Source organism: Aegilops tauschii, chromosome 1 (assembly GCF_002575655.3).
Source record: "Aegilops tauschii subsp. strangulata cultivar AL8/78 chromosome 1, Aet v6.0, whole genome shotgun sequence".
NCBI classification, from domain to species: Eukaryota; Viridiplantae; Streptophyta; class Magnoliopsida; order Poales; family Poaceae; genus Aegilops; species Aegilops tauschii.
In genome coordinates, this window is record NC_053035.3 from 195,142,604 (window position 1) to 195,214,692 (window position 72,089).

Sequence of the window (72,089 nt, forward strand, 5' to 3'; positions counted from 1 at the left end):
CATATCGTTGCACTCAAGGGCATTATCCGCAAGCTGGAGGACCTCTTATGCTCGATGTGCGACTATCCATCATCACCACCATCCTCTTCACCAGCAAAAGAGACATAATCACATGGGTATGGGCACTCCCCTTGGCAACTGCCAAGCTTGGGGGAGGTGCGCCGGTATCGTATCACCATCACACTCCTATCTTTACCGTTTTCCTTAGTTCGATCCTATTAGTAGTATCTTGATCTAGTAGAATAAAGTTTTGGTATAATCTAGTTTTGAGTTTTGCTTTATGATCCCTTTATGTAATCGAGTCCGTGAGCTATATAATAAAGATTAGTGTTGAGTCAAGGGCTTGATTATTTTGCATGATCTTGAGTGAATAAAAGAAAAGAGAAAAAGAATAAAAAGAAACAAAGAGTTCATATTGATCTTATCGAAAGTAATGACTTCACATAGAAAGAGTATGATGATTAAAATTGTTGAGAGTTGGCAAACATAGCTTTGGTCATTGTTGCAATTAATAGGAAGTAATAAGGAAAGAGAGGTTTCACATATAAATATACTATCATGGACATCTTTTATGATTGGGAGCACTCATTAAAATATGACATGCTAAAGAGTTGATGTTGGACAAGGAAGACAACATAATGGGTTATGTTTTCTTATATCTGAGATAAAGTATATTGTCATGGATCATCCAACATGTTGAGCTTGCCTTTCCCCCTCATGCTAGCCAAATTCTTAGCACCAAGTAGAGATACTACTTGTGCTTCCAAAAACCCTTAAACCAGTTTTGCCATGAGAGTCCACCATATCTACCTATGGATTGAGTAAGATCCTTCAAGTAAGTTGTCATCGGTGCAAGCAATAAAAATTGCTCTCTAAATATGTATGATTGATTGGTGTGGAGGAAATAAGCTTTATACGATCTTGTGATGTGGAATAAATAAAAGCGACGGACTGCATAATAAAGGTTCATATCACAAGGGGCAATATAAAGTGACGTTCTTTCGCATTAAGATTTTGTGCATCCAACCCTGAAAGCGCATGGCAACCTCTGCTTCCCTCTGCGAAGGGCCTACCTTTTATTATTATCTTCTATCTTATGCAAGAGTCATGGTGATCTCCACCTTTCTTTTTTTATATTTTATCCTTTGGCAAGCACAGGGTGTTGGAAAGATCCTGATAGATATATCTAATTGGATGTAAGTCAGCATTAGTTATTATTGTTGACATTACCCTTGAGGTAAAAGTTTGGGAGGCGAAACTATAAGCCCCTATCTTTCTCTATGTCCGATTAAAACTCCATAACCACAATTATTGCGTGAGTGTTAGCAATTATGAAAGACTAAATGATAGTTGAGTATGTGGACTTGCTAGGAAGCTCTGACATGGTCCTCGGAACTCCGTGCAGACATACGATCCTGGTCATGTATATATTGGCCAACTTTGCACTGGTATAGGTGGTTTTCACTGGGATAAAGTGGGCTACTTTGGTCAAGCGATCCACCACTACCCAGGTAGAATCATATCCCGATCGAGTCCTGGGTAATCCGGTGATAAAATCCATACCAAGCTTATCCCACTTCCATTCGGGTATCGGCATAGGCTGCAGTAATCCTGCTGGCTTCTGATGTTCTGCCTTCACTCTCTGACATACATCACATACCGCTACATATATACTCGGCAATATCCTTCTTCATTCCAGTCCACCAGAAATGCTCCTTCAAGTCCAAATACATCTTGATGTTTCCGGGGTGTATCGAGTATGGCGAATCATGAGCTTCCTGTAGTATCAACTTCCTGATCTCTGCATTATTGCGCACATATACACGGTCCTCAAACCACAAGGTGTCGTGCTCGTCCTCACGAAAACCCTTAGCTTTTCCTTCGCTCATTTTCTCCTTTATTTCAGCAATTTCTTTGTCATCCTTCTGAGCTTCTCGAATCTTTTCCAATAATGTTGACTGAACCTCTAATGCTGCAACAAAACCTTTAGGAACTTTCTCCAAACATCGCTCCCTGACACGTCCATTTTGCATCATGCTTTTATATCAATATTTATTGCATTATGGACTGTTACTACACGTTATGTCACAATACTTATGCCTATTCTCTCTTATTTTACAAGGTTTACATAAGGAGGGAGAATGCCGGCAGCTGGAATTCTGGGCTGTAAAAGGAGCAAATATTAGAGACCTATTCTGCACAACTCCAAAAGCCCTGAAACTCCAAGAAAGTTATTTTTGGAAATAATAAAAAATATTGAGCGGAAGAAGTACGCCAGAGGGGGACCCACCTGGCCACGAGGGTGGGGGCGCGCCCTACCCCCCAGGGCGCGCCCCCTGCCTCGTGGGCCCCCTGTTGGCTCTCCGGTGGCCATCTTCTGCTATATGAGGTCTTTCGTCGAGGAAAAAATCATAAGCAACCTTTCGGGACGAGACTCCGCCGCCACGAGGCGGAACCTTGGCGGAACCAATCTAGGGCTCCGGCAGAGCTGTTCTGCCGGGGACACTTCCCTCCGGGAGGGGAAATCATCGCCATCGTCATCACCTATGCTCCTCTCATCGGGAGAGGGCAATCTCCATCAACATCTTCACCAGCACCATCTCCTCTCATAACCCTAGTTCATCTCTTGTATCCAATTCTTGTCTCCAAGTCCGGGATTGGTACTAGTAGGTTGCTAGTAGTGTTGATTACTCCTTGTAGTTGATGCTAGTTGGTTTATTTGGTGGAAGATCATATGTTCAGATCCTATATGCATATTAATACCCCTCTGATTATGAACATCAATATGCTTTGTGAGTAGCTACGTTTGTTCCCGGGGACATGGGAGAAGTCTTGCTATTAGTAGTCATGTGAATTTGGTATTCGTTCAATATTTTGATGAGATGTATGTTGTCTAGCCTCTAGTGGTGTTATGTGAACGTCGACTACATAACACTTCACCATTATTTGGGCCTAGAGGAAGGCATTGGGAAGTAATAAGTAGATGATGGGTTGCTAGAGTGACAGAAGCTTAAATCCTAGTTTATGCGTTGCTTCGTAAGGGGCTGATTTGGATCCATATGTTTCATGCTATGGTTAGGTTTACCTTAATACTTTTGTTGTAGTTTCGGATGCTTGCAATAGAGGTTAATCATAAGTGGGATGCTTGTTCAAGTAAGAACAGCACCCAAGCACCGGTCCACCCACATATCAAATTATCAAAGTACCGAACGCAAATCATATGAACGTGATGAAAACTAGCTTGACGATAATTCCCATGTGTCCTCGGGAGCGCTTTCCTTTATATAAGAGTTTGTCCAGGCTTGTCCTTTGCTACAAAAAGGATTGGGCCACCTTGCTGCACTTTATTTACTTTTGTTACTTGTTGCTCGTTACAAATTATCCTATCACAAAACTATCTGTTACCACTTATTTCAGTACTTGCAGAGAATACCTTGTTGAAAACCGCTTATCATTTCCTTCTGCTCCTCGTTGGGTTCGATACTCTTACTTATCGAAAGGACTACGATAGATCCCCTATACTTTTGGGTCATCACTCCCTAAGGTCTTCCGCTAACTCCTTGGGTAATCCTTCGCTTACGAGGGTGTTGACATAACTCTTCCGGCTCAAAGCATCTGCTACGACATTGGCCTTGCCTGGATGATAGTGCAACTTCATATCATAATCCTTTATGAGTTCCAACCATCTCCTCTGCCTGAGGTTCAGCTCCTTCTGAGTAAAAATTTACTTCAAACTCTTGTGATCCGTGTACACATCGCAACGGTTACCGATAAGAAAATGTCTCCAGGTCTTGAGCGCATGCACTACGGCTGCTAACTCCAAATCATGCGTGGCATAATTTAACTCATGCGGTCGAAGTTGTCTTGAGGCATATGAAACAACTCTTCCGTCTTGCATAAGCACTCCTCCAAGTCCTAAGCGAGAGGCATCGCAATACACTTGGAAATCCTTGCGTATATCCGGCAGAATCAGCACTGGGGCTGTAGTCAAACGTTTCTTCAACTCCAGGAAACTTGCTTCACACTCTCCTCCAGATCATTTGCGGGTATCCGGTATGGTCTCTTCGAGATCGGTCCGGTGCCTGGCAATAGCTCTATCAAAAACTCGATGTCTCGATCTGGCGGCATGCCTGGTAACTCCTCTGGGAATACATCTGGGTAATCCTTCACTACCGGCACTTCCTCCTGAACAACTCCCGTGAGAGAATTTACTTGGATCCTCCTCGGCGCATGCCTGGATACATACTTGATCCTTTTTCCCTCCGGGGTGGTGAGTATAATAGACCTGCTAGCACAGTCAATGTTTCCTCCATACTTCGATAGCCAATCCATTCCTAGTATCACATCCAAACCTTGTGACTCCAAAATTACTAGGTCTGAGGGGAAAACATGGCTACCAATGGTTAAGGGTATTCGATCGCACCATCGGCTGGCCATATACTCTGCACCTGGCGAGCTTACTAGCAAGGGTGTCCTAAGGGCTAAGGTGGGTAACTTAAACTTGTCCACAAATCCCCTTGGAATGTATGAATGCGATGCACCAGTATAAAAAAGAACAACTGCAGTAAATGACTTAACCAAAAACTTACCAATAACTGCATCAGGCTGATCTTCAACCTCCTCCACGTTCACGTGGTTCACTTGTCCCCTATTGAAAGGGTTGGGCTTCTTCCAAGCGCTTCCATTGCCATTACCGTTCTTTGCTTCAGGGCACTCAGTGGCATAGTGTCCAGTCTTTCCGCACTTGAAACAAGTAATGTGACTTAGATCCCTTTTGGCGGGCGTGGCTAGAGTGGAGCGGTTCTGATTGTTGCTTGCTCCATTCCCATTTCCATTCTTGGGGCCATTGTGGTTATGCGAACTCCCTCCATTGTGAGTATGGCCTCCATGGTTATGGGTATATCCTCCCGAGTTCGGGGTTAAACGAGGCTTCTGCTGAGCTCCAGAATTGTACTTTCCTTGTCCATACTTCCTTTTGCGGCTCTCAATCTGTTGCTGCTTCCCTTCCATCATAAGAGCCTTGTCTACCAACTCCTGGTAGTTGTTAAATGTTGCCACCATCAACTGCATGCTCATCTCATCATTCAGCCCTTCCATAAACTTCTCCTGCTTCGCGGCATCTGTGGCCACATCATCAGGGGCATAATGGGATAGCTTACTAAACTCATCTACGTACCGAGCCACAGTATGATTTCCCTGGCGCAAGTTGCGAAACTCACGCTTCTTCATGCTCATAGCTCCAGTTGAGACATGGGCTGTGCGGAATGCTTGCTGAAACTGATCCCAAGTGATATTGGCTATAGGGAAGGTGGCTATGTAATTCTCCCACCATGATGCTGCTGGTCCATCGAATTGGTGTGCGGCAAAACGCACCTTCTCAGCATCTGTGCAACCTGCGGTGGTCAACTCCCTTCCAATCTTGCGTAACCAGTCATCCACAACTATGGGCTCGGTGCTACTAGAAAACACCGTCGGCTGCAACCTTAGAAAGTAGGCTAAGTTGTCAACTGGTGGTGGTGGTGGAGGGTTGTTGTTGTTGCCTTGGTTCTGGACTAATATCTGCATCAAGGCATTCTGCTGCTAGATCAACTGAGTGATCTCCGGTGGGAAAACAAATCCCGTGTCACGTCTCAGAGGCATCTGATGGGTTTAGAGGGGAGAGATTAGAATAGAAAAGAGGTCTAGTGAGAAAGCACTACCCATATGCACATGAGACAAACACAATCATATCATATCACTCAATCAATCAAGCAAGGGCATACAATCGGTCTAGAACTAGCGTTAAAAGTGTTCAAACTACTACTATATACAGGGGAAATACTACTAATCATATGGTGGTCATCTAGAAATTTTGATCGGTGGAAGACTCCATGGTATCCACTCCAGCTTCATCTTCATAATCATCATCACTACCATCAGGGTCGGAGTCGGTATCGTCGATGATGATGTAGTCTTCAGAACGAATCTCCTTGGGCTCATCGTCTTCTCCTCCTGGCGCGGGGTCTCCCAGGAAAACTCCTAACTTCCTTGTTAGGTCGTCATTCTTCTCCATGATTATCGTCATTTCCTCCTCATATCCATCACGTGTAGACTTGAGTTCCTCTTCTAGCTCGGTGATCCTAGTCATCGCCTTCTTCAAATCTATCATGCTTGCGCACATCTGGTTCTCCTGGAGTCGAATGTGCTGATTTAACTCCTGGATGAAAGCTGCAATGGACCTCTCCCTCCTGGTGCTGACTATCTCCCATTGCTCATCTCGGCGCCCACATATCTGGTAGATAGTATCCTTGAGATCTTTGTGGTAAACTTCGCCAATGCATCCCATGGCGATGTGGGCTGCCATGCTCTTTCCTAGACTCCAGGTTGGGCATCAAAGGAAAACTCTATGGGCTCAGTGACTGGCGTGAATGTCCTTCCTGGAACTTGAACTCGAATCATCCAGCGCTCCTCTTCTGGTAAAGTGGCGGTGTAGGTCCCGGTGAAGCTTGGTATTTCGATGTTCAGGTATCTAGTGACTTCCTTCAAGTGTCGTCCAAAGGGTGTGTCTTCATCCGGTTGTGCAAACTTGTTCCTCGAGTCCGCCATCCTAAGGAGTAGAAAATGGAGAGAAGTCAGAAATGAGTAGAGAAGAGTGACCTATGGCTTTTCTTAGTGGTCGTGTCCTACATTCAGCGTGTGCTCTGATACCATCTTGTAGCGACCCGACCTCAGACGGTCAAGTCTCTGTGCTTTAGTGTCATCCCTAGATCGGTAATGCTGACACACACAGTACTCGAAGGATTTATAACAGAGTAGCAATCACACACTTATTACATCAAATGTCTCCAAAGAGAACTTATTACAATAAATATGGCTTAAGGCCATCTAAATAAGATAACAGTGGAAGGCTTGGAAGATAAAGTGAGTCCATCAACTCCAACGGCATAGCTGAGTGCATGACAAACGACCTAGCACACCTTACTCCTAGTCTGAAAAGTCTGCAACATGATATGTTGCAGCCCGAAAACGGGTCAGCACATGGAATATGCTGGCAATATAACACAGTAGAGCAATGAACAGATAATTGCTATCACTACATGCATATTAGGCTCGTGGAGGCTCTATGGTTATATAGGTTTGCGAAAAGCCATTTTTTCCCTACAACAAAAGGCAAAAATTTTATTTAACTATCATGATGGTTGAAACATCATTGAGAAGGTTCCTCCAACTCAATCCCAATTAAAGTAATCATTAACATCCCAACAAGTTAATTTAGAGTGATGAGATCAAATCAATAATTCAAGTACCAGATACTCAAGATGTCCATAACCGGGGACGCGGCTAATCATGATTAGTTTATACACTCTGCAGAGGTTTGCACACTTTGCCCCACAAGACTCGATCTCCTCCCTTGGATTTCTCGCACTTCATGGTGTTTGAGAAACGGATGACCGAGACACAGTCTTTCAGAAGCATTAACTCTAACCCCGGGTAGACAGTACCAACCTACATCCCCTACATCTGCTAGCCTACCAGTGGAAGAGGTCATGCAACATACTCAACTATGCCAGAGCCCATAATGGCTTGTGGCTGCACACGTAAGTTTCTAGCATGAATAATCTTATGATCCCTTTGAGCCAGGGTGGCGGACCGTAGGATGATCACACGGGTACTCCGGGATATCCTAGGACAACACTGGATTCTCCAGGTGCCCACAAGCAATCCACCCATATGTGTATTAAAGTTGCCACCTTAAGTTGAACCATTAATTAACAAACTCACATCTGTCATGGATACACTCAAACCCAATCCACGTCTACGAGCATAGCATGGCAATAAGCATAACGTAGAAGTAACTCCCAAGGGTTTGGTAATAAAACAGGTAATAGGTTCTACCTCATCATCTACTTCCCAAACCCACATGTTAAGAGATCCTACTCATGCAATGGGTGAGGGTTGTAACTAATGCATAAAAACTGGGTAATAAAGGGGTATGATCAATGTGTTACTTGCCTTGCTGACGATCTGCAAATCCTAAAGACTCGTAGTAGCACGCTTCGCACTCCGGGAATTCTATCACAAACAAACAATAGAATACATAAGAAATCAAGCAAAGATGCATGGGTTAATCTCAAATAAGAAGATCTAACCAGAAAGTTCAACTGAAGAACTCCGGTTTGCAGAAAGAATCAAATCAAACGGAGCAACGAAACTCAAACTGCGAAAGAAACAAGATCCGATTACTAATCTGGACTAAAGTCAACTTTTATAGTACCAAAATCTTGTTCAAGTTGGTTAAACAGAAAGAGGGCTTCGAGACGAAGACCTAGGCGCTTGTTTCACCTGATTCCGATAAACAAGCGAAAAGTTAAACTAAAACGAAAATCAGGGCAGAAATAGCGATCGAAAATAATCGCCAAAACCCCTGGAAAAAGAAAACTGACGAACAGGCTAACGAACGAACGTTCGCTGTCTGCGGCTAAGGGGCAAACAACGTTCGTTAAAACGAACGTACGACCGAACGTTCGCTAAACAAATAAACCAGCGGAAAAACCGAACCGATCTATTAAAAACGGATCTAGGGTTTCTAAAAAAACCGAACGAACCAAAAAAAACAAACGGTTTTCTCGCGAAAACCGGCGGCGGCGGCGCTACCTCCGGCGAGGTCGGCAATGGCGGCGGCGGGGTCGCGGGACGTCGGCGGCGGCTCCGGCGGCGGCGCGGGGCGGCGGGACGGCGGCGCGGCTGGCGGCGGCGGCGCGCGGCTAGGGTTAGGGTTGGGCGTGGCGCGGGCTTCGGTGGGCTGGGGTGGCTCGGGCGGCGCTGCTTATAAAGGCCGGCCGGGCGGTGTCCTAGTCGGCCACGACCCGGTTAGGTCGGTTACTTTTTTTTAATATTCCGATGCGCAGAAAAATGAAGCAAAGAAATACTAAACTGACTCCAAAAATCCCGAAATAAATTTTTCCCGTCCTCTAAAAATATGCCGGACAAAGTGAACATTTATTTGGGCTTGTAGTGCAATTTTGAAAAGCGCGTATTTTTCCTAATTCGAATAAAATTGCAATAAAATCCAAATAAAATAATTTATTTGATTTTAATATTTTTCCTCCAATATTTCATTTATTTTGGGGAAGTCATATTATCTCCTCTCATATATTTTGATGTGAAATATTTTCGGAGGGAAAAATTAGTTAAAACCAAAATGATCCTTGTTTCAATATTTGATAAAATTCAAATATGAGAAACGTGAAATCCCCAACTCTCTCTGTGGGTCCTTGAGTTGCTTAGAATTTCGAGGATCGAGAAATGAAATGCAGTAAAATATGATATGCATGAATGACCTATGTATAACATTCCAAAATGAAAATTTGGGATGTTACAGTCTTCTTCTTGAAGATCCATTTATTCTCTATGGCTTGCCGATCATCGGGCAAGCCAACCAAAGTCCATACTTTGTTCTCATACATGGGTCCCATCTCAGATTTCATGGCCTCAAGCCATTTTCACGGAATCTGGGCTCATCATCGCTTCCTCATAGTTTGTAGGTTCATCATGGTCTTGTAACATGACTTCCAGAACAGGATTACCATACCACTCTGGTGCGGAACGTACTCTGGTTGACCTACGAGGTTCGGTAGTAACTTGATCTGATGTTTCATGATCATCATCATTAACTTCCTCACTAATTGGTGTAGGCATCACTGGAACTGATTTCTGTGATGAACTACTTTCCAATTCGGGAGAAGGTACAATTACCTCATCAAGTTCTACTTTCCTCCCACTCACTTCTTTCGAGAGAAACTCCTTCTCTATAAAGGATCCAATTCTTAGCAACGAATATCTTGCCTTCGGATCTGTGATAGGTGGTGTACTCAACAGTTTCCTTTGGGTATCCTATGAAGACGCATTTCTTCGATTTGGGTTCGAGCTTATCAGGCTGAAGCTTTTTCACATAAGCATCACAACCCCAAACTTTAAGAAATGACAACTTAGGTTTCTTGCCAAACCACAGTTCATACGATGTCGTCTCAATGGATTTATATGGTGCCCTATTTAACGTGAATGCAGCTGTCTCTAATGCATAACCCCAAAACGATAGTGGTAAATCGGTAAGAGACATCATAGATTGCACCATATCTAATAAAGTACGGTTACGACGTTCGAACACACCATTACGATGTGGTGTTCGAGGTGGCGTGAGTTGCGAAACTATTCCACATTGTTTTAAATGAAGACCAAACTTGTAACTCAAATATTCACCTCCGTGATCAGATCGTAGAAACTTTATTTTCTTGTTACGATGATTCTCCACTTCACTATGAAATTATTTGAACTTTTCAAATGTTTCAGACTTGTGTTTCATCAATTAGATATACCCATACATTCTCAAATCATCTGTGAAGGTCAGAAAATAACGATACCCGCCACGAGCCTCAACACACATCGGACCGCATACATCGGTATGTATTATTTCCAATAAGTCAGTGGCTCGCTCCATTGTTCCGGAGAACGGAGTTTTAGTCATCTTGACCATGAGGCATGGTTCACAAGTATCAAATGATTCATAATAAAGTGATTCAAAAAATCCATCCGTATGGAGTTTCTTCATGCGCTTTACACGAATATGACCTAAACGGCAGTGCCACAAATATGTTGCACTATCATTATCAACTTTGCATCTTTTGGCATCAATATTATGAATATGTGTATCACTACGATCGAGATTCAATAAACCATTTACATTGGGTGTATGACCATAGAAGGTTTTATTCATGTAAACAGAACAACAATTATTCTCTGACTTAAATGAATAACCGTATCGCAATAAACATGATCCAATCATATTCATCCTCAACGCAAACACCAAATAACATTTATTTTTGTCCAACACTAACCTCGAAGGTAAAGGGAGTGTGCGACGGTGATCTTATCAACCTTGGAATCACTTCCAACACACATCGTCACCTCGCCCTTAACTAGTCTCTGTTCATTTTGCAATTCCTGTTTCGAGTTACTAATATTAGCAACTGAACCGGTATCAAATACCCTGGGGTTACTGTGAAAACTAGTAAAGTACACATCAATAACATGTATATCTAATATACCTTTGTTCACTTTGCCATCCTTCTTATCCGCCAAGTATTTGGGGTAGTTCCGCTTCTAGTGACCATTCCCTTTGCAGTAGAAGCACTCAGTTTCAGGCTTAGGTCTAGCTTTGGGTTTCTTCACGGGAGTGGCAACTTGTTTTCCATTCTTTCTTGAAGTTCCTTTTTTTTAGGAACAATGGACAGTGAGGGCAACCCCTCACTGACTTATATATTAAAACCGAGAGCACAAATTACACAAGGGTTTTACATGGGTATAGGGGAAGGGAGAAACCTTACACGCAGGTATAAGGAGGGGTACAAGTGCATTTTAACATCGCACTACACAGAAGGGTCGTTTGGGCCGACCACTAGCTTAATAAAAGGCCACAGAGCTTCCTTCACACGATGCTTCATCATTCCAAAATCATTTTGAAATCTCTGGCGCCATCCATTCCTCGTGGGGGCGATCCCTCGAAAATGCTTGTTGTTACGCTCTTTCCAGATGCTCCAAGCTGCTACAACAAAGATTTCCATGAACATGGGTTGCGTCTAGACCTCCTTCGCCGCATGTACCAGCTGTAGCCTGTTGCCAGTCACCGGCCACGAGATCCCCAACTCCCCCAACACAGCTTGCTGAAATCACACTCAAAAAAAAAGGTGTTCAACCGTTTCCTCCAGGCTGGTCGAGCAAAGCAAGCAAGAGTAGTCATCGTCTCTGAGCTTCATGCCTTTCCTCTTCAACAAGTTGCGAGTGTTTAATCTGTCAGCCAACAAGAGCCACGCAAAGACTTTCCATTTGTTTGTGCACTTGGATTTCCAAATCCACTCGAAACCCTTATCCGCCACTTCATCGCGAAAGCAGTGGAGGTAAAACTTGCTTGACTAAAAGTCTTCAGCACCCCAAACACATCTCCAGGTGTCTCTGTTGCCTGTCAGCTCCGTATCGGCCAGAATGTTTTGAAGATCGCGCAGTTCACCTCTAGCCTGGATCGAAAGTGGGAGGCTGAAATTTTTTCCAAGGGCAGGGGCCATCAGAAGATCGCGCACAGACATGTCTTCATTCCTCGCAAATGAATACAAGCGGGGGTGATTATCTAAAAGAATGGCATCGTGCCACAGATCCTTCCAGAAGAGTATAGTGCTACCATCCCCCACCTGCACCGTTGTGACAGCACGGTAGATCGGCGATAGTTGCATCACGTCGCGCCACCAGAACGAGCCACATGGGTCACTTGCATGCGGTATAGAGTCCACATAATATGCCGACCAAACCAGATTGACCCACGGCAAATCTATTCGATTGTAGAATTTATGAAGCATCTTTAGGAGCAGGCCCTGGTTTTGAATCTTGAGGTCGATCACTCCTAGACCTCCCTTAGTTTTGGGACGGCAAACCATCTCCCATGCAGCCAGGGAGACGGCCTTTGCCCCTTCGTCCGAACTCTTTGCCCAGAGGCAATATCTCCGGAGTTTATCAAGGTGCTCAAGGACTCTAGGCGGGATCTTGATGGAACACATGGCGTATATCGCGAGAGATGTGATCACCGAGTTGACCAACATGAGTTTTGATCCAAGGTCCAGCAAAGCGGCCGCCGAAGAGAGTTTACGCTCAACCGAGGCAACGAGGGGCATGAGATCAGCCACAGTCGGGCGTGTAGTGCCCATGGGCAACCCAAGGTACGTGAACGGCATGGTTCCAATCGCACAGTCGAAGATTTGAGCAAGCCTCGAGGTTGCTTCCGCCGAAGAATTGACAGTGATCAAGGTTGATTTTTGAAAGTTGATACTCAGGCCCACCGACGCCGCATAGTCCTGTAGGATGCACTTGATCGTTTCGGCTTGAGAGAGGTCGGCGGGCATCACCAGGATCGTATCGTCGGCGTACTGAATGACGGGGTAGTCGCTGTCAGGTATAGGGATGGGGAGCTGGAGGGCTCCGGCCCGATATGCTTCATTAATAGCCGCTTGCAAGAGATCCGCCGCCAATACGAAGATGAGCGGGGAAAGAGGATCACCTTGACGCACACCTCTAAGACAAAAGAATTGTCTACCCGGAATCCCATTGAGGAGGATCGCAGACTTGGCCGTCGAGAAGAGACATTTAATCCATCCAAGCCAACGATCATCAAATCCCATGCATTTCATAATCTCCAGCATGGGGGCATGTTCGATGGTATCGAATGCCTTGGCGAAATCAAGCTTCAGAATAGCCACCTCTCTCCCCGAGGACTGACATTGGTGTATGAATTCGAACGCCCATGCCACGCAGTCCTGTATAGATCTCCCTTTCAGGAAGCCGTACTGATTATGGTGTATGATCTTGAGGATGACATGCTATAGGCGATTTGCTAGTAGTTTGGTTAAAATCTTGAGGCAGCAGTTCAAGAGAGTAATCGGGCGATAGTCGTTCGCTGTCTCTGGTGATTAGGTTTTCGGGATGAGAGTAATGAAACCAGAATTCAAGCTCTCGAGATCAAGGTTACCTGCATGGAAATCAGAGCACAGGCGATAGAAATCCTCTTTGATAATATGCCAGCATGATTTAATAAAATTGCCATTGAAACCGTCAGGCCCTGGAGCACGGTCTGACGGCAAATCCTTGACCACTTGGTCAATCTCGTTGCGTGTGAAAGGGCTCGACAAGACTTGTAACCCCTCCACTTTCTTGATGATTCTCCGTAGGTCAAAACGCATGTCAGTCCGACTGGATCGCCCTAGTCTTTCTTTGTACGTCTGAAAGAGTACTGCCTCTTTTCCCACATGATCATAGATAATCGAATCATCAGGCAAATGCAGCGAAGCAATGTTGTTCCTTCGAAATCTCTCGGTCGCTACTCTGTGAAAGAACTTGGTGTTGCCATCACCATACTTGAAGAATCTGACGGTACATCGCTTTTTCCAGTATAGCTTCTTGCACTCCAGCAAGTGAAGAAGATGCCTTTTCAAAATCTCCCTAAAGTTAGCTTCAGCGATAGACAGTCGCCTCCTTTCTTCTAGCCCATCAATCTCTAACAGGGTTTTGTTACAGTTTTCAATTAGGCCAGACAGCTTAGAGATCTTCCTACTCCATTGTTTCAGATCATATCGCAAGTTCTTAAATTTTTTGCATAGGGTTGCGGCAGCATTCGGGGCATAACAGCGTCGGTTCCACGAGCGGTGGACAACATCAAAGAAACCAGGCTGCCCGATCCAAAAATCCTCAAAACAAAATATCTTGGATTTTGGAATCGTGGACTGGATGGAAACATAGCAGGGTACATGATCTGATGTGGGTTTACCCAATGGTAACACAACAGTGTTCGGGTATTTAACTGCCCAATCGATCGAAGTGAAATGCCAGTCAAGTTGTTCGAGCAGGGTGTTATTTTGCATATTGCTCCATGTGTACGATCGCCCTTTGATTGGTAGTTCTACCAACGACTGCCTGCGGATGAATTCATTAAAGATCAACATGTCATTAGCGTCCCCACCCCCCCCCCCCGATTACGATTGTCCGGTGCTCTGATGAAGTTAAAATCACCCATGAGGAGCCAGTCATCACCACGTGGTATATCAATATCGAACAACCATGAAACAAACAACGCTCTATTCGGATCCGCACAGGGACCATACACATTGACCAGAGTCCACAAATCGGCGGATTGAGTAGAAGTAAGCCTGACACCAAGAGCAAAAGATTCAGAGAACACCGGGACACCAGTGAATACTGAACTCATCCAGACGCCCCAGAGGAAGGCACCCAAGCAAACATATCGAACTTTTTAGGGCAAAAAAGTTTAACAAACGAGGCATCAAAAGAAGTACGTTTAGTTTCTTGAAGGCAAACTACGGAACAGCCACTAACATCGATTGCATTACGGATCGCTAGCTGTTTTTTCTCGGAATTGATCCCTCGTACGTTCCAACAAAGGATATTCCACTGTTTATTGGGTGGCATTGAAGCTAGGGGTTCTCCTTTCCCTCCCCACGAACAGGTGCCATGAGCTTCTGAGGGGTGAGGTCATCAGGCGACACTCCGCACAGGACATTGCCCACATACTGCAGCTGGTGAATTGGCGTCAGCGGCGGCAAGTCATCGGTGGTGCTAGCCAGCGGGTTCAGAACGAGCTTGGCACATGGAGCAGTGGCCTTAGAAGAACAGGCAACTGATGGCGCCCCCCTGGGCTTGACTTTGGATTGTGCCTTCCTCACATCAGTGACTTGTGGCACTTTAAAACCATCATACCTCGTGGATCGGCTACTACGGCGCATCCTAACTGTGTCAATCGGAGCTTTCTCTCCCACCAACATGTTCTTGAAATATTCAGACCCCTTATCATCAGCAGAAAGTTCAGTATCAGCATGCACTTGATGCTCTTTCTCGATTTCTACCTTCGCCGATTTTAGCATCGCGAAGAGCTCTAGAATCATTTTCGTCATCCCTTGCATATTATAGTTCATCACAAAGTTCCAGTAACTTGGTGATAGTGACTAGAGAACTCTGTCAATCACTATCTTATCTGGAAGATTAACTACCACTTGGTTGAAGCTATTTTGGTACTCAGACATTCTGAGCACATGCTCACTGGTTGAGCTATTCTCCTCCATCTTGTAGGCAAAGTACTTGTCAAAGATCGCATACCTCTCGACTCGGGCATGAGTCTGAAATACCAATTTCAGCTCTCGGAACATCTCATATGCTCCGTGGCATTCAAAACGTTTTTGAAGTCCCGGTTCTAAGCCGTAAAGCATGGCGCACTAAACTAGCAAGTAGTCATCATACCGAGCTTGACAACCGTTCATAACGTCTGCATCCGCTCCTGCAATAGGTCTGTCACCTAGCGGTGCATCAAGGACATAATTCTTCTGTGCAGCAATGAGGATAATCCTCAGATCTCGGACTCAGTCTGCATCATTGCTACTATCATCTTTCAACTTAGTTTTCTCTAGGAACATATCAAAAAATAAAACAGGGGAGCTATACACGAGCTATTGATCTACAACATAGATATGCAAATACTATCAAGACTATGTTCATGGTAAATTTAAGTTCAATTGATCATAGGGATAATTGATTTTATGCCCCTAGTTGGGTCACACTCGGCAGGTTTACCCCTAGTTTCCGAAAACACTTGTTCCTGCCCAAACCACTTTGCTCCTCTTATGCTTTTGCCCTTTGACCATTTGACCATCTCTTTGAAAAATTCATAAAAAAATCATACTAATTCAGAAAAATTCAAATAAGATATCAAAATGTTCAGAAATGCATCACCTATATGTGCATGTCATTTGCATTCATGAAAAAAGTGTTGGCCCGTCCCCATCTCAGTTTTAGCTCATGTGATCTTAGCAGGAACAGTAAAATCTAAAAAAATTCTAAAATATTTTGGTGGCAACTTTGAGCAATGTTTTGAGTGCTTGCCAAGTTTCATAAGGGAATGACATTCGTGGAAGTCGTGGCAAAAAAACAAAAATCAATGCTCGAAAATTTCATATTTTTACTACGACTTCCACGAAGCCATTCCCTTATGAAACTTGGCAAGTACTCAAAACATTGGTCAAAGTTTGCCACCAATTTTTTTTAGAATTTTTAGAATTGTTTTTGATTTTACTGTTCATGCTAAGATCATATGAGCTAAAACTGAGATGGGGACTGGCCAACACTTTTTTCATGAATGCAAGTAACATGCACGTGTAGGTGATGCTTTTCTAAACATTTTGATATCTTATTTGAATTTTTCTGAGTTAGTATGAATCTTTTATGAAGTTTTCAAAGTGATGGTCAAACGGTCAAAGGGCAAAAGCGTAAGAGGAGCAAAGTGGTTTGGGCAGGAACAAGTGTTTTCGGAACCTAGGGGTAAACCAGCCGAGTGGGACACAACTAAGGGCACCAAATTAATTATCCCTTAATCATATTACTTAAGAACTCCCACTTAGATAGACATCCCTCTAGTCATCTAAATGATCACGTGATCCATATCAACTAAACCATGTCCGATCATCACGTGAGATGGAGTAGTTTTCAATGGTGAACATCTCTATGTTGATCATATCTACTATATGATTCACGTTCGACCTTTCGGTCTCAGTGTTTCGAGGCCTAATCTGCATATGCTAGGCTGGTCAAGTTTAACCCGAGTATTCTGCACGTGCAAAACTGTCTTGCACCTGTTGTATGTGAACCTAGAGCTTATCACACCCGATCATCACATGGTGTCTCATAACGACGAACTGTCGCAACGGTGCATACTCAGGGAGAACACTTATACCTTGAAATTTAGTGAGGGATCATCTTATAATGCTATCGCCGTACTAAGCAAAATAAGATGCATAAAAGACAAACATCACATGCAATCAAAATATGTGAATGATATGGCCATCATCATCTTGTGCCTTTGATCTCCATCTCCAAAGCACCGTCATGATCTCCATCATCACCGGCTTGACACCTTGATCTCCATCGTAGCGTCGTTGTTCTCTCGCCAACTATTGCTTCTGCGACTATCGCTACCGCATAGTGATAAAGTAAAGCAATTACATGGCGATTGCATTTCATACAATAAAGCGACAACCATAAGGCTCCTGGCAGTTGCCGATAACTTTTACAAAACATGATCATCTCATACAATAACGTATATCACATCATGTCTTGACCATATCAAATCACAACATGCCCTGCAAAAACAAGTTAGACGTCCTCTACTTTGTTGTTGCAAGTTTTACGTGGCTGCTACGGGCTTCTAGCAAGAACCGTTCTTACCTACGCATCAAAACCACAATGATTTTCATCAAGTGTGCTGTTTTAACCTTCAACAAGGACCGGCCGTAGTCAAATTCTATTCAACTAAAGTTGGAGAAACAGACACCCGCCAGCCACCTTTATGCAAACCAAGTTGCATGTCTGTCGGTGGAACCGGTCTCATGAATGTGTTCATGTAAGGTTGGTCTGGACCGCTTCATCCAACAATATCGCCGAATCAAAATAAGACGTTGGTGGTAAGCAGTATGACTATTATCGCCCATAACTCTTTGTGTTCTACTCGTGCATATCATCTACGCATAGACCTGACTCTTATGCCACTATTGGGGAACGTGGCATGTAATTTCAAAAAATTTCCTACGATCATGCAAGATCTATCTAGGAGATGCATAGCAACGAGAGGGGAAGAGTGTTTCCACGTACCCTCGTAGACCGAAAGTGGAAGCGTTAGGTTAACACGGTTGACGTAGTCGAACATCTTCACGATCCAACCGATCTAGTACCAAACGTACGACACCTCTGAGTTCAGCACACGTTCAGCTCGATGACGTCCCTCGAACTCTTGATCCAGCAGAGGATCAAGGAAGAGTTTCGTCAGCACACGGCGTGGTGACGGTGATGGTGATGTTATTCACGCAGGGTTGCACCTAAGCACTACGACGCTATGACCGGAGGAGTAAACTGTGGAGGGGGGCACCGCACACGGCTAAGAGAACAACTGTTGTACATTGGGGTGCCCCCTGCCACCGTATATAAAGGAGGGGAGGAGGTGGCCGGCCTAGAGGGGCGCGCCATGGGGGGAGTCCTACTAGGACTCCTAGTCCTAGTAGGATTCCCCTTTCCTTCTCCGGAGTGGGAAAGGGGGAAAAGGGAGAGGGAGTAGGAGAGGGAAGGGGGGCGCCGCCCCCTTACCCCAGTCCAATTCAGACTCCCATGGGGGGGTTCCGATAACCCCTCGGTACTCCGAAAAAATACCCGAACCACTCAAAACCATTCCGGTGTCCGAATACCATCTTCCAATATATCAATTTTTACCTCTCGACCATTTCGAGACTCCTCGTCATGTCTGTGATCTCATCCGGGACTCCGAACAATCTTCGGTCACCAAAACACATAACTGATAATACAAATCGTCATCGAACGTTAAGCGTGCGGACCCTATGGGTTCGAGAACTATGTAGACATGACCGAGACACATCTCCGGTCAATAACCAATAGTGGAACTTGGATGCTCATATTGGTTCCTACATATTCTATGAAGATCTTTATCGGTCAAACCGTAATGACAACATACGTCATTCGCTTTGTCATCAGTGCGTCACTTGCCCGAGGTTCGATCATCGGTATCTTCATACCTAGTTCAATCTCGTTACCGGCAAGTCTCTTTACTCGTTTCATAGTGCATCATCCTACAACTAACTCATTAGTCACATTGCTTGCATGGCTTATAGTGATGTGCATTACCGAGAGGGCCCAGAGATACCTCTCCGATACTCGGAGCGACAAATCCTAATCTTGATCTATGCCAACCCAACAAACACCTTCGGAGACACCTGTAGAGCATCTTTATGATCACCCAGTAACGTTGCGACATTTGATAGCACACAAGGTGTTCCTCGGTATTAGGGAGTTGCATAATCTCATAGTCAGAGGAATATGTATAAGTCATGAAGAAAGCAATAGCACTAAAACTTAACGATCATTATGCTAAGCTAATGGATGGGTCTTGTCCATCACATCATTCTCTAATGATGTGATCCCGTTCATCAAATGACAGCACATGTCTATGATCACGAAACTTAACCATCTTTGATTAACGAGCTAGTCTAGTAGAGGCATACTAGGGGCACTTTGTTTTGTCTATGTATTCACACATGTATCAAGTTTCCGGTTAATACAATTCTAGCATGAACAATAAACATTTATCATGATATAAGGAAATATAAAATAACAACTTTATTATTGCCTCTAGGGCATATTTCCTTCAATTAGGGCCTTCCCATAAAAGGCAAATGTGGTTGCACTGGTCAGCTCGATTTGGTGGCACCATGAATCAGCCAACAGTTGTTCAAGTTCATTATGATCCGGTTAAACTTGAATGCAAGGAGCTGAGCCATAGTAAAATATGATGCAACATAAGCATAGAGGTGCAACATAATCATCGAGCATAACCACAATGAAGCATTAAATCAAATGAGCATGGCATACTGACGAGCATAAGCATAACATTACCCATGAGCATAGCATGAATACTATCATCATAAATAGACACCATGCAAGAACATAACAAGAATACTGCCAAGTAAGCATGTAACAAACTGGATGCAAAGGAACATGCGTAGCAACGGTACTTGATAACAAATGACAAGCATGCATCATGATGAACACCACTACTACCAGCATGTACTACTACTACCAAGCATAACATGTGACAATAATACTAGCAAGTAGTACTAGATAACAAGATGCATCAGAACATAGCATGAAGGTGAACATGAAACCACGAGCATAACCGAAACAACGACAGCAGTAACAAACAAGAAGGAAGTTAACGGGCAAACATTTATTAAATATTCAAGTATAAATGATGGCTACGGCATGGCTATCATACAAGTGGCTGTTGTGGCTTGCCTGGGGGTGACGGAGACTCCGGGAAGAAGTGCGGTGAAGCTGCGGAACGAAACGTCGGACGGTTCTCTCTCGGAGGGGGCTGATTAGAAGCATGGGAAAAATGGTCATTTTCACTATGGGACCACCTAGTGAAAATGTTACCAACAGAAAGATCTCGATGAGACGAAGAAGTGGGCGTTGGATTCACCTCGATCGGAGTTACGGTTTCGGAGATACGAAGGGTGGAAGCTCAGGGACTAATATGTGAATAAATCTTATACAAACAGGTCCATGGGCTGAAAAATAGAAAACATATTTAGAGGAAATACGCCTTCCAAACAGAGAAAACGTATCTTCAACCTAAGAAGAACAAAAAATGCGCTTTCACTAAACGAAAGCGTATTTTGTCAAATACATCTTCACCCACGCGGGCCCAGGGTGGGTCAACTCCCAGGGGCTTACACGTGGGTCCCACTTACCTCTCTCTCTCTCCTCTTGTTGGTCTTCTTCCAGCTCCCGATCGGGAAACAGGGGAGGCAAGGAAGAGGTGAGGCTGGGCTCGGCCGGCGACAGGCTCGGCGGCTCCGGCCACCTCCGGCGAGGGCGCTGAGACTAACGAGCTCGGGAGGTAGCGCCTCGTCCGTCCAGAAGGGAGATAGGCACCAAGGAGGGGCGGGAGATGAGGTGGCCACCGGGACAGAGAGCAACCCGTGGCGGCGATGGACCTTGGGGCGGCGGCTAGGGACACTCCGTCGACGAGGCGAGGGACGGGGAAGCTCGTGGTGGTGGAAGGAAGCGGAGAGGGGGCTCGGGCGGTCGGACTTGAGTGGAGGCCGGTGATGGTCGTGGCGAGGAAAGGCGATGTGGGGCTACTCTCGGTGAGCAAATGAGGCAGGGGAAGAGGTGGTGAGGAGCGGAGGACTCGGGCACACCTTAAATAGATGCGGGGGAGGGCTCTAGAGCTCATGTGCGAACTTCAACATGGCTCTAATGGAGGACAGCAGCTGGACGCAGCACGGGCATGGCTCTAGCGGTGCATTAATGGCGAACCAAGAGGGGGCCCGGGCACGGGGTGATGCAGTCGAGCACGGGGGAGCTCCTGGACAAGGTTGGACGCCGAGACGATGAGGGAGCGGACGGGAACAATGGCTGGAACGAGCTAGAGCACACAATTAGTCATGACTCAAGCATGATCACCATGGGCACGGGTGCAAGCGGTGCGTTCTGGCTGGGCCGACCATGTCTGGCGTGTAGTCCATCCAGGGTAAGTTACAACTGAGGTGATGAAGCGACCAGGGGCACTGTGGTTAGGTGGTAATGATCCTTTGAAGTTTGCTATTGCAAACTTAATGAGGTCACTGTGATCCATAGGGAGATGCTAAGGACTGAACATGATGTCTGGGGTGTTTAGGCTAGGAAGGGCTATGATCCTGTGAAGTTTGGAGGGATTTGGACCAAGATTTAACATAGTTGCTTTGCAACTACATAATCTGGTCCAGAATAGAGATTTGGATGATGCACTCACATGAAGTGGCAAACTGAGCTGAATTTGGGCATGGCCCAATTATTTGAGCAAATGAAGATGCTCAAAAAGTTTCAGGCCATTTGGATTAGCCAAACTAGCACTTGCTTCATATAGCTTCTCTCTGGATAGAATTTTGGAAAAATTGCATAGGTTAAATGGGTTAATGAATTGATACAAAACTTGGTGGAGAGAGTTTATGTGGATAGGAGAATGCCCTGGTAAATTTTGAGCTTAAATGAAGCAATATAAAATATAGTTGCTTCACAAACTAAAAATCTGACCAGAAACCAAGATTTGGAGCTGGGCTCACATAGACGAGTTACATGAGCTCGAATTTGGTGGAGAGTGATGATTTGATCATATGAAGGACCTTGCAAAATTTCAACTCATCTGGATATTCCTAGCTTGTACTTCCTTCACACAAGCTTCCCTCGGACATGAACTTTGAAAAATTGCTCAGGAATATTTACTAGGCAAATGAGTTGAATTTTGGCATGGGCCAATTATATGGAAAGGAAAAGATGTCCAAAAAGTTTGGGTTCAATCAAGCAAAGATAAAATGGCACTTCCTTCTCAAACAACCACTTAGGGCAGAATGAGAAAAGGAATACTTGTGAATTATCTTTGATGGTGCCATGGAAGGATTTTGACATATTTGAGGAAGATATGACCCAAACAATTTATGAGAATTATTTGGGAATTTTGGGAGTGACAGAAATATAGGTTGCTTCACAACCTAGGGCAAAAAGGAGTATTCCTTTAACAGAGAAGGAATATTCCCTAGAAAAAGAATATTGGATTAGGTCAAGGATGAAAATGACATGATCTTGGGATGATGATGAGGATGACAAGCCACTATAAAACCTAGGAAGACATGATCTTCCCAAGTTTCAGAACCATATAGCCACGGAAAAAAATGAAATCAAGAAATCCAAGAAAATCTTCAGAAAAAGAAAAGGGCAAAATCCAGGGTGTTACATGCGCCCGCTCCCGAGTCGCCACGTTGGGGAAGTTCATCCCCCTACGAGGCCGTCGGAGGCGCCACGCCGCCGCGTTGTACGCGCGGACGGCCTCGTGGGCGGTGTCGAAAGTGCCGAGGCCGAGGCGCATCTCATGGAACCGGATCTCCACGGAGAAGCTACAGGAGGGGCGCGGGCGGACGCCGCGGTAGCCCCAAGTTTCCCGGCGGTGCGGCGACATGGTGGCGCAGCGGCAGCGAGGCGAGAAAGAGCGGGGAGAGAGCGGTGGCGAGGAACAGAGCGGTGGGAGGGCGTTGGATTTTATAAAGCGCGCCGGACGCTGCGCGCCAAAACTAGGGCGCGCCCGGCCGCTTTTTCCCAAGCGCACGTGATCCTTTCCTGACGTCCCTGCTATCTCTACTCTCTTCTCTAGTCTTATATTATATATTTATTTTATATTTATATTTATCACTACTTATTATATCTTATATATATCTTATATATATTTTATATATGTCTTATAAAAAACAGAGTTGGTGATGACGATGTGCCTGCCATCCTGCAATATAGGTTGTCCGATTATATAGGTCGTCCGATTATATCTGACGGATAGGGAGGAAACTATGGCAATATTGCCAAAAGATACCCGCACCTCTCTCCATGTTTGAAGATAAGGCCTTCCCTCGTTCATCCTTTTCTCCCACAAGATAAACTACTCATACAAATGCATCTTGATGTTTCGTGCAACGCATGGGCATCTTGCTAGTTCTATAAAACTTTCCATCATTTGCCACACTACTGGTTGCAGATGAAGGACCCTACCCAAGCACAGCGCAATACAGGAGCGACTCACAATTACAAGGTGATGTTCTGTTGGACAATGCAAGCTATAACCAATTACTTTTATGGGAACAATAGCGACCAGGGAATTTGAAGGGTAGGTATGAAAAAAATTGGAACTGCACATGTACTGCTAAGAGATTCAATATACACATTACCAATTGAGGAGGAGTACGATGGTCGCGGCGGCCTGTGTGCATCATGGTCGGCAACAGGAGTCGGTTCATTGTCCACAACGGTGGTGCTTTTGCGCTTGGCATCGGCTTCCGGGAAGCAGATCCGAGACCGTGGAAGACGGTGCCGGGGAACAGGCTCCGTGTACGAGGACGACGGTGGACCGGCTCCAGTGCGGCGTACGACGTCGTCGATGAGGCAGATGCGCTGCGGTGGACGAGTGCGCCGATGTAGAAGGGGAGGAGCACGAAGACCGCGGTGCCGTGGAGAAGTCTATTTTGCGGTGGGGATACAAAATGGGGAGTATTCAGTTGTACTACTCTGGGTGCCAGGGTGGGGTTGGCTGGGTAGGGTGAACCTGAAGTTACCAAAACAGCCCCCTACCAACCAGCATCCATAGGCCTGTTCCGAAGGGTATGATGGTAACTTCGCACTGCTCGAATCAGGGTCGTGGGAGATTTTCCCGCCGACCTCAAAATTTTGTAACACTGAACTCCCTGGCTGGCGTATTGGGTGATTGGGCTAAGCAACTAGCGAGTAGTACTAGGAAGTACTAGTACTCCCTCCGTTTTTATTAACTCTGCATATTAGGTTTGACCAAAGTCAAACTTCCTAAAGTTTGACCAAGTTTATAGAAAAATCTCAACATTTACCATAACAAATATGTATGATGTGAAAGTACATTCAATAATGAATCTAATGGTATTTATTTGTTATTGTATATGTTAATATTTTTTGTTATAAGATTTGTGAGAGTTTATAAAACTTGACTTTGACCAATGCTAATACGCGAACTTAAATAAAAATGGAGGGAGTACACATTTGTTTTCTTAGTTTGTAGTGGATTTAATCATTTGTTGTAATCATGAAATAAATATATTAGGCTACTGACTTCGAATGTAATGGTTTATACAATTCAATAGTTAGAATCATTGTTGAATTCCAAGATGTATATGAGGTCTATAGTACTTCACAATATGCTCAAACTCACATAATCCCAGTCAAATGAAAATCTAAATGCATTTCATAGTTATTACTTTTTAGGATGCAACAAAACCAACCACAACTCTACATGATCCATTATAAAAGCAACATTTTGAACACATGCCAATGTGTAAATGAAACATATAGAGAGAGCTTGCGAAGATGGAGCAGATAGGGCAGGAAAGATTGTATGTATGTGGGCGAGAGAGTAGGAGACAAACCTAACTAGAGAGAGAGAGAGAGAGAGAGAGAGAGAGAGAGAGAGAGAGAGGAAGAAGTTAGGTCTGTGAGAAAGATGGAGACATGTAATATACGTGAGATGCGTGTGCATTCGGATTTTGTACACATGGAAGGAGAAAAGACAACGGGTTTGATGAGAGAGCTAGAAAAACATGGATGAGAGGGGAAGGATCTCGTGGGTTGAGGGATTGATAATTTTGTGCGGGAGAGAAAGGGGGGAGGAGTCAGTCAACCGTCGTCACATCATCATGCTTCCAAATGGCCCCGCATTCTTTAGTGTAGTGTGGTCGCCGTCTTCGATGTCCTCGATGCCTTCTTTGAAGATTGAGGTGGTGTGCATGCTGGGGTGCAGAGAAGCACAAGCGAGAGTGGTCGCCATATAACCTTGGATGGGGATGAATTGTGTGCTCGAGGGAGGGGGAGTGTGTGTGTGTGTGTGTGTGTGTGTCAGATATTGAGAGAAATCAAACCTATGGAGAGAATGTGTGTGTGTATGTGACGGAAAGCTACATGCTAAATAGGGTTTTCACCAAGAGATTGTGCGTGCGAGATAGTGAGTGATGTGCGGGCCTTGAGGTGGGCAGGGGCCGGGTGAGGGTGTCAAAATGTTTGCATTGCTGCATGTGTTACATGCGATCGTGCGAGGGACGGACGAATCGAGAGAGATGGTTGTTGTGTTATGGATGCTCCTCTCTCTCTCTCTCTCTCTCTCTCTCGCACACACACACACAAGTACAAATAGAAGACCGTTCTCTCATGTATACACAACGTATCGGCATCTCTCTATGTCTCACTCATGCATGATCATTTGCACATTCACACCTCTCTATGTCTCTATCACACGCACACCGTCTCCACATCACCCTTTCGCCACAACACACATATGGAAACATACACGCGTTCTCTCTCAGTCACACACACAGAATCAGTATTAAAAAAATGTCTAGGGCGCACCTAAAATGTCCAAATCCAAATAAGCACGAACTGAAGCTAAATTCAAATATATGGATTATTGTAGAGTGAAGAACTTTTGTAACGACCCGAACCTGATAAGATTCGATGTCTCTGTGCTTACCGTGCTAGTCCCTGGATCAATTCGCTAGCACACACAGTACATAGGAATATCAAAGTAACAAGTGCATCATTTACTACAACATATGATCCAGAATTTATAAAGTATTACAAACTGAATAGTACATAGCTATATTTATCCAATAACAACGGAAATGTAGCATAATAAACGATGAGTCCAAACAATGTCCACTGGCGAAGATGTTGAGTGAAGACTCGCAACCCTATTGTATCTCACTGATCATATGAATATCCTGCAACATGATAAGTTGCAGCCACGAGGGTCAATACATTGAATGTATTGGCAAATCACACAATAATGACATAGCAAACCTACATCAACATGCAAGGTATGACAAACAGAACACTCAAGTTGGTTTGGCATAAAGCTAACTTCACCTACCTCCACTAACAAGTTAAAGTTTACACAAGCACAATTGTCACACGACGAACTAGAGCACATCCAAATTACCCACACGGGAAACCCTCGGAATCAGAGGATGAAAATGAAAAAGATCTTCAAGAAGTCTCAAGTGCGCTCATTCGTGGCGCATTCTCTAGGGACAATAGAGCTCTCAGTCATTGACACATTCACCAAAGAAAAAGTCCCGAGCCTATAGCTATAAACACTCACCACTTTCACGAAACACTCGCACAAACCCACGTCTACCATCACACCATCACATAAAACAACCAATACCAAAACATGACAACACGAGATACACAAACCAAACATATATCATAGCATAAAAACCACACATGCATAGCAGAACATAGGATGACCATAATCAAAAGTGCATCTTGCCTTGAAAGGTGCTGAAGTACTCTAACGCTTAATTCTGATCCACTTCGCACTCCGGACAATCTATACGATTAACGAAGGCACCGATAAATAAACCGTACTCACATAACACCACAATAAAGTCAACAGCAAGAAATTCAAATCAAAACTTAAATAACAGAACATATCTGTAGGTATATCTTACCTACATGCTAGTAGGATCACAATGCAAAAAGAATCAACTAATTTGGATCAATGGTTTGAAAGATATGGCCTCCGGCAGGTTAAATTCAAATTTGAGCAAATTCAAATTTTAAAGTTTCAAAAATTATATTGGATATGTGTGCTGGAAATAGGGGATCATTATGAAGAATTTGGCATTGGTTTCATCAAATTTGGATAAACGATGCAAAAGTTACGCAGGTTTGAAAAATAGGAACAAATCTGCCTTTTTCTATTTAAAATAAAAAATACCTGACACGTGGTGCACTGTGATAGGGTGAAGAGTGTTTGCTGTTGCGGCTAACCGATGGACGGCCACTAATTAGTGCATACCGGTTCGAGAGGAAAAAAACTTAACTGATCTAATCCTAGCGGTCCATCATAGATCGAACGGACGGAGGAGCTCACCCGTGAACAAAGGCAGGCCGCCGGACTTGGAGAAGAGGACCTCGGCGGCTCGGACCTCGACGACGGCGACAGCTACATGGAATCTCCGGCGAGGGCAGCTTCTTCTTTGGGTAGAAGTCGTGGTCCCTCTGGTGTGCCCCTACGCTAGAGCGAAGATGAGGAAGAGACAGGAGGTCAAGGAGAAGAGTACGAAGGGGAAGGGAGGCGCTCAAAACCTCGGCTGGCTACGAATTCAACGGCGGCGACAAGCTTCTGCAAAACGGATTCCGGCGAGATCGGGACAGGGCGAAACGAGCACGGGAGATCTCAGATTTACCAAAAATCGGACGCGGAGGATTTGGGCAGAATATATAGAGGGTCGGGCGTGGGAGAAAGGTCAAGAACGGATCAAATCGATCGAAGATTTGGATCGAGAGACGAACTCGTGTGCGTACAGGAAACTGGGCGAGAGGAGAGAGATGAGGGCTGGGTCCCTTTCGTCAGCGGCAGAGAGGTGGGAGAAAAGAAAAACAAACGGGCTGCGGTGCTTGGCTGGCCTGCTAGCTGCTGTTGCTTCCGCTTCAGCGCGCGTAGGCGAGGGATAGAGGCGGGCTGAGGGGGTGGCAAACTGTGCAGACCAAATGCACAGTAAAACTGGCTGGTAAAGAAAACTACAGGAATTATTGGCTATCAATCAAACATGCCAATGGAATTTCTAAAATACATAAACACACAGTAAAATACTACTACTAATATATATAATTCCAGCCCCAACGCAATTTTGTAAAACTATTTTATGCAATAAAGAACACACAAAGAGCAGTATAAAACAAATCTAAAAATCATTTGGAGTTCATAAAATTACAGAAATACATCAGGTGAACTCCACAAAATCATTATGTTGCAGGATATTCAGATGATCAGTGATATACAGTAGGGTTGCCAGTCTTCACTCAACATCTTTGCCAGTGGGCATTGTTTGGACTCATCGTTTATTATGCTACATTTCCGCTGTTATTGGATAATTATAGCTATGCACTATTCAGTTTGTAATACTTTATAAATTCTGGATCATACGTTGTAGTAAATGATGCACTTCTAACTTTGATATTCCTATGTACTGTGTGTGCTAGCAAATTGATCCAGGGACTAGCACGGTAAGCACAGAGACATCGAATGCAATAATTTAGTGCACCTTGAAATCTGAACATGTGTGGGGCGTGTATGTTTTTAATGACTTGAGATTATACCTAGCCTGGCATGCAAGATGCCTTATTATGCACCGTTCCCCATACCTGCAGGAAGCCCGTTCGTCTCCAAATCTTTTCCTCTCCATGTGTGAAAACAATTTGCCTGCTTGACTCTCCTCCTTCCGGCAGTCCTACCACTCCACCCCGCGTGGAAAAAAATCTGCATGCATGACTCTCCTCCCCCCGCGCTCGTCCAATCCGTTGTGACCAGCAATATTTCCACCCCTTCCCTCCCCCGTAATTTACTCCAACAAATATGCCCACGTAGTTGTTACGTTAATCATGCAACATATCTTACGTGGGTGTGCCATTGCTCGCTATAAATACTGCGCCTCCCACGGCATCCGGAAGAATGCTCACGTTCATCGCTATCTCCTCCCTCTCCCTCTCACGTCGACCACCATGGCATTGAGGGAGTCCTGGATTAGGGGGTCCTTGGGTGCCCGGTCTATTCGATATGGGCCGGACTGATAGGCCATGAAGGCGAAGCAGAAGATCATCCCCCGTGTCCGGATAGGACTCCTATATGCGTGGACGGCAAGTTTGGTGTTCGGATGTAATCTTTCCTTCTTCTGCAAACCGACTCTGTACAACCCTAGGCCCCTCCGATGTGTATATAAACTGGAGGGTTTAGTCCGTAGAGGCTATCAGAATAATCATAGGCTAGACAGCTAGGGTTTAGCCATTACGATCTCGAGGTAGATCAACTCTTGTAACCCCTATACTCATCGAATACAATCAAGCAGGACATAGGTTTTTACCTCTATTAAGAGGGCCCGAACCGGGTAAGCATCATGTCCCCATTGTCCCTTGTTACCATTGATCCTTAAGACTCATAGCTTGGGCCCCCCTCCTACCCGAGATCTGCCGGTTTTGACACCGACATTGGTGCTTTCATTGAGAGCTCCGCTGTGTAGTCACGAAAAGCGATCTATTGCTCGCCTTTTCATCAACAACAATATCATGTCTGGAAGGAGCCTAACTTCAGGACAGATCCACTAGCTCGGCGGTTTCACCGTGGGTGCCCGCATGGCCATCAAGCCGACAGCGTCCCCCGCGATCGCCAAACACCATCCCGCATCGGTCTTGAATACTCTGAGAAGATGGATCCGGCGGACATCTCGTCCTTAAACGAGCTGCTAGATCACATCGCCACCCTGGGGCTTTCAACAGACTATGATCGGATCAGGCTTAAACCTGACTAGGGGGAAATCAATCTCCCGCCGATCACCCACCTGGTAGCAGTCGTCGAGGAATGAGCCGAAAACACTTCTTCCCCTATGTTAAAGACGAGCTATGTCCGGATCTCCGAACCCCTTCAGTCGGACACCCTCCCTTTGAACCAGACTACGCGTCCCCAGACTCAGGGTCATACATAGGGTCGGGAGAGCACTTGGATCTACCTGGACCCAAACTGGTGACCTCGGAGATTTTACAAGCTCCGGATACAATCTTGGGTCGGGATTCGAGTTTTAGCCCACCCACCCACCACAATCAATATTCTCCAAGTAATTCAGGCCCTCCAGACATATATGACCTGATGTATGTACGACAGCAACCTCAGGAAATGGTCCATCACTTTTGGGCCAGGTTCCTACTTGTCAAAAAAAAAAATTAAAGATTGCTGCGATGACAATGCAGTCTCGGTCTTTCATCGCAATTGTACCGACGAGGGAATTCGGAATGCCTTCGACCGTTGCGCATACAGAGTTTTAAGGAACTATCGCACGTAGTACGGAAGTCTTGCGCGATGGAAAGCACATGGAAGGCCCACAAAACCCAGTTGGAACCTGCTGCCTTTAAGCAGTGCACTGCCCGAGCAAAACAGATACACCCTCACGAGGCATCCGACGATAAGCCCGTCGGTAGGAAAAATAAACCCTTTACGGGATACAAGCCCGTCCTTGACGAACTCCTCGACCAACCCTGCCCGATACAAGCGAGTCCAAGCACTGACTCAACTCACATCCTTCGAGCATGTTGGGTACTTCGGCAGGTAGCTGATGACCCACAAGTATAGGGGATCAATTGTAGCTCTTCTCGATAAGTAAGAGTGTCGAACCCAATGAGCAGAAGGAAATGACAAGTGGTTTTCAGCAAGATAATGTCTGCAAGTGCTGAAATTGTAAGTAGCGGAGTAGTTTCATAGCAAGGTAATTTGTAACGAGCAAGTAACGATAATAGTAGCAAAAGTGCAGAAAGGTAGCCCAATCCTTTTGAGGCAAAGGACAGGCCAAAACGGTCCCTTATGATAAGCAAAGCGTTCTTGAGGGTACACGGGATTTTCATCTAGTCACTTTCATGATGTTGGTTTAATTCGTGTTCGGTACTTTGATAATTTGATATGTGGGTGGACCGGTGCTTAGGTGTTGTTCTTACTTGAATAAACCTCCTACTTATGATTAACCGTCCCGCAAGAATCCACAACTACGAGAAAAGTATTAAGAATAAATTCTAACCATAGCATTAAACTTTTGGATCCAATCGGACCCTTACGGAATAGTACATAAACTGGGGTTTAAGATTCTGTCCCTCTCGCAACCCATCATGTAATTTCTACTCCGCAATGCAATCCCTTAGGCCCAAATATGGTGAAGTGTCATGTAGTCGACGTTCACATGACACCACTAAGGGAATCACAACATACATACTATCAAAATATCGAACACATATCAAGTTCACATGATTACTTGCAACATGATTTCTCATGTGACCTCAAGAACAAAAGTAACTACTCACAAATGATAATCATGCTCAAGATCAGAGGGGTATTAAATAGCATAATGGATTTCAACATATAATCTTCCACCAAATAAACCATATATTAATCAACTACAAGATGTAATCAACACTACTAGTCACCCACAAGCACCAATCTAGAGTTCCGGTAACAAGATTGAACACAAAAGATGAACTAGGGTTTGAGATGAGATGGTGTTGTTGAAGATGTTGATGGAGATTGCCGTCCCCAAGATGGGAGAGTTGTTGGTGATGATGATGACGATGATTTCCCCCTCCGGAAGGGAAGTTCCTCCGGCGGAATCGCTCCGCCGGAGGGCGAAAGTGCTCCTTGTAACGCCCATGATGCTGCTACTCCCACGTTGTAGGTATTGTCGCAAGAAGGTTCATCTTCACACAATCCCATGTAATGAACAAGAATGGGATAACGAGAGTTGGCTTACAATCGCCACTTCACACAATACATAAATTAATTCATACATCATCCAAAATCCACACATAGACCGACTACGGTCAAATCCAAATGAAAATAAGATAACCCCAAATGCTAGATCCCCGATCATCCCAACTGGGCTCCACTACTGATCATCAGGAAACGAAACTTAGTAACGACCACGTTCCTCGTCGAACTCCCACTTGAGCTCGGTTGCGTCATCTGCACTGGTATCGTCGGCACCTGCAACTGTTTTGGTAGAATCTGTGAGTCACGAGGACTCAGCAATCTCACACCCGCGAGATCAAGACTATTTAAGCTTATAGGAAAGGATGGTGTAATGAGGTGGAGCTGCAGCAAGCACTAAGCATATATGGTGGCTAACATACGCAAAAGAGAGCGAGAAGAGAAGCAACGCAACGGTCGCGAAGCTAGAAATGATCAAGAAGTGATCCTGAAACTACTTACGTTCATACATAACTCAAATCGTGTTCACTTCCCGGACTCCGCCGAAAAGAGACCATCACGGCTACACACACGGTTGATGGATTTTAATTAAGTCAAGTGTCAAGTTCTCTACAACCGGACATTAAACAATTCCCATCTGCCTCATAACCGCGGGCACGGCTTTCGAAAGATAACACCCTGCAGGGGTGTCCCAACTTAGCCCATTATAAGCTCTCACGGTCAACAAAGGATAAACCTTCTCCCGGGAAGACCCGATCAGTCTCGCAATCCCGGTTTACAAGACATTTCGACAATGGTAAAACAAGACCAGCAAAGGCGCCCGAATGTGCCGACAAATACCGATAGGAGCTGCACATATCTTGTTCTCAGGGCACACCGGATTGTCCAAGCTTCCGATAGGCGAGCCCAGAGTTGCCCCTGGTGGCCACCGGCGACTGACGGGTTTGGACCAACACTCAGAGGAGCACTGGCCCGGGGGTTTAAAATAAAGATGACCCTCGGGCTCGCGAAACCCAAGGGAAAAAGGCTTAGGTAGGCAAATGGTAAAACCAAGGTTGGGCCTTGTTGGAGGAGTTTTGTTCAAGGCGAACTGTCAAGGGGGTCCCATAAATCACCCAACCGCGTAAGGAACGCAAACTCAAGGAACATAATACCGGTATGACGGAAACTAGGACGGCAAGAGTGGAACAAAACACCAGGCATAAGGCGGAGCCTTCCACCCTTTACCAACTATATAGATGCATTAATTAAATAAGAGATATTGTGATATGCCAACATATCCATGTTCCAACATGGAACCAACTTCAACTTCACCTGCAACTAGCAACGCTATAAGAAGGGCTGAGCAAAAGCGGTAACTTAGCCAATCAACGGTTTGCTAAGAAAGGATGGTTAGAGGCTTGACATGGCAATATGGGAGGCATGATATAGCAAGTGGTAGGTAGCGCAACATAGCAATAGAACGAACAACTAGCAAAGCAAAGATAGAAGTGATTTCGAGGGTATGGTCATCTTGCCTGCAAGGTTCTCAGAGTTGTTGAAAGCTTGATCCTCGTAGGCGTACTCAACAGGTTCCTCGTTCACGAACTCGTCTCCTGGTTCTACCCACAGCAATAACACAAGCAATGGAACCACAATCAATCACGGGAAATGCACAAACAACATGATGCAAAACATGCATGATATGCGAGATGTGATATGCGATGCGTATGCGTGCTCGGGAAGAAAAAGTATGAACAAGGCAGCAACTTGCCAAACCAAGTATTCCACTGGAAAGATGAGATGATTTGGGTCGAAATCGATATAAAGATCACCGGAAACGGATGCACGGTTTGCAAATGGCAAGCAAAACAAGAATGACACGATTCTGCGATTAACAGCAAGATAGCACTTAGAATACATCAAGTAACTATGCTACAACACCCCAACATAGCAACAAAGCATATGGCAGTGATCTACAAGAGATTCTTGACAAAAGATAAACACTGAGCTACGGCTAGATCACAAAATAACAGGTTCAAACAAGCATGCCAAAAGTGCAAAAGATATCAGCTTCACAGACTTGGTGAAAATACTGAACATGGCTGAAACAGCATCAGGTAGCAATGTTCAGAGCAAGCAAAACACATGCTACAGGAAATTATCATAGCAAAACAAGGCATGGCATGAATATACTAAATGCATAGAAGAAAAGTCCCTTACTGATCATGAGCCAAAAAGGCACAGAAGATATGATGGCACCCATGTAAACATAGCAAGTTTCGATAACAGATTTCAGACAGCAGAAAACAGAGCATGGCATTAACAGAATTATGAAGGCATCTTTGTGAGCTCGATTCACTCATCACAAAGCAATGCATGACAAAACAAGCATACCTACAGCAGGATGGAATGTTCATGAAGCTAACCATGGCAAGAGCAAGTTCATAGCATGTATGGATCAACTACAATAACCTTGGCAAAATTGAATATCATGTTAACATTCTGCCAGGAACATTTTATAGCAAAAGTAGAGCAAGATTGAGACATGCTAGGCCCCTCCATAATTGCAAACAGGGGCATGGCTGGATAGAGCACAACTATATCTACAAAACATCCTTATTGAATATACTCAAAAGAAGCATGGATCTCACTGTAGACACATGGATACATGGCAACAAAATAACAACAGGTAAAAGACTGCAAAATTCGAAGTCCCTAAAAACAGAAACATCACGAAGCCTAGTTTGCATGCTTGTGCTAGTCACCACATAGATCAAAAAACTACATGGCATACACCTCTGTAAAGATGGCATGGCATAGATCAAAACACCTGTAGAGTTCATGCCCATAAGATGCACACATCAAATGCAACAAAAATAACAAAACATCAAGTTCTGATAAGTAACAGCAGTAAACATCATATAGCACTCTTGCACCAGAGATTTGGGCATCAACATGAACTCAAACGAGTATGGCACAATGGAACCAAATGAAGCGCATCTCGTGACGAACATTTCGATATATCATGCACGCAAAACGGAGCAGTAAGCAATGAGATATGCCATGATGAACATAGCAACATAATATGACAGAAAAGACTTGGAGGAAAATTCGGGGTTCAACCTCTCCAGATCTAGGGTTGGTGGCACGGAAGCCGAGGCGGGGTGGCTCGTCGGAGTTGGAGGACGGGGCGGCCGGAGCTCGGGGCCGGACCTCGCCGGAGGAGGCGCTGGCGACGAGGAGGCGCGGGGCGGCAGAGACGAACGGCGGCAAAGAGCGGAGATGTTCGCCGGCGCGAGAGGTGCGGCGGCGGCGGTCGGCGGAGGCGTCGGCGGTCGAGACACGGGCGGGGAGGCGCTGGGGCGCGGGCGACGCGGGAACGGGGAGCCGCGCGGGGCGGAGGCGCGACCCGGGTTCGGCCTGGCGGCGGGCCGGCTGCGGGCTCGCGGGCCGGCGGCGGGGTGCCACGTGGCGCGCGCCGATTGGAGCGGGCGCGGCGGCGGGAACGTCCGGCGCGGGACGGACGCATCCGGCGCCGGAGAGGGGAAAGGGTTAGGGTTGGTCTGCGCGAAAAAATCCGAGGGGGATCACTTATTTATAGCTAGAGGGAGCTAGGAGACTCCAAATAGAGTGCGATTTTCGCCCACACGATCGCGATCGAACGACCGAGAGCATGGAAGTGACTTAGGTAGGTTATTGGGCTCTTTGGAGGGGTGTTTGGCTGCAACACACAACAGGCCTTTGCGGTTACCCGGTTAACCGTTGGAGCATCAAACGACCTCCATATGGAACGAAACTTGACAGGTGGTCTACCGGTGGTGTACCAAGGCCACTTGGCAAACCTCGGTCTATTCCGAGAACGTTTAACACCCGCTCACGAAAAGAGACAAGAGGGGCGCGCTGGTGCATGTGGGAGTGTCGGATTGCAAAACGGACAACGGGGAAAATGCTCGGATGCATGAGACGAACATGTATGCAAATGAGATGCACATGATGACATGATATGAGATGCATGACATGAACAAAATGCAAAACGAAAGACAAAACCCGACCACGAAGGGAATATCATAACACATAGCCGAAAATGGCAAGAGTTGGAGTTACAAATATGGAAAGTTACATCCGGGGTGTTACAACACTCCACCACTACGAGAGGATCTCGTCCCGAGATCTAGGACTGAAAGAACTCCGGATATTCGGAACGGAGGTGGTCCTTGCGTTCCCAGGTGGCTTCTCGGTCGGAATGGTGCGACCACTTCACTTTCAGGAATTTGATTGACTTGTTGCGAGTCTTACACTCAGTTTCTTCAAGAATAGCAACGGGGTGCTCATGATAAGACATATCTTCTTGGAGGTCAATCTCTTCGAAGTTGATGGTGCGCTCAGGAGTCTTGAAGCACTTGCGAAGCTGTGACACGTGGAACACATCGTGCACGTTCGCAAAGTTGGAGGGAAGCTCAAGTTGATAGGCGAGATCGCCTCTTTTGCCAATGATCTTGAAAGGACCCACGTATCTAGGGGCAAGCTTCCCTTTGATACCGAAGCGACGAGTGCCTTTCATTGGAGAGACGCGGAGGTAGACATGGTCTCCGATCTCGAAAGCCAAGTCACGGTGCTTGCTATCATAGTAACTCTTCTGGCGCGATTGCGCGGCTTTGAGATTTTCACGGATGACGTTACACATTTCTTCAGCCTCTGTGATTAAGTCATTGCCAAGAAGTTGGCGTTCACTAGTCTCTGACCAATTGAGAGGAGTACGGCACTTTCTGGCATATAGAATTTCGAATGGGGCCTTGCCCGAACTCGCTTGGAAGCTGTTGTTGTAGGAGAACTCGGCATATGGAAGACAATCTTCCCACTTCATGCCAAAGGAAATGACACAAGCCCCGAGCATATCTTCATGGATTTGATTGACTCGCTCGACTTGGCCACTAGTTTGAGGATGGAAAGCTGTGCTGAAGCGAATGTTGGTGCCCATGGCCTTTTGGAAGGAGTCCTAGAACTTAGAAGTGAAGATGCTTCCACGATCTGAAGAAATCAATTGTGAAATGCCGTGCAAGGAGACAATCCTGGAGGTGTAGAGCTCTGCCAACTGAGCTGCTGTGACAGATTCTTTGATTGGAAGAAAATGAGCCACTTTTGTAAGCTTGTCGATGACAACGAAGATAGCATTATTTCCGCGCTTGGACTTAGGAAATCCAGTCACGAAGTCCATTTCGATATGATCAAACTTCCATTCTGGAATAGCAAGAGGTTGGAGGAGACCAGCTGGTCGTTGGTGTTCTGCTTTCACCCTTCGACAGACATCACATTCATTCATGAATTGAGCGATTTCTTGCTTCATTCGAGTCCACCAATACGACTGCTTGAGGTCATGGTACATCTTCGTACTTCCAGGATGAATGGAAAGAAGAGAATTGTGCGCCTCATTCATAATGACTTTCCTTAGATCACCTTTAGGAACCACAATCCGGTCCTCGAAGAATAAAGTGTCTCTGTCATCAATGCGATAGCACTTGTATTTGGAAAGACCCTTGTCAATCCGGTCCTCGAAGAATAAAGTGTCTCTGTCATCAATGCGATAGCACTTGTATTTGGAAAGACCCTTGTCAATACCACGTTTCACCTTCTTCACCATGGTATCCAGGAGTTGTGCATCACGAATTTGATCTTCCAAAGTAGGAGAGACTAGGAGGTTGGCAAGAAAGCCTTGAGGAACAACTTGGAGATTCAGTTTGCGGAAAGCTTCACAAAGATCCGATTGAAATGGCTTGAGAATTAAGCTGTTGCAATAAGCCTTCCTGCTCAAAGCATCTGCAATGACATTGGCCTTGCCTGGAGTATATTCAATACACGGATTGTACTCTTGAATCATTTTGACCCATCGAGTTTGCCTGAGGTTGAGGTTTGGCTGAGTGAAGATGTACTTGAGACTCTTGTGATCGGTGAATATGTCCACTTTCCTTCCCAACAAGAGATGTCTCCATGTTATTAATGCATGGACAACTGCAGCCAACTCAAGATCGTGAGTGGGGTAGTTCTTTTCGTTGGGCTTCAACTGACGAGAGGTATAGGCCACAACTTTCTTCTCTTGCATTAACACAGCACCGAGACCTTGAAGAGAAGCATCACAGAAAACTTCAAATGGCTTGGATTCGTCAGGAGGAGTTAAGACAGGAGCTGTGACGAGTTTCTCTTTGAGAGTGTTGAAAGCAACGTCACACTCAGGAGTCCAGACATACTTCACATGCTTCTGGAGGAGGTTGGAAAGAGGCTTTGCAATCTTAGAGAAATTCTCCAATAGCTTGCAAGACCAAGGAAACTGCGGAGCTGCTTGACATTCTGAGGAGGTTCCCCATTCACAATTGCAGAGACCTTCTCGGGATTAACAGCGATGCCCTTGGCAGAGATGATATGACCAAGGTAAAGAACTTCATCAAGCCAAAACTCACATTTGGAAAACGTCGCGTAGAATTGATACTCTCTGAGCTTGTTGAGCACCAATCGCAAATGTTTGGCATGATCCTTCTTATTCTTGGAGAAGACCAAGATATCATCGAGATACACCAGGACGAATTCATTGGTATAGGGGTTGAAGATGAAGTTCATCATTCGAGAGAATGTTGGAGGAGCATTGACAAGGCCGAAAGACATGACAGTATATTCATAAGAACCAAAGCTTGTTCTGAATGCTGTCTTGGGAATATCTTCTTCACGAATGCGAATCTGATGATAACCCATACGGATGTCAAGCTTGGAGAATACTTTAGCACCTTTAAGTTGCTCGAATAGCTCATTGATGTTGGGAAGTGGATACTTGTTCTTGATTGTCTTCTTTTTCAATGGACGGTAGTCGACACAAAGTCGGTCCGTGCCATCCTTCTTCTGGACAAAAAGAACACCACAACCCCATGGAGATGAACTTGGTCGGATCAAACCCAGATGCTCTTGTTCATCGAGCTGTTTCTTCAATTCCTTCAGCTCCTTGGGTCCAAGCTTGTACGGACGCTTGCAAACGGGTTCCGTGCCAGGCTCAAGATCGATAACGAACTCAACTGGCCGGTGAGGAGGCATACCCGGAAGCTCTTCTGGAAAGACATCTTGGTACTCACAAACGACTGGAATCTGAGAGATTGCATCTAACTCACCCTTCTCATTGAGAGAAAACAACCGAATGGTTTCATCACGAGCGACATAGATGATAACATCCTCAGAAGAGTGTGTCAATTTAATTTCCCTGGCAGCACAATCAAGTTGAGCCTTGTGCTTAGAAAGCCAGTCCATCCCGAGAATTAGATCAATATCAGAGTCGCCAAGGACAATTGGCTTAGACAGAAATTTATAGTCCCCCATCTTGATGGAAACATCCGGAACCATGTAGCTTGCGTTCATGCATTTGCCCGGAGAGACAACTGCTAACGTTCTAGGCAATTCTTGGAAATGCAACTCATGCTTAGATGCAAATGGTCTTGAGATGAAACTAAGCGATGCACCAGTGTCAAAAAGAACTTTTGCAGGAAAATCGTTAACAGGAAGATTATCCATTATCACTTCTGAAGAGTCCTCTGCCTGAGCTGCGTTCATCATGTTGACCTTTGCAAACTTGGGATTATGCTTGACCACTGCATTGCTGGAAGATCTCACAGGAGGAGGCGGAAGGCGCCTTTGGTTGAAGCACTTGTTAGCATAGTGACCTTTCTGCTGACACTTGTTGCAAGACACCTCTGAGAGTGGATGATGATAAGGAGCATTCGACTTTGGAGCTTGATTCTGAGACTTGTTCTGATAGCCAGGGTTGGGTGGGTGGGAAGATCCATGGCCACATTTGTTCTTCTGCTGGAAAGGCTGACGAAACGGAGGAGGAGGAGGCAACCAGAACTTCTGTTGCTTAGCAGCTACTAGTGAGGAAGAAGAAGACTGAACTGCGTCCCTGACTCTCTACTTAGAAGCCTCACACTTGAGCTGAGCAGCCTCTTGCTTCAGAGCCATGTTGTAGAAATCATCATACTTGGTCGGCTCAAAAAGCACGAGAGGTAATTGCAGATCTTCTCTGAGGCCACCTCTGAATTGATAGATCATGCTCTTTTCATCAGGAACGTCTTGCTTAGCGAAGCGAGCGAGTTTCTGAAACTAGGTATTGTATTGATACATGGACATGCTGCCTTTCTTGAGATTGTGGAACTCCTCACGCTTGCTCTCAACAACACTTTGTGGAATGTGGTGAGCTTTGAAGTCTCGGCGGAAATCATCCCAGGTAATCACACGACCTCCTCTGGAATCTTTGTATTGTTGATACCACTCGGCAGCTTGATCCTTGAGTTGAAAAGAAGGGAACTTGACAAAGTCCTCAGGCCTGACATTGTTGCATTCAAAATGCTTGTTGATGTCCACGAGCCAATCATCGGCGTATGTGGCCTCGGCATAGTAGCTGAAAGACTTCGGCTGATTTGCGAGGAACTGGTTGAGGGTAGCGAAATGAGGCTGATTGTTGCCTTGGCCTTGATTTCCTTGGTTGCCTTGCCCTAGGGTGCGCTCTTGCAAGAGTTGCAAAATCATCTGAGCATTGGCGTTGGCGGCTGCCATGATAGCTTGCCATGCCTCCGGAGGCGGAGGTGGTGGCGGAGGGTTCGCCTGACTCCCCTCATTGCGTTCCGGATTCTGACGCGTTGGCGGAGCCATCCTGAAGAGGGTGACATCCGTTAGCATCTTGATAGACAGATAGACAAGTTGAATCAACGGATAGAAATTGCAACATATAGTCTTCACAATGAACATTCGAACGAGGATGAACGAATGAATTCCATAGTAAATCATCACACTTCCATTAAGGTGAGAAACCACTTGATAAAGGGTTGATGAATAAAATAACAAGGTGCAACTGGAACAAATAAGTGGTAAGGATTACCCAATCACAAACCAAATATCTGCGGGAAGAAATGCTAAGAGCTACTTGAATCCCACCTATAAACTCCCGAAACTTTCTGGTTATGCAATCTGGTGTTGGGGATACAGGGGACAGAAAATATATCACCCAAACTAGCAATCCCTAGATCCAGCTGTATCCATCCGTCAACACATAACCAAGAAACTTCGGAAATCGTGTACCTCAACCTTCGAAAAGCATCCGTTATACGAGTTATGGAAATACTCCCGAACTCCCGCCCCAGTACTGGGTGGCGTCGAGGTGATCTCACCAACAACTGCATAAAAGATATTTTCGATGTCGGCGAAACTCAGGTATTCCAGAACTGCAACGATAAAATTGTGACGACAACACCTCGGAGCTCAACTCCCTGGGACACTGCCACAACCCCTAAATTTCAGGAGGCACCAAGAACAATGTTCTCGTCACAAAACCATCACAAAACCATCGGAACGACAACGATAAAATTATATAACTTGCACATGATTACAAGGATAGATCACTAAGCAAACTCTCAAAGAAGAAAGGATCGAACTAAACTTTTATTCATTTAACGCAAAAGATCAAAATAAAATAAATAAAGGCAAAAAGATAGTGGGATGATACGATACTAGGGCAACTCCCCCAAGCTTGGCGGAAGCCAAGGGGAGTGCCCATACCCGATACTCAGGTCTCTTTTGGTGGTGAAGAGGATGATGGTGGTGATGACAATTGTGCCTTCAACTTTTTCATATTCTAGTTGAGGAGATCAATATCCTCCTTAAATCATTGACTTCCAACTCCAGCTTCAAGATCTTGTTAAATAAATCCCCTTTGCTTTTCTGCCTAAAACGAAAAGGAATATATTGGTTTTTAGACCGGTTAGCTCTCTTAGGGAGACATGACTTCTTGAACTCCACATGCATATCCCCAGGTTGAGGTAGAGGAACATCCTCCTCCTCCGAGCTGGAATCATCAATCCTCATCAAGTGAGCATCCTCCTCGTCATCTTTAGTTCGACCATAAGGGGATAGGTCCCCATAGGTCTTTGGGTCAGCAATGAGATGTGAGACATAGCTCTCTCCGTTGGAGTCTTGGGACGACATATTTTCAGAACTGCACAGAAAACAACAAGAAAAGAAAACAGAGGATTTCTCCACGGTTCGGTGATAAACAGGTTCGGGAAGTATATATAGATTTTTTTTATCTTGGGGGTCAAGTAAATTGTAGAAAGACGGAGTCCGGAAGGTGTCCCAGGTGGGCACAACCCACCAGGGTACGCTTTCTGGAAGTTTCTTTATTTCCTAATTTTCTAAAAATTCCAAAACTAATAAAAAATATTTTTGCGGATTTTTCGGAGTCCGTTTTCTTACCTATCACGTACCTCCTTATTTTCACGATTCTGAAGTGTTCCGGAAGGACTCTTTTATGTGTTCTTCCGGTGTCAAAGTTTGGATAATATTACTTTCAACATTAATGGGCATACCTGAGATATAATGCTTTATTCGTTTCCCATTGACAACCTTCGGATTAGTACCTTTGGAATTATTTATTTTGGTAGCTCCAGACCGGTAAACCTCCTCGATAACATAGGGGCCTTCCCATTTTGGGAGGAGTTTTCCTGCAAAGAATCTGAAACGAGAGTTGTGCAAAAGAACATATTCTCCAACTTTAAACTCACACTTTTGGATTCTTTTGTCATGCCATGTTTTAACTTTTTCTTTGAATAATTTTGCATTTTCATAAGCTTGGGTTCTCCATTCATCTAATGAGCTAATATCAAATAACTTCTTTTCACCAGCAAGTTTGAAATCATAATTGATCTCTTTAATGGCACAATATGCTTTATGTTCTAACTCCAGAGGCAAATGACAAGCTTTTCCATAAACCATTTTATAAGGAGACATACCCATAGGATTTTTATATGCTGTTCTATAAGCCCAAAGGGCATCATCTAATTTCTTAGACCAATTCTTCCTGGACCTATTGACAGTCTTTTGTAAAATTAATTTTATTTCTCTATTGCTAAGTTCATGTAGCGACCCGACCTCAGACGGTCAAGTCTCTGTGCATAAGTGTCATCCCTGGATCGGTAATGTTGACACACACAGTACTCGAAGGATTTATAATAGAGTGCAATCACACACTTATTATGTATGGCTTAAGGCCATCTAAATAAGATAACAACAGAAGGCTTGGAAGATAAAGTGAGTCCATCAACTCCAATGGCATAGCTGAGTGCACGACAACGACCTAGCGCACCTTACTCTTCGTCTGAAAAGTTTGCAACATGATACGTTGCAGCCCGAAAATGGGTCAGCACATGGAATATGCTGGCATAGTAACACAATAGAGCAATGAACACAATAAATGCTATCACTACATGCATATGGCTGGTGGAGGCTCAATGGTTAATATTTTTTTGCGAAAAGCCAATTTTTCCCTACATCAAAGGAATATATTTTATTTAACTATCATGGTAGTTGAACAACATTGAGAAGGTCCCTCCAACTCAATCCCAATTAAATAGTAGTTAACAACCCAACAAATTAATTTAGAGTGATGAGATCCATATGATAATCCACGAACCAGATACTCAAGATGTCCATAACCGGGGACTCGGCTAACCATGATTAGATTGTACACTCTGCAGAGGTTTGCGCACTTTTCCCCACAAGACTCGATCTCCTCCGTTGGATTTCTCGCACTACATGTTGTTTGAGAAACGGATGACCAAGGCACAGTCTTTCAGAAGCATTAACTCTAACCCTGGGTAGACAGTACCAACCTACATCCCCTACATCTGCTAGCCTACCACTGGAAGAGGTCATGCAACCTACTCAACTATGCTAGAGCCCATAATAGCTTGTGGCTGCGCACGGAAGTTTCTAGCATGAATAATCTTACGATCCCTTTGAGCCTGGGTGGCGGACCATAGGATGATCACACGGGTACTCCGGGATATCCTTGGACAACACTGGATTCTCCAGGTGCCCAAAACCAACAATCCACCCCGATGTGTATTAAAGTTGCCACCTTAAGTTGAACCATTAATTAAACACTCACATCTGTAATGGATACACTCAAACCCAAACCACGTCTACGAGCATAGCATATCACTATAAGCATAATGTAGAAGTAACTCCCAGGGTTTGATAATAAACAGGGCAATAGGTTCTACCTCATCATCTACTTCCCAATACCCACAAGTTAATCACATCCTAATCATGCAGTGTTTAAGGATTGAAACTAATGCATAAAAACTGGGTATGAAAAGAGTATGATCAATGTGTTACTTGCCTTGCTGACGATCCGCAAAACCTAGTGACTCGTAGTAGCACGCTTCGCACTCCGGGAATTCTATCGCAGGCAAACAATAGCATACATAAGCACTTAAGCAAAGATGCACGGGTAAAACTCAAATAAGAAGATCAAATCTGAAAACTCAACTGAAGAGATTCGATCTACAAAAAGAATCAACCAAATCGGATTGAAACCAAATTTTAAATTGTCAAAACCTTGTTCAAGTTGTTTAAACAGAAACAGGGTTTCGAGACAAAGATTTTGGCGTTGGTTTCACTGGATTTGGACAAACGGTTAAGAAACGGCGAGGGTTTGAAAATCAGGGGCTATTCTGCGATAAAAGTAATCGCCGATAGGTCCCTGGATGAAAATAAAATAAAAAGACAAGACTAACGAACGAACTTCGCTGTCTGAACCTAATCGGTGAATAGCGTTCGTAAAAACAAACGAACGGATGAACGTTTGCTAAATAACTAAACCGAGAAAACCGAACCGATAAAAATAAAAAAACACATCTAGGGTTTCTAAAAAACGATCGGTTTTTACCTAAACCAAAAAAACCGGCGGATCCGGATCGGATCGGGAACGGCGGCGGCTCCGGCCGCGAGGCGGCGGCTCCGGCGAGGCGAGGCGCTGCGGGGCGGCGGCGGGGTGCGGCGCGGGGCGCAGGCGGCGGCAGCAGCGGTGGCGGGCGCGGCTGCGTGTTGCTGCTGCGGGAGGCGGGGCGAGGTGGGGGTCGAGGCGGCGACAGCAGCATATAAAGGAAGAGGAGGGGGCTCGGCTTGGGCAGGGGGCAACCGAGGCGGCGGCGGTGTCCCGGACTCCGGCGGAGTCCGGCTCGGGCACGGCGTGCAGGCGCGAGGAAGGCGGCAGCGGTGCCGGGCCGGTTGGGCTTCGGCCTGGTTCGGTCGGCGAAGAGTTTTTTTAAAACAGATTCCGCCAAAAAAATCCTAAATAAATAAAAATAAAAATATAAAAATGCCAAAACAAATTTTCGCCGTCTAAATAAAATATTTTGAACAAAGTGAACATTTTCTTGGCCTAATAATGCAATTTTGAAATATGCATATTTTTCTAATTCAAATAAAATAGCAATAAAATCCAAATAAAATTATTTATTTTATTTTAATATTTTTCCTCCAATATTTCATTTATTTTGGAGAAGTCATATTATCTCCTCTCATATAGTTTAATTTGAAATATTTTTGGAGAGAAAAATAACTAAAACCAAAATGATCCTTGTTTCGATATTTGAGAAAATTCAAATATGAAATCGGTGAAATCCCCAACTCTCTCTGTGGGTCCTTGAGTTGCTTAGAATTTCGAGGATCGCAAAACAAAATGCAATAAAATAAGATATGCATGAATGACCTATGTATAACATTCCAAATTGGAAATTTGGATGTTACGAACCTACCCACCTTAAGATGAATCTCGCCCTCGAGATTCGGGTTGGCTAGAAAATAGGTGTGGGTGGTCTTTGCGTAGGTCTTCCTCTCGTTCCCAGGTGGCTTCATCCTCGGTATGGTGGCTCCACTGAACTTTGCAAAACTTGATAACCTTGCTGCGCGTGACTCGGCTGTTAAACTCGAGAATCTTGACTGGTTTCTCCTCATAGGTCAGATCACTGTCTAACTGAATCGCTTCCAGGGGCATTGTATCTCTCAGAGGTATATCGACCATCTTTGCATGGCACTTCTTCAACTGGGAAACGTGAAACACATCATGAACTCCTGACAATCCTTCGGGTAACTCCAACTTGTAGACCACTTCTCCCATACGTTCCAAAACTCGGTATGGTCCTACAAATCTCGGGGCTAGCTTTCCCTTGACTCCAAATTGTTTAACTCCTCGGAGCGGCCATACACGAAGATATGCTCTATCTCCGATTTCATAGACTACCTCCTTGCGTTTTGAGTCTGCATAACTCTTCTGCCTGGACTGAGCTACCTTCAGTCTGTCGCGAATCAACTTAACCTTCTCTTCGGACTCCTTGATCAAATCTGGTCCAAACAACTGACGGTCTCCAACTTCATCCCACATCAACGGTGTTCAGCATCTTCTTCCATACAGGGCTTTGAACGGTGCCATCTTCAAACTGGCCTGGTAGCTATTGCTGTATGAGAACTCCGCGTAAGGCAATTGTCATCCCAACTAGATCCATAATCTAGTGCACAAGCTCTCAACATGTCCTCCAGAATCTGATTGACCCTCTCGGTATGTCTATCTGTCTGCGGATGAAAGGTTGTGCTGAACTCAAGCCTTGTACCCAAAGTCTGGTGCAGCTGATGCCAAAACTTTGAAGTGAACAGTGTTCCTCTATCTGATACGATGGTCCTCGGAACTCCATGCAGACATACGATCCTGGTCATATATATTTTGGCCAACTTCGCACTTGTGTAGGTGGTTTTCACTGGGATAAAGTGAGCCACTTTGGTCAAGCGATCAACTACTACCCATATAGAATCATATCCCGATCGGGTCCTGGGTAATCCAGTGATAAAATCCATGCCAAGCTTGTCCCACTTCCATTCGGGTATCGGCATAGGCTGTAGTAATCCGGCTGGCTTCTGATGTTCTGCCTTCACTCTCTGACATATCACATACTGCTACATACTCGGCAATATCCTTCTTCATACCAGTCCACCAGAAACGCTCCTTCATATCCAAATACATCTTGGTGTTTCCGGGGTGTATGGAGTATGGCGAGTCATGCGATTCCTGTAGTATCAACTTCCTGATCTCTGCATTATTGGGCACATAAACACGGTCCTCAAACCAAAAGGTGTCATTCTCGTCCTCACGAAAACCCTTGGCTTTTCCTTTACTCATTCTCTCTTTTATCTCAGCAATCTCTTTGTCATCCTTCTGAGCTTCTCGAATCTTTCCCAATAATGTAGATTGAACCTCCATCGCTGCAACAAAACCCCTAGGAACAATCTCCAAACGAAGTTCCCTGAGATCCTCTACTAACTCCTTTGGCAATCCTCCGCTTACGAGGGTATTAACATAACTCTTGCGGCTCAAAGCGTCTACTACAACATTGGCCTTTCCTGGGTGATAATGCAGCTTCATGTCATAATCCTTTATAAGCTCCAACCATCTCCTCTGCCTGAGGTTCAGCTCCTTCTGTGTGAAAATGTACTTCAAACTCTTGTGATCTGTGTACACATCACAACGGTTCCAATAAGAAAATGTCTCCAGGTCTTGAGTGCATGCACTACGGCTGCTAACTCCAAATCATGCATGGCATAATTCAACTCATGCGGTCGAAGTTGATGTGAGGCATATGAAACAACTCTTCCATCTTGCATAAGTACACCTCCAAGTCCTAAGCGAGAAGCGTCGCAATACACTTGCAAATCCTTGCGTATATCTGGCAGAATCAGCACTGGGGCTGTAGTCAAACGTTTCTTCAACTACTGAAAACTGGCCTCACATTCTTCCGTCCATTTGAACTTAGTGTCCTTCTTCAACAGCTTTGTCATGGGCTTCGCAATCTTAGAGAAATTGTCAATAAATCTCCGATAATATCCCGCGAGTCCAAGAAAACTGCGGATCTCTCCAACTGAGGTGGGTGCCAACCACTCAGTAACTGACTTAACCTTGGTGGGGGTCTACTGCTATACCTTCTCCTGATATAACATGTCCAAGGAATCCAACTTCCTTCAACCAAAACTCACACTTGCTGAACTTGGCATACAACTGATGTTCCCTGAGCTTCTCGAGAACTAAACGCAATGTTCCTTGTGCTCCTCTTCATTCTTCGAGTATACCAAAATATCATCAATGAACACCACAACAAACTTATCCAAGAACTCCATGAACACCTTATTCATCATACTCATGAAATAGGCAGGGGCGTTAGTCAATCCAAATGACATAACCGTGTACTCATATAGCCCGTACCTTGTGGTGAAGGATGTCTTAGGTATATCCTGTTCTTGGATCTTCAGCTGGTGATATCCTGATCGCAGATCGATCTTGGGAAATACTTTAGCTCCTTGCATCTGGTCAAACAAATCATTGATTATCGGCAGTGGGTACTTGTTCTTGATCATCACTTCATTCAACGCACGATAATCAACAACCATCCTCAAAGATCCATCCTTCTTCTCAAGCAAGAGCACTGGGGCTCCCCATAGTGATGAACTTCGTCGGATGCAACCTTTCTCCAATAAATCCTTAATTTGCTTTTTGATCTCCTCCAGATCATTCACGGGCATCCGGTATGGTCTCTTTGATATTGGTCCGGTGCCTGGCAACAACTCTATCAAAAACTCAATATCTCGATCTGGCGGCATGCCTGGTAATTCCTCTGGAAATACATCTGGGTAATCCTTCACTACAGGCACTTCCTCCTGAACAACTCCTGAGAGGGAATTTACTTGAGTCCTTCTTGGCGTATGCTTGGATACATACTTGATCCTTTTTCCCTCCGGGGTGGTGAGCAAAATTGACTTGCTAGCGCAGTCAATGTTTCCTCCATACTTCGATAGCCAATCCATTCCTAGTATCACATCCAATCCTTGTGACTCCAGGATTATTAGGTCTGAGGGGAAAACATGGCTGTCAATGGTTAAGGGTAACCGGTCGCACCATCGGCTGGCCATATACTCTGCACCGGGTGAGCTCACTAGCAAGGGTGTCCTAAAGGCTAGGGTTGGCAACTTAAACTTGTCCACAAATCCCCTTGATATGTATGAATGCGATGCACCAGTATCAAAAAGAACGAGAGCGGTAAATGACTTAACCAAAAACATACCGATAACTGCGTCTGGCTACTCTTCAACCTCCTCCACGTTAACGTGGTTCACTTGTCCCCTGTTGAAAGGGTTGGGCTTCTTCCTAGAGCTTCCATTGCCATTTCCATTCTTTGCTTCAGGACACTCAGTGGCATAGTGTCCACTCTTCCTGCACTTGAAACAAGTAATGTGACTTAGGTCCTTCTTGGCGGGTGTGGCTGGATTGGAGCGGTTCTGATTGTTGTTTGCTCCATTACCATTCCCATTCTTGGGGCCACTGTGGTTATGCGAACTCCCTCCATTGTGAGTGTGGCCTCCATGGTTATGGGTATATCCTCCCGAGTTCGGGGTAAAGCGAGGCTTTTGCTGACCTCCTGAATTATACTTCCCTGGTCCATACTTCCTCTTGCGGCTATCTATCTGCTGCTGCTTCCCTTTAATCATAAGAGCCTTGTCTACCAACTCCTGGTAGTTGTTAAATGTTGCCACCATCCACTGCATACTCATCTCATCGTTCAACCCTTCCATAAACTTCTCCTGCTTCGCGGCATTTGTGGCCACATCATCAGGGGCATAGTGAGATAACTTGCTAAACTCATCCACGTACTGAGCTACAGTACGGTTCTCCTGGCGTAAGTTGCGAAACTCACGCTTCTTCATGCTCATAGCTCCAGTTGAGACATGTGATCTGCGGAATGCTTGCTGAAACTGGTCCCAAGTGACATTGGCTATGGGGAAAGTGGCTGTGTAATTCTCCCACCATGAGGCTGCGGGTCCATCCAATTGATGTGCGGCAAAGTGCACCTTCTCAGCATCTGTGCAAACTACGGTGGTCAACTCCCTTCCAATCCTGCATAGCCAATCGTCAACAACTATCGGCTCGGTGCTACTGGAAAACACCGGCGCCTGCAACCTTAGAAAACGGGCTAAGTTGTCAACTGGAGGTGGTGGTGGTGGGTTGTTGTTGTTGCCTTGGTTCTGGACTAAAAGCTGCATCAAGGCATTCTGCTACTGGATCAACTGAGTGAGCTCCGGTGGGAAGGCAAATCTGGTGTCACGTCTCGGAGGCATCTGATGGGTTTAGAGGGAAGAGATTATAATAGAGTGGGGTCTAAGGGGAAAATCACTACCCATATGCTCATGAGACAAACAAATCAATTCATATCATATCACTCAATCAATCAAGCAAGGGCATACACTCGATCTAAATATCGTTACACTGCTTGGACTATACTATTTACATGGGGAAATACTACTTGATCATATGGTGGTCATCTAGAAATTTTGATCGGTGGAAGACTCCATGATATCTACTCCAGCTTCGTCTTCATAATCATCATCACTACTGTCGGGGTCAGAATCGGTGTCGTCGATGATGATGTAGTCTTTAGAACGAATGTCCTTGGATTAGTCGTCATCTCCTCCTGGCGCGGGGTCTCCCATGAATACTCCTAGCTTCCTGGTTAGGTCGTCATTCTTCTCCACTAGTATCACGATTTCCTCCTCGTATCCGTCGCGTGTAGACTTGAGTTCCTCTTCTAGCTCCATGTTCCTGGTCATCAGCTTCTTTAGATCTATCATGCTAGCGCACATCTGGTTCTCCTGGTGTCGAATGTGCTGCTTTAACTCCTGGATGAAAGCTGCAATGGACATGTCCCTCCTGGTGCTGATCATCTCCCATTGCTCGTCTCGGCGCCCACATATCTGGTAGATAGTGTCCTTCAGCTCCTGTTTGTAGACTTCTCCGATACGTCCCATAGCAATGTGGTCTGCCATGCTCTTGCCTAGACTCCAGGTTGGTGCATCAAAGGAAAACTCTATGGGCTCAGTGACTGGCGTGAATGTCCTTCCTGGAACTTGAACTCGAATTATCCAGCGCTCCTCTTCTAGTAAAGTGGCGGTGTAGGTCCCGGTGAAGCTTGGTATTCCGATGTTCAGGTACCTAGTGACTTCCTTCAAATGTCGTCCAAAGGGTGTGTCTTCATCCGGTTGTGCAAACTTGTTCCTTGAGTCCGCCATCCTATAGAGTAGAAAATGGAGAGGTGTCAGAAATGAGTAGAGAAGAGTGTCCTATGGCTCATCTTAGTGGTTGTGTCCTACATTCAGCGTGTGCTCTGATACCATCTTGTAGCGACCCGACCTCAGACAGTCAAGTCTCTGTGCATAAGTGTCATCCCTGGATCGGTAATGCTGACACACATAGTACTCAAAGGATTTATAACAGAGTGCAATCACACACTTATTACATCGAATGTCTCAAAAAGAGAACTTATTACAATAAATATGGCTTAAGGCCATCTAAATAAGATAACAGCGGAAGGCTTGGAAGATAAAGTGAGTCCATCAACTCCAACGGCATAGCTGAGTGCACGACAACGACCTAGCACACCTTACTCTTCGTCTGAAAAGTCTGCAACATGATATGTTGCAGCCCGAAAATGGGTCAGCACATGGAATATGCTGGCATAGTAACACAATAGAGCAATGAACATAATAAATGCTATCACTACATGCATATGGCTGGTGGAGGCTCTATGGTTAATATGTTTTTGCGAAAAGCCAATTTTTTCCTACATCAAAGGAATATATTTTATTTAACTATCATGGTAGTTGAACAACTTTGAGAAGGTTCCTCCAACTCAATCCCAATTAAACAGTAGTTAACAACCCAACAAATTAATTTAGAGTGATGAGATCCATATGATAATCCACGAACCAGATACTCAAGATGTCCATAACCGGGGACATGGCTAACCATGATTAGTTTGTACACTCTGCAGAGGTTTGCGCACTTTTCCCCACAAGACTCGATCTCCTCCATTGGATTTCTCACACTATATGGTGTTTGAGAAACGGATGACCTCTTCCAGTGGTAGGCTAGCAGATGTAGGGGATGTAGGTTGGTAGTGTCTACCTAGGGTTAGAGTTAATGCTTCTGAAAGACTGTGTCTCGGTCATCCGTTTCTCAAACACCATGTAGTGCGAGAAATCCAACGGAGGAGATCGAGTCTTGTGGGGAAAAGTGCGCAAACCTCTGCAGAGTGTACAAACTAATCATGGTTAGCCGTGTCCCTGGTTATGGACATCTTGAGTATCTGGTTCGTGGATTATCATATGGATCTCATCACTCTAAATTAATTTGTTGGGTTGTTAACTACTGTTTAATTGGGTTTGAGTTGGAGGAACCTTCTCAATGTTGTTCAACTACCATGATAGTTAAATAAAATATATTCCTTTGATGTAGGAAAAAATTGGCTTTTCGCAAAAACATATTAACCATAGAGCCTCCACCAGCCATATGCATGTAGTGATAGCATTTATTATGTTCGTTGCTCTATTGTGTTACTATGCCAGCATATTCCATGTGCTGACCCGTTTTCGGGCTGCAACGTATCATGTTGCAGACTTTTCAGACGAAGAGTAAGGTGCGCTAGGTCGTTGTCATGCACTCAGCTATGCCGTTGGAGTTGATGGACTCACTTTATCTTCCAAGCCTTCCGCTGTTATCTTATTTAGATGGCCTTAAGCCATATTTATTGTAATAAGTTCTCTTTTTGAGACATTCGATGTAATAAGTGTGTGATTGCACTCTGTTATAAATCCTTCGAGTACTGTGTGTGTCAGCATTACCGATCTAGGGATGACACTTATGCACAGAGACTTGACCGTCTGAGGTCGGGTCGCTACAGTTCAACTTGACCACTATACTGAGGATGATAAGGTGATGCAATTCTATGGTTAACATCATATTGGCAAGCATTTTACGAAAAGCACCATGAATAAAGTGTGAACCACCATCAGTCATTAAATATCTAGGGACGCCAAACCTTGGGAAAATAACTTCCTTAAGCATTTTAATAGAGGTGTTGTGATCAGCACTACTAGTTGGAATAGCTTCTACCCATTTAGTAACATAATCAACATCAACCAAAATATGTGTATACCCATTAGAGGAAGGAAAAGGTCCCATGTAATCAAACCCCCAAACATCCAATGGTTCAACAACAAGTGAATAATTCATAGGCATTTCTTGACGCTTATCGATATTACCTATTCTTTGACATTCATCACAAGATAAGACGAACTTACGGGCATCCTGAAGAGAGTAGGCCAATAAAATCCAGATTGCAATGCCTTGTGAGCAGTTCTATCTCCAGCATGATGCCCTCCATAAGCTTCGGAGTGACATTTCCGTAGGATTTGTCCCTGTTCATGCTCAGGTACACAACGTCTAATAACACCATCTACTCCTTTATAAAGATGTGGGTCATCCCAAAAGTAATGTCTTAAATCATAGATGAATTTTTTTTCTTTTGTTGGTATGTAAAGCTAGGTGGTAAATATTTAGCAACAATGTAATTAGCATAATCAGCATACCAAGGAGTACCGTGAGCAACATTTATTGCTGCTAACTCCTCATCAGGAAAACTTTCATCAATAGGTAGCGGGTCATCAGGCACATTTTCAAGCCTAGATAAATTATCAGCTACAGGGTTCTCAACTCCTTTTCTATCAATGATATGTAAATAAAATTCTTGTAACGAGAGAACCCATCGAATAAGTCTAGGTTTGGCATCTTTCTTTTCCATAAGATATAGCAGCGTGGTCTGTGTGAACATTTACTTTGGAATCAACAATATAAGTTCTAAATTTACCACAAGCAAACACCACTGCTAAGAATTCTTTTTTAGTACTAGCATAATTTCTTTGAGCACTGTCTAGAGTTTTACTAGCATAGTGAATAGCATTCAGTTTGTTATCAACTCTTTGTCCTAGAACAGCACCAACATCGTAATCACTAGCATCACACATAATTTCAAAAGGCAAATTCCAATCAGGTAGTTGAACAATAGGTGCAGAAATTAAGGCTTTCTTGAGTGTTTCAAAGGCTTCTAAACAATCATCATAAAAACAAAAGGAATATCCTTTTGCAAAAGACTCGTAAGAGGCCTAGAAATTTTAGAAAAGTCTTTGATAAATCTCCTATAAAAACCAGCATGAACCAAGAAACTATGAATACCTTTTATATCTTTAGGACATGGCATTTTCTGAATTGCATCAACCTTAGCTTTGTCCACTTCAATACCTCTTTCAGAAATTTTATGACCCAAGACAATGCCTTCATTAACCATAAAGTGGCACTTCTCCCAATTCAAGACAAGACTTGTTTGTCCACATCTCTGCAAAACTCGATCAAGATTTCTTAAACAATCATCAAAACACTTCCCATAAACAGAGAAGTCATCCATGAAAACCTCAACAATTTTTTCACAAAAGTTTGAGAATATAGCAGTCATACATCTTTGAAAGGTAGCAGGTGCATTACATAAACTGAAAGCCATACGTCTATAAGCATAGGTTCCAAAGGGACAAGTAAAAGTGGTCTTTTATTGATCAGGTTGAGAAACAGGTATTTGTGAAAAACCAGAATATCCATCAAGGAAGCAAACATGTGTGTGCTTAGATAATCTTTCAAGCATTTGATCAATAAAAGGTAGAGGGTAATGATCTTTTCTAGTTGCTTTGTTTAATTTTCTAAAATCAATTACCATTCAATAACCTGTAACAATTCTTTGTGGAATAAGCTCATTCTTATCATTAGGAACAACAGTTATACATCCTTTCTTAGGGACACAATGAACAGGACTCACCCATCTACTATCAGCTATAGGATAGATTATACCTGCTTCCAGAAGTTTTAATATTTCCGTTCTTACCACTTCTTTCATCTTCAGGTTTAACCGACGTTGGTGATCAACAACGGGTTTAGCATAAGGTTACATATTAATTTTGTGCTGACATAGAGTGGGACTAATGCCCTTTAAATCATCAAGAGTATATCCAATAGAAGCTCGGTGCTTCCTTAGAACTTTCAATAATCTTTCTTCTTCATGTTCTGAAAGGTTAGCACTGATAATAACAGGATATATCTTGTTTTCATCAAGATAAGCATATTTCAAAGTGTCTGGCAATTGTTTTAATTCAAACACAGGATCACCTTTAGGTGGAGGAGAACCTCCTAGAGTTTCGATAGGCAAATTGTGTTTAAGCAGAGGGCGTTGTTCAAAGAAAATCTTATCTATTTCATTTCTTTCATGCATATGTAAATCATTTTCATGGTCTAGCAAATATTGTTCTAAAGGATCAGTAGGTGGTACTGCAATAGAAACAAGACCAATTAATTCATCCTTACTAGGAAATCTTTTTCCTGAAGCTTTCTACTAAACCTGGAAAAATTAAACTCATGAGACTCATCACCAAAACTACACACCGACAGTTTGTTTCTCACAGTCTATTTTCGCATTAACGATGTTCAAGAAAGGTCTACCAAAGATAATGGGACAAATGTCATCTTGTGGGGAACCAAGAATAAGAAAATCAGTAGGGTATTTTAGTTTCCCACACAAGACTTCAACATGTCTAACAATCCCAGTTGGTGATATAGTGTCTCTATTAGCAAGTTTAATAATAACATCTATGTCTTCTATCTTTGCGGGTGCTATGTCATTTATAATTTCTTGATATAAGGTGTAAGGAATAACACTCACACTAGCACCTATGTCACATAAACCATGATAACAGTGATCTCCTATTTTAACTGAGATAACGGGCATGCCAACAACAGAGGCATAGCCTAGTGGTGGGAAGGGGCTGATGCCTTCTCACCCACCCAGGTTCAAGGCATGGTACTTGAAATTTGGGTTTGTTGCACCAATTATACTGTAGGGGGTTCCCTTACAGTCTTTCTGTCAAAAAAAACAGGTCTATGTTTATCCTTTTTATCAGGTTTGGCAATTCTAGCAGCTTCTTCACAGAAGTAAATAACATGCCCATCGACATGTTCTTCCAAGAGATCTTTAACCATAGCAATACTAGGTTCTACTTTAAATTGTTCATCAGGTTTAGGTGTTCAAATATAGCTTTTGTTAACCACGGTTGAAACTTTAGCATGTTCCTTTATCCTAACAGGGAAAGGTGGTTTCTCAATATAGCAGAAGGAACAACTAGATCAACATTGTAAATTATAGTTTCTTCTTTAACTTGTACTGGTTCTTTAAATTCTTCTTTAATAGGTGGGTGATATTTAAACCACTTCTCTTTAGGGAGATCAACATGAGTAGCAAATGATTCACAAAAGGAGGCTACTATCTCTGAGTCAAGTCCATATTTAGTGCTAAACTTTTGAAAAGCATTGGTATCCATAGAAGATTTAACACAATCATACTTAAGTTCAATATCTGACTCTTTACCTTCGTCGAGTTCCCAATCTTCATATTTGTGATTAATTCTTACCAAAAGATCCCACCGGAATTCAATAGTCTTCTTCATAAAAGAACCAGCACAATAAGTATCAAGCATGGTTTGATCATTACGAGAAAGCCGAGAATAAAAGTTCTGGATAATAATTTCTCTTGAGAGCTCATGATTGGGGCATGAATATAACATTGACTTAAGCCTCCCCCAAGCTAGAGCGAGACTTTCTCCTTCACGAGGCCAAAAATTATATATATAATTCCGATCATGATGAACTAGATGCATAGGATAATTGTTTTGGTGGAAATCCAATTTCAAATGATTCCGATTCCAAGATCCAATATCATCGCATAGCCTATACCATGCCAATGCTTTTCCCTTCAAAGATAAAGGGAAAACCTTTTTCATAACTTCATCTTCGGGTAAACCTGCAAGCTTGAACACTCCACAAATTTGTTCTACATATATCAAGTGCATATCAGGATGTTCGGTTCCATCTCCTGCATAAGGATCAGCTAGAAGTTGTTCTATCATACCCGAAGGAATTTCATATTCAATATTTTCAGTAGGTGTAGTAGGTTGAGGGGTAGCTAATTGTGGTTCCGGTCGAGGTGAAGATACCCCGAACAAACCCCTCAAAGGATTGTTTTCCATAGTAACAAGTGACAATAAATTTCAGCACACTATATAAATGTTCCCTTACCAAATTCCACTTACCAAAGGCGCTTCACTCCCTAGCAATGGCGCCAGTAAATAGCCTTGATGACCCACAAGTATAGGGGATCAATTGTAGCTCTTTTCGATAAGTAAGAGTGTCGAACCCAACGAGGAGCAGAAGGAAATGGCAAGTGGTTTTCAGCAAGGTAATGTCTGCAAGTGCTAAAATTGTAAGTAGCAGAGTAGTTTGATAGCAAGGTAATTTGTCACGAGCAAGTAATGATAGTAGTAGCAAAAGTGCAGCAAGGTAGCCCAATCCTTTTGAGGCAAAGGACAGGCCAAAACGGTATCTTATGATAAGCAAAGCGTTCTTGATGGTACACGGGATTTTCATCTAGTCACTTTCATCATGTTGGTTTAATTCATGTTCGGTACTTTGATAATTTGATATGTGGGTGGACCGGTGCTTAGGTGCTATTCTCACCTGAACAAACTTCCTACTTATGATTAACCCTCCCGCAAGCATCTGCAACTACGAGAAAAGTATTAACAATAAATTCTAACCATAGCATTAAACTTTTGGATCCAATCGGTCCCTTACGGAATAGCGCATAAACTGGGGTTTAAGCTTCTGTCACTCTCGCAACCCATCATCTAATTGCTACTCCACAATACATTCCCTTAGTCCCAAATATGGTGAAGTCTCATGTAGTCGACGTTCACATGACACCACTAAGGGAATCACAACATACATACTATCAAAATATCGAACACATATCAAGTTCACATGATTACTTGCAACATGATTTCTCCCGTGACCTCCAGAACAAAAGTAACTACTCACAAATGATAATCATGCTCAAGATCAGAGGGGTATTAAATAGCATAATGGATCTGAACATATAATCTTCCACCACATAAACCATATAGTAATCAACTACAAGATGTAATCAACACTACTAGTCACCCACAAGCACCAATCTATAGTTACAGTAACAAGATTGAACACAAGAGATGAAGTTGGGTTTGAGGTGAGATGGTGTTGTTGAAGATGTTGATGGAGATTGCCCTCCCAAAGATGGGAGAGTTGTTGGTGATGATTATGACGATGATTTTCCCCTCCGGGAGGGAAGTTCCCCCGGCGGAATAGCTCCACTGGAGGGCAAATGTGCTCCTGCCCATGTTCCGCCTCGAGACGGCGGCGCTCCATCCCGAAAATTCTCTCCTTATTTTTTCTAGGTCAAAATGACCTATATACCAGAAGATGGGCACCAAAGGTGAGCCTGGGTGAGCACAACCCACCAGGGCGCGCCTGCTCCCTGGCGCGCCCAGGTGGGTTGTGCCCCCCTGGTGGGCCCCCCTCTGGTAGTTATTTGCTCCAATATTCCTCAAATATTCCATAAAAGTTCTCCGTGAAGTTTCAGCTTATTTGGAGTTGTGCAGAATAGGTAGCCTGGCGTAGCTTTTCCAGGTCCAGATTTCCAGCTGCCGGAATTCTCCCTATTTGTGTATACCATGCATATTGTGAGAGAAAAGGAATTAGAATTACCCCAAAAAGGATTATTATCGATAAAACATCTTAAATAACAGTAAGAAAACATGATGCAAAATGGACGTATCAGTAGTTAAAAGTGGCGAGGCCATCCTCACCACCGCCACTCCAGAGAAGCATTTTCCGAAGGATGACGATTTTAACGGTCTTCAAGACTTTCTCTTCAAATAGTCAGCGTAAGAGGGCACTCCGCGACCTCGCCGAAGTCCACCAAGTAACCGCAGTGAGCCCATGGAACGAGCGGCAATAACCTTCACTGCTGACGACGAACCAAGGGGCCGATCAGTCCCAGCACCCGCCTCTTTAGTTCTAAACCCAACTGTGGATGGCTTTCGACTTACCAAAGTGCTCATGGATGGACGCAATGGGGTTAACCTCATCTACGAGGACACACTCGACAAAATGCAGATCGATAGAACACGCATCGAGCAAAGCAGTACCACCTTTCGAGGTATCATCCCCAGTCAAGAAGCACGATGTTCGAGGAGAATTAAACTTGACGTAGTATTCGGCATGCCTGAAATTTACAGGTCGGAGGAGTTGCTCTTTCACATTTCTCCCTTCATAGCGGATACCACGCCCTTCTAGGGCGGGGCGCTTTATTGCGCTTCCAAGCCATACCCCATTATGGGTATATGAAGCTTAAAATGACGGGGCCCAATGGAATAATCACAATTACGAGTGATCCGGATAAAGCACTCCGCACCGAAAACAAAACCGCATCCTTGGCCCTTAAGGCACTCTCTGAAGCCTTTGCAGCCGAAGAACTAACCACCCTACGATCCACGGTGGACAAGGACGATGTGATTCTTGATAAGAGACCTAAATCCACCTCTTTCAAGCCAGCAGATGAAATAGTTAAATTTCAAGTGCACCCGACGGATCCTAATAAAACAGCGTCCATCGGAGCACAGCTAGATCCGACGGTAGATGCCGCCTTACGTGCGTTCCTACATGAAAATTGGGATATCTTTGCCTGGCACCCTTCGGACATGCCCGGGATCCCATGTAGACTGGCCGAACACAACCTCAACATAATTAATTGGTTCATACAAGTCAAGCGAACGTTGCGGCGATTTTCCGAACCCAAACGACAAGCTATGGAGGAGGAGCTAGCCAAACTACTCGAGGTCGGGTTAATTAGAGAAATCAAACACCCGGATTGGCTAGCCAACTTGGTCATGGTGCCGAAGAAGGATAAATCTTGGCTCCTGTCGGTGTCAAAACCGGCGGATCTTGGGTAGGGGGTCCCGAACTGTGCGTCTAGGATCGATGGTAACAGGAGACGGGGGACACGATGTTGACCTAGGTTCGGGACCTCTCTATGGAGGTAATACCCTACTTCCTGCTTGATTGATCTTGATGAATATGAGTGTTACAAGAGTTGATCTACCACGAGATCGTAGTGGCTAAACCCTAGAAGTCTAGCCTATGTGAATATGGTAATGAGTGTCCCTATCCGGACTACGCTCTCCGGTTTATATAGACACCGGAGAGATCTAGGGTTACATGAAGTTGGTTACATCAAAGGGAATCTTCATAGTCGGTCGCCAATCTTGCCTTCCACGCCAAGTAGAGTCCAGTCCGGACACGGGTACAGTCTTCGGCCTTCATGTCTTCACAGCCCATCAGTCCGGCCCATGGCTAACAGGCCGGACGCCCGAGGACCCCTTAGTCCAGGACTCCCTCAGTAGCCCCCGAACCAGGCTTCAACGACGAGGTGTTCGGCGCGTAGATTGTCTTCAGCGTTGCAAGGTGGGTTCCTTCTCCAAGTAATATATTCGGCCGTTGATCCAATATCGCACCCTCGGCTTCTGTGCACTAATAACTTCGTCTTCCACGTGTCGAGCGAATGTGGAAAGTCAGGGTATTTTGCGAATAACAGCCTGTCCATGCAAGGCAAAACTCCTATTTAAAGAAATTGGATCTTAGATCTAGGCGACACTGCGCCGAGAAAATCCCCGGAGACTGCCAGGAGAAACCATTCCATCATGGCTAGCATTCCCAGCTCCTCCTCCCGCTCCAGCCCAAAGAGAAGCGAGTAGGAGAAGTGCTCCGTGACTCATAGTCAATTAGCAAAGTCGCAAACGCAGGGATTTCTTCCTCCCGCGGATCTGGTCCCTGTCCGAGCAGGGTCGGCCTCCTTCAATGGCGTGAATCATGTGGAGGACTTCCCGAATCCATCCGGGGGGGATCGAGTGTGCTTTGCCCCCTACCTGCTAAGAGGCGTTGGATTTCCCGTCCATCCGTTCCTCCGAGGGCTTCTGGAATATTATGGCCTCCAGCTGCACAACTTCACTCCTGCCTCTATCCTGCACATCGCAGGTTACGTCGCTCTACGTGAGTTATTTCTCGGTGTTGAAGCCCATTTCGAACTGTGGAGAAAATTGTTCTGTCTTGTCCCGCGCAACCAGGAGGGGTCAATATTTGAAGTGGGCGGAGCCGAAGTGTGGCGCATCGCCGATACCGGATACCTGTCCGGCACACCAAGGAGGGCAGTAAAGGAATGGCCTTCCGAATGGTTCTACATCAAGGACGTTGCACTTCCCGACCCAGTTCGAAAGGGTCTCCCTGAATTTGCAAGCGTTCCGCTAAAGAGACACCATAGTTGGCGTCCCCGGAGCCTTGAAGATGATGACTGTGTGGAGGTTCGTCAGCTCCTGGGCAAGATAAGGACACTCGCCCAGTCCGGATTAACAATGGTTGAGGTAGTGGCGATCTCCATAGTGCGAGGGGTTCAGCCGCTTCAATATAGAGGGCTCCCAATGTGGCATTACAACGGGGAGGACGACGCCTCCCGCTGTGGTCGGAAAGGTCTGGACACCCCTGCCGCTCTAGCCAAGATACTGGCCGAGCTGTTCAAAGGGGAGGAAGAGGAATTTCTTCGCATCAATCGCAGAGATGGATATTCTATGTATAATCCTCCCGGTTGGGTAAGCCCCAATCCTTCTGCTCTACTCATTCTGCCTCCTGGATTACCTTTGACAAATTTATAATCCACTTATGTTAGCATTGGCGAAAAATCACCGAGGGGTTGCACAGCCCCGCCCCACAGCCTGAGAACCACAACCGGGAGCTGGATCCTGGGTTCGAAGAAGATCCGGATATATTCGTGGTACTCGCGGAAGGGGTGTTTTACCAGGCGAGCTACGATGGCATGGAAGTGGCCATTATCGCCGATTACCCTGGTCTTCTTCCTGCTTCCCACGTAAGTCATCAAGAGAAAATCTCACTCGAAAGAGCTTCCTCGCACTGCCTCACCCATCGCACTGTCTCGTGCTCCACAGGGGAGGCGTTCGGCGCGCCACGCTACTCCGGGGGCGGCTCCAAAGAGAGCGGCTCCGCGCCGAGCAAGGCTTCTAAAAGGAAGGTCGGTGAAGACACGACCGGTCCCTCGTCAAAGAGGTAAGGATTTGAAGGTATACTTTAGTAGTCACATCCAACTGTAACTTGCATGTTTGTTTGGTACCAGGAAAAAGGTTCACCGGACTAAGTCCGAGGGTCCGGCCGGCCGTACTCCCGGTGCTCGGGATTTAGGCCCCATCGGCGAGACGGGAGCTGACATGGGAACAATGCCGGACTGTCCTTCGGTCGAGGGTTCGGAGAATATGTTCGTTACCAACTCGGAAGTGGAGAGCGCCATGAATCATCGGCGCTATAGGGTTGTTTTACGAGACCCTGAGTTCTCGGAAGAGGCATTCAATGCTTTCAGCTCGGCTGATGCGTACATCCGAGCTGCTTGAAACGGGCTTAGTAGAGACATAAAGCAGCATTTAACAGACGTGCGCGTAAGTTTTATTTGTCCGAATAGGATAGCCATATGCCAGTAGCCCCCGGGACTGAAAGCAGTTGGTACAACTGATTTAAGGACCGTTGTAACACTAGGTTCTTACAGAGAAGAACAACCTGCTAACCCAAGAGCTGGGACAGTGTCGGGCGTGGCTAAATGCTGCTACCGCCGAACTGGAAGACTTCAAGAAGCTGTCCACTGGTAACGTTCCCCTCCATCGAGGAACAATAATTGTATACCAACTGTGCTAATACTGCCACTGATCGCATAATAGGGTCGCCTGATCAACTTGAAAAGAAGTTGAAGATCGCCCAAGAGGGAGAAAGAGAGGCAAAGAGGCAACACGCCGCAGGCGAGCGTGTGCTAACCCATGTCAGGGACGAGAAAAACAAGCTACAGGATTCCAACACTACGTTGGGTGAAGAGTTGAAAGATGTGCGGGCCCAGCTAGCCGACTCCGTGAAGGAGAACAAGAAGCTGCGGGGCGGTATATTCAGTATGTTTCCGAACTCCTTTTTTTAGTAGTTCGGAGATAAATGGAACTGATATAGCTATGTTTGCAGGTATATTGACGGGCCGTCCTGAAGAGGAGGTGTCCGGATCAGCAAGTGATCTACTGCAAAGACTGTCGCAAGTGCACGAGCATGCTCGGCTGGCCATGCAGAGTGTTGCCAAGGCCTTATGGCCATCCGCCTCCCCTCCAGGAAGTATGGAGGAGCTTGTAGAGTTGTTCAAGGGAGCGCGGTGGCGTATCCGATTATGGAAGATATCGGCCTGCCGAGAGGGTGCGCGAGAGGCCCGGGCCATGGTGAAAACGCGATATACCAAGCTGAATCCTAGTCACATGGCCCGGGTTGGACCGTTAGGGCCAAATGGGGAAGAAATTCCCGTTAGTTTAGTATATGACTAAGTAGAGGTGGCCGCCAAATATTCCCAACAGGATTGTAAGTTAGACTGCCTGTTAGATGGTATAGAGGGGGAAGTGTTTGAGTCCAAGTGACTATGTACTTTCCTCACCATGTGGAATTCTAGCTGAATTGTATATCATTTGTCATGGCAGACCTTTTCGCTTCAACCTCCGGACCCGAAGGTGCGGAGTGCTTCCGAATACCGTCACGGCCAAATAGGCCGGGGTATGCATGGGAAACTAAGCGTAGGGGTCATAGTTGCTTGAACAGACAAGTTGTATCCGACTAGTTATGTTATATTACATTGAGATTGTAAGAAACATCTTCTAGGGAGAATAGTTCCGTTAAGGGTTCCTTTCCCTGGGTGTGCATGCATTAGTAGACATGTCCGAATTGTGATGTGAAAATCACAGTGTGTATAGCTTCTGGGGGTTCACAATAGAGTGAGTGCAAAAAACATTTTTCATCCACCGATCGAATATTCCTTAAGAACGCTAGCTTTCGGCTTCACCCAGTCTGAGGTACACTTCCGGATGACCTGACAGTAACAATAGCAGAGGTGCTCCCTTTACCACCTAGCCGAACAATCGGGAATGTAGGGGTAAGCACAGGAGCCAGGCAACCCAGCTTGGCCAAAACTTAAGTCATATCGATGCATATAATGGTGAAGAAAAGACATATGGGAAAAACGCGTATGTGTGATGAGCTTGACGCTCGGAAAATAATATTAACAAGCTTATGTTAAAGAAGCCCCCTGGTATAATGGGTGTACATATGTAAAGATGTGTACGTCAGCAGTGTTCGGTCAAGCCGAATGAGAGCTTTAAAGCGAAAAATGTGTAAAAGAGAGAAAAAGTAATGGAAACTATAGGGGAGAAGGAGACTAACAAAGAGTTCAGCGCTAGGCATAGAACCTTCGGAATCTGGCCGCGTTCCAGGGGTTCGGCTCTAGGCGATTGTCTGATGCGTCACGAAGACGATACGCTCCTCCGGTAAGAACTTCGTCAATTATGAAGGGACCCTCCCATTTGGGCTTGAGTTTCTCCTTTTTCTTCTCCGGCAAGCGTAGAACGAGTTCACCAACATTGTAAGTCTTGGCCCGTACATCTCTGCTTTGATATCTTCGAGCCTCCTGTTGATAAAATGCTGAACGGGCTTTGGCGACGTCGCGCTCCTCCTCCAGGGCGTCTAGGCTGTCCTACCGATCCAACTCGGCCTCTTTCTCTTCGTACATACGTACTCGAGGTGAGTCATGTATAATATCGCAGGGCAATACAGCCTCTGCACCGTACACCATGAAGAAAGGTGTGTATCCAATAGTACGGTTGGGCGTGGTCTGCAGCCCCCAGAGTACGGAGTCGAGCTCCTCGACGCAGTGTTTGTCTGATTCTTTCAAAGACTGCACTAGCCTGGGTTTGATGCCGCTCATAATAAGACCATTGGCTCGCTCGACTTGACCGTTCGTTTGCGGGTGGTAGACAGAGGCGTAATCGAGCTTAATGCCCAGATTAGCACACCAGGTTTTCACCTCATCGGCTGTGAAATTGGAACCGTTATCAGTGATGATGCTGTGCGGGACACCATAACGGTGCACCACATCGGATATAAATGCAATCACCGGTCCGGACTCGGCCGTTTTAACTGGTCTAGCCTCTATCCACTTGGTGAATTTGTCCACCATGACCAGCAGATATTTTTCTTATGGCTTCCCCCTTTAAGGGGTCCAACCATGTCCAAGCCCCAGACCGCAAAGGGCCATGTAATGGGGATTGTTTGTAGGGCGGTTGGGGGCATATGCCTTTGGTTGGCGAAGAGTTGGCATCCAACGCAGCGCTGGACGAGGTCCTGTGCATCTGCCCGGGCCGTAGGCCAATAAAATCCTATCCGGAAGGCCTTGCTGACAAGTGCCCAGGCCGCGGCGTGGTGCCCACCGAGACCGGCGTGAATTTCTGCAAAGAGTTGCCGAACCTCCTCCTCGGAGATACACCTTCGAAGGACTCCGGTAGTGCTTTTCTTGTAGAGCTCTCCTTCGTGAACTTTATAGGCCTTCGAACGCCGGACAATGCGGCGAGCCTCGTTCTGATCTTCTGGGAGCTCCTTCCAATTAAAGTAGGCCAATAATGGTTTGGTCCACAGGGCAATTACTGCCATGATGAGGTGGGCCGATGGTGTTATTTCGGTGGCTGAGCCTCCGATGATATCGACGTGTTCGCTATCTGTGTTTGTGTTCGGAACGGGACTGTCGTCGCTGTCTCCCCCTTGCTGATGGAAATATGCCCTAGAGGCAATAATAAAGTTATTATTTATTTCCTTATATCATGATAAATGTTTATTATTCATGCTAGAATTGTATTAACCGGAAACATAATACATGTGTGAATACATAGACAAACAGAGTGTCACTAGTATGCCTCTACTTGACTAGCTCGTTAATCAAAGATGGTTATGTTTCCTAGCCATAGACATGAGTTGTCATTTGATTAACGGGATCACCTCATTAGGAGAATGACGTGATTGACTTGACCCATTCCGTTAGCTTAGCACTTGATCGTTTAGTATGTTGCTATTGCTTTCTTCATGACTTATACATGTTCCTATGACTATGAGATTATGAAACTCCCATTTACCGGAGGAACACTTTGTGTGCTACCAAACGTCACAACGTAAATGGGTGATTATAAAGGTGCTCTACAGGTGTCTCCAAAGGTACTTGTTGGGTTGGCGTATTTCGAGATTAGGATTTGTCACTCCAATTGTCGGAGAGGTATCTCTGGGCCCACTCGGTAATGCACATCACTATACGCCTTGCAATCATTGTGACTAATGAGTTAGTTGCGGGATGATGTATTACGGAACGAGTAAAGAGACTTGCCGGTAACGAGATTGAACTAGGTATCGAGATACCGACGATCAGATCTCGGGCAAGTAACATACCGATGACAAAGGGAACAACGTATGTTGTTATGCGGTCTGACCGATAAAGATCTTCGTAGAATATGTGGGAGCCAATATGGGCATCCGGGTCCCGCTATTGGTTATTGACCGGAGACGTGTCTCGGTCATGTCTACATAGTTCTCGAACCCGTAGGGTCTGCACGCTTAAAGTTACGATGACAGTTTTATTATGAGTTTATGTATGTTGATGTACCGAAGGAGTTCAGAGTCCCGGATGAGATCGGGGACATGAAGAGGAGTCTCGAAATGGTCGAGACGTAAAGATCGATATATTGGACGACTATATTCGGACTTCGGAAAGGTTCCGAGTGATTCGGGTATTTTTCGGAGTACCAGAGAGTTACGGGAATACGTATTGGGCCTTATTGGGCCATACGGGAAAGAAGGAAAAGGGCCTCAAGGCTGGCCGCACCCCTCCCCTTGGTCTGGTCCGAATTGGACTAGGGAAGGGGGGCGCCCCCTTCCTTCCTTCTCTTTTTCCCTTCCTCTTTTCCTATTCCATATGGGAGGTGGAATCCTACTAGGACTAGGGAGTCCTAGTAGGACTCCACACTTGGTGCGCCCCCTCCTAGGGCCTGCCTCCTCCTCCCTTGCTCCTTTATATATGGGGGCAGGGGGCACCCCAGAGACACAACAATTGATCCTTAAGATTTCTTAGCCGTGTGCGGTGCCCCCCTCCACCATATTACACCTCGATAATACCGTTGCGGAGCTTAGGCGAAGCCCTGCGTCGGTGGAACATCATCATCGTCACCACGCCGTCGTGCTGACGAAACTCTCCCTCAACACTCGGCTGGATCGGAGTTCGAGGGACGTCATCGAGCTGAACGTGTGTAGAACTCGGAGGTGCCGTACGTTCGGTACTTGATCGGTCGGATCGTGAAGACGTACGACTACATCAACCGCGTTGTGATAACGCTTCCGCTGTCGGTCTACGAGGGTACATGGACAACACTCTTCCCTCTCGTTGCTATGCATCACCATGATCTTGCGTGTGCGTAGGAAATTTTTTGAAATTACTACGTTCCCCAATAGTGGCATCCGAGCCTGGTTTTATGCGTTGATGCTATGCACGAGTAGAACACAAGTGAGTTGTGGGCGATATAAGTCATACTGCTTACCAGCATGTCATACTTTGGTTCAGCGGTATTGTGAGATGAAGCAGCCCGGACCGACATTACGCGTACGCTTACGCGAGACTGGTTTCACCGTTCGGAGCACTCGTTGCTTAAAGGTGACTGGTGGGTGTCTGTCTCTCTCACTTTAGTTGAACCGAGTGTGGCTACGCCCGGCCCTTGCGAAGGTTAAAACAACACCAACTTGACAAACTATCGTTGTGGTTTTGATGCGTACGTAAGAATGGTTCTTGCTAAGCCCATAGCAGCCACGTAAAATATGCAACAACAAAGTAGAGGACGTCTAACTTGTTTTTTCAGGGCATGTTGTGATGTGATATGGTCAAGACATGATGTGATATAATGTGTTGTATGAGATGATCATGTTTTGTAACCGAGTTATCGGCAACTGGCAGGAGCCATATGGTTGTCGCTTTATTGTATGAGATGCAATCGCCATGTAATAGTTTTACTTTATCACTAAGCGGTAGCGATAGTCGTAAAAGCAATAAGTTGGCGAGACGACAACGATGCTACGATGGAGATCAAGGTGTCGCGCCGGTGACGATGGTGATCATGACGGTGCTTCGGAGATGGAGATCACAAGCACGGTGCTTCGGAGATGGAGATCACAAGCACAAGATGATGATGGCCATATCAATCACTTATATTGATTGCATGTGATGTTAATCCTTTATGCATCTTATCTTGCTTTGTTTGACTGTAGCATTATAAGATGATCCTTCACTAAATTATCAAAGTATAAGTGTTCTCCCTGAGTATGCACCGTTGCAAAAGTTCTTCGTGCTGAGACACCACGTGATGATCGGGTGTGATAGGCTCTACGTTCAAATACAACGGGTGCAAAACAGTTGCACACGCGGAATACTCAGGTTAAACTTGACGAGCCTAGCATATAACAGATATGGCCTCGGAACACGGAGACCGAAAGGTCGAGCGTGAATCATATAGTAGATATGATCAACATAGTGATGTTCACCATTGAAACTACTCCATCTCACGTGATGATCGGACATGGTTTAGTTGATATGGATCACGTGATCACTTAGAGGATTAGAGGGATGTCTATCTAAGTGGGAGTTCTTAAGTAATATGATTAATTGAACTTAAATTTATCATGAACTTAGTCCTGATAGTATTTTGCAAATTATGTTGTAGATCAATAGCTCGCGTTGTTGCTTCCCTGTTTTATTTTTGATATGTTCCTAGAGAAAATTATGTTGAAAGATGTTAGTAGCAAAGATGCGGATTGGATCCGTGATCTGAGGATTATCCTCATTTGCTGCACAGAAAAATTATGTCCTTGATGCACCGCTAGGTGACAGACCTATTGCAGGAGCAGATGCAGACGTTATGAACGTTTGGCTAGCTCAATATGATGACTACTTGATAGTTTAGTGCACCATGCTTAACGGCTTAGAATCGGGACTTCAAAGACGTTTTGAATGTCATGGACCATATGAGATGTTCCAGGAGTTGAAGTTAATATTTCAAGCAAATACCCGAGTTGAGAGATATGAAGTCTCCAACAAGTTCTATAGCTAAAAGATGGAGGAGAATCTCTCAACTAGTGAGCATGTGCTCAGATTGTCTGGGTACTACAATCGCTTGAATCAAGTGGGAGTTAATCTTCCAGATAAAATAGTGATTGACAGAATTCTCTAGTCACCATCACCAAGTTAGTAGAACTTCGTGATGAACTATAGTATGCAAGGGATGACGAAAGTAATTCCCGAGCTCTTCGTGATGCTGAAATCGACGAAGGTAGAAATCAAGAAAAACATCAAGTGTTGATGGTTGACGAGACCACTAGTTTCAAGAAAAGGGCAAAGGGAAAGAAGGGGAACTTCAAGAAGAACGGCAAGCAAGTTGCTGCTCAAGTGAAGAAGCCCAAGTCTGTACCTAAGCCTGAGACTAAGTGCTTCTACTGCAAAGGGACTGGTCACTGGAAGCGGAACTACCCCAACTATTTGGTGGATAAGAAGGATGGCAAAGTGACAAAGGTATATTTGATATACAGATTATTGATGTGTACTTTACTAGTGTTTATAGCAACCCCTCGGTAATTGATACTGGTTCAGTTGCTAAGAGTAGTAACTCGAAACGGGAGTTGCAGAATAAACAGAGACTAGTAAAAGTGAACAAAGGTATATTTGATATACAGATTATTGATGTGTACTTTACTAATGTTTATAGCAACCCCTCGGTAATTGATACTGGTTCAGTTGCTAAAGAGTAGTAGCTCGAAACGGGAGTTGCAGAATAAACAGAGACTAGTAAAAGGAGAGGTGACGATGTGTGTTGGAAGTAGTTCCAAGATTGATATGATCATCATCGCACACTCCCTATACTTTCGGGATTAGTGTTGAAAGTAAATAAGTGTTATTTGGTGTTTGCGTTGAGCAGGAATATGATTTGATCATGTTTATTGCAATACGATTATTCATTTAAGTTAGAGAACAATTGTTGTTCTGTTTACATGAATAAAAACCTTCTATGGTCAAACACACCAATGAAAATGTTTTGTTGGATCTCGATCGTAGTGACACACATATTCATAATAATGAAGCCGAAAGATGCAAAGTTGATAATGATAGTGCAACTTATTTGTGGCACTGCTGTTTAGGTCATATTGGTGTAAAGCGCATGAAGAAACTCCATACTGATGGGATTTTGGAATCAATTGATTATGAATCACTTGATGCTTGCGAACCATGCCTTATGGGCAAGATGACTAAAACGCCGTTCTCCGGAACTATAGAGAGAGCAACAGATTTGTTGGAAATCATACATACAGATGTATGTGGTCCGATGAATATTGAGGCTCGTAGCAGGTATCATTATTTTCTGACCTTCATAGATGATTTGAGCAGATATGGGTATATCTACTTAATGAAACAGAAGTCTGAAACATTTGAAAAGTTCATATAATTTCAGAGTGAAGCGAAAATCATCGTAACAAGAAAATAAAGTTTCTACGATTTGATCGTGGAGAAGAGTATTTTAGTTACGAGTGTGGCCTTCAGTTAAAACAATGTGAAATAGTTTCACTACTCACGCCACCTCGAACACCATAGCATAATGGTGTGTCCGAACGTCATAACCGTACTTTATTGGATATAGTGCAATCTATGATGTCTCTTACCAATTTACCACTATTGTTTTGGGGTTATGCATTAGAGACAGCTACATTCACGTTAAATAGGGCACCATCAAAATCCGTTGAGATGACACCTTATGAACTGTGGTTTGGCAAGAAACCAAAGTTGTCGTTTCTTAAAATTTTGGGGTTGCGATGCTTATGTGAAAAAGTTTCATCCTGATAAGCTCAAACCCAAATCGGAGAAATGTGTCTTCATAGGATACCCAAAGGAGACAGTTGGGTACACCTTCTATCACAGATCCGAAGGCAAGACATTCGTTGCTTAGTATGGATCCTTTCTAGAGAAGGAGTTTCTCTCGAAAGATGTGAGTGGGAGGAAAGTAGAACTTGATGAGGTAACTGTACCTGCTCCCTTATTGGAAAGTAGTTAATCACAAGAAACGGTTCATGTGACGTCTATACCAATGAGTGAGGAAGTTAATGATGATGATCATGAAACTTCAGATCAAGTTGTTACTAAACCTTGTAGGTCAACCAGAGTAAGATCCGCACTAGAGTGGTACGGTAATCCTGTTCTGGAGGTTATGTTACTAGACCATGACAAAACTACGAACTATGAAGAAGCGATGGTGAGCCCAGATTCCGGGAAATGGCTTGAGGCCATGAAATCTGAGATGAGATGCATGTATGAGAACAAAGTGTGGACTTTGGTTGACTTGCCCGATGATCGGCAAGCCATAGAAAATAAATGGATCTTCAAGAGGAAGATGGACGCTGATAGTAGTATTACTATCTACAAAGCTAGACTTGTCGGAAAAAGGTTTTTAACAAAGTTCAAGGTGTTGACTACGATGAGATTTTCTCACTCGCAGCGATGCTTAAGTCTGTCCGATCCATGTTAGCAATTGTCGCATTTTATGAAATCTGGCAAATGGATAAACAAAACTGCATTCCTTAATGGATTTATTAAAGAAGAGTTGTATATGATGCAACCAGAAGGTTTTGTCAATCCTAAAGGTGCTAACAAAATATGCAAGCTCCAGCGATCCATCTATGGACTGGTGCAAGCATCTCGGAGTAGGAATATACCCTTTGATAAGTTGATCAAAGGATATAGTTTTATACAGACTTGCGGTGAAGCCTGTATTTACAAGAAAGTGAGTGGGAGCACTACAACATTTCTGATAAGTATATGTAAGTGACATATTGTTGATCGGAAATAATGTTGAATTATTCTGCAAAGCATAAAGGAGTTTTTCAAAGAAAGACCTCGGTGAAGCTGCTTACATATTGAGCATCAAGATCTATAGAGATAGATCAAGACGCTTGATAAGTTTTTTCAATGAGTACATACCTTAACAAGATTTTGAAGTAGTTCAAAATAGAACAGTCAAAGAAAGAGTTCTTGCCTGTGTTACAAGGTGTGATATTGAGTAAGACTCAAAGCCCGACCACGGCAGAAGATAGAAAGAGAATGAAAGTCATTCCCTATGCCTTGGCCATAGGTTCTATAAAGTATGCCATGCTGTGTACCAGATCTATTGTATACCATACACTGATTTTGGCAAGGGAGTACAATAGTGATCTAGGAGTAGATCACTGGACAGCGGTCAAAATTATCCTTAGTGGAATAAGGATATGTTTCTCGATTATGGAAGTGACAAAAGGTTCGTCGTAAAAGGTTACGTCGATGCAAGTTTTGACACTAATCTAGATGACTCTAAGTCTCGGTCTAGATACATATTGAAAGTGGGAGCAATTAGCTAGAGTAGCTCCATGCAGAGCATTGTAGACATAGAAATTTGCAAAATACTT

At 44.7% G+C, this 72,089-nt stretch overlaps 1 long non-coding RNA gene across 1 annotated transcript; it reads right to left on the bottom strand.

Annotated features, from left to right (window-relative positions):
- Positions 1-26,128: 26,128 nt before the first annotated feature.
- LOC120967825 (uncharacterized) lies at positions 26,129-28,153 on the bottom strand. Its single transcript, XR_005761595.2, has 2 exons — positions 27,620-28,153; positions 26,129-26,462 (listed from the first exon to the last, which is right to left on the bottom strand). It is a non-coding gene; the product is annotated as an uncharacterized lncRNA (long non-coding RNA).
- Positions 28,154-72,089: the final 43,936 nt, after the last annotated feature.